We start from the raw sequence: 70685 nt of genomic DNA, 5'->3' as shown, positions 1-70685 counted from the left end.
CTTTTGTGGAATTCGGTGGCAGCGTTGTGCCAGACACAAAGCAAAGATGGGGGAGAGGTAACGTGGGAGGAAAATGACACAAATAATGTTTTATGGAAGTTTTGGGCTTTCAGGAGGAAAACAAAGCAAAATCTCCTTGTAGGCATAGAAGTCTTGCAGCAGAGGTTTTGCTGGCCTCATTGCAACCCAGGCTGGTGCAGCTTTGGAGATCAAATGGACCTTGGTCATCGTCCAAGGGCTGGCTGAGTGTGGCAGCAACCCCCCAGAACGGGCTGGAGTTGTTGTGGCTCATTCTTTGCTTCCTGGGAAGAGCCAGAGTGAGCATCCAGTGTTTGCTGCAGGGCTCACTTTGCTGCATTGCCTTGGGATTTACTCTCCTGTTGCCTCTGGAGTGTGGGGCAGGAGAGATTTTGTGGCCCATGGAATGCTCCAGTTTGGGATCTACAGGCAAAAGATCACCCCCAGAAAGTTCTTGCCAGCACACAAATCCTACCCCTGGGACCAACACCCTCCTTGCTGATGGTCTCTCTGGTCTTTCTTCCCACGGCAAGGGAAAGAGAAGGAAACCACAGAAAAATAGACAGATTTTTTCTGTGAACAAGCACTCGCTCGGATCTTGTCTGTGGGCCAGCAGGCACGAGCAGCAGGAGGGAGTAAAGGTAAGCTTTCCCAAATAATTGACGAGGACAGAGCTGGACTTGAGGTTGTTACTGCAGAAAGCATCAAGAGCAGCCCTGCTCTCTGCTGTGTGCCAAGGAGGAGGGTGCCAAAGGGGATTGTCCCCTTGAGGCAGCTGTCCCAAGGTTTTTGGGGCAGAGCCCTGGAGATGGTGCACCCCACTGGGACATCCCCAGACACAGGAGCCTCCATGGGACCAGCACTGCCACGAGAGGAACTTGATCACTGAGATTGTTCTTCCAGTTCAGACCATTCACTTGGGTCCCAGCTGGGCATTTTCCCTTTCCCCAGCATTTTATCCTACAGGTACATTGGTGCTTTATGACCTACAAAATAAAATCTGGGGCATAATTCAGAAGAAGGATGTTTCATGATGTGCTTATGATTTCCTGCTTGTGTCCATTCCCCCAGCAGAGATTCCTCTCCCTCTCCCTCTCCACAGCTCATTGAAAGCTCAGTGAAATTGCAGCTGTGAACTTGGAATTATTCTTTTTACAAACTAATGAGTTTCCCATGAATATGGGGCTATACAACCACACACAATTAAACAATGCCCACACACAAGTTTGCATCTGTACAAAGCATTGATTGGACACTTTGAATGAATTATTTGCTGCGTGCCCTGGTCTCCATGAAGTAAAGCAGCAGGACTTTTGCATGAAGCACATGGAAAGTCAGACATATACATAAAGTGACATAATTTTTGAAGAGAACCTAATTTGGAATCAGAAAAAATCCCCCATAATGTGTTTTTTTTTTCCTTAAAAGGAGTCCTTGGGGACAAAAGCTTTCTCCTGAGGGTAATCTTCAAAATCTGACTATCCTTTCCTTAGGCTGGGAGCAGGAAATATGATTTTATTGTTTTTTTCCCCCACAATAAAATGCTTGTTCCCACTGCTCTCCTCTCCAAACGGTGCAGCCCATCCCGAGCGGCCGAAGATGAGACTAATCTACCTCCAACACTCCAATAAATAAAATGTAAATGTTTGTCTTAAGAATGCCTCCATTGTCAGCCCCATCCCAGGATTTTTCAACCTTTGACTCCCAGCAGTGACCGGCTGAGTAGCAACAGCCGAGTGCTGAAAGAATTTTTCAACAGCAATTTGCTTGTTCCAATTTGCTTTTCAGGGCTGCTGCTCAGGATTGCTGGCCGGGGCTGTAAAAGGATCTCATCCTATTAATTTGGCCCAGCTTCCCCTCTTGTTCTCGTCATATTCAGTTTCTCTGGGAGTTCCAGTGAGTAAGTTAATTGAATTGGAAGTGCCACCAGGCGCTGGCCGGCGGATCTTCGGTTTCATGTCGGAAAAGCGGCTCCCGCCGGCCGCAGAAACAGATACGGGCACCTGTTGAGGAGGTGAAGAAATGCCTGGAGATGATTTATTCCCGTGGCAATAGCCCCCAGACTGGTCAGACAATACAGCTCTCTTCATCTGGCATGGTCCATTCTCCAGCCAGATCGCTGGGCAAGCACAGAGGAGGCTGAGGAGCAGGGTGGGTGTGTTGGAGCAGGGATTGGGAGAGCAGTTTTGTAGGAATGGGCTGATGTTTGCTTCATTCTGCTTGCTCTCTCTGTGGCTCCAAGCCAAATGTGTCTGTTTAGCAATGCTAAAAGTGTTATTTCTCCTAATTGCCCAGTCTGCAATCCCAGCTCACCCTCTGGTATCAATAAATACAACCAGCCTGAAAATGACTCTACTGGCACTCAGTAAAACTCAGGGGTAAGTGTGGCCACACTTTTTCTGCCAGGAAGCAGGAAAACGGCAGCAAAAATCAGTTTATGATTGCTATTGCATTTTTAGTGGGGTTTAGGGGTGAAAGATGCACAATATTGCACTCCTGAGTCTTGAAAGTGGGAAAATTCTTCTGAAAGCGCGAAGAAACCTTGGAGAAGTCCTGCCAGTGGCAAAGTGGTTCCACAGAAATTCGTGACTGTAATCCTGAGTCTACCTTTAAACTTTGTTCAGATTGTTGTAGCCACCAGAGGTTTTCCCAGAGTGAGGCACCTCTGCTCACCTGGGCCATCCCAGGGAGCTGCCGTGGCCTGGGATGAGCCTGGATCTGCTCCAGGCTCGGAGGGGACAGGAGCTGCTGTGGCATGAGGCTGAGAAGGACCCTAAATGCTTGCAAAGGCCAAGCTGTGATAGCAAAGTCATTCCTAACCTCCCCCCATCCCCAGAATGAAGCCAGACTCTGAGGAAATGTCTGCCTGGATGAGAAATACATGTCAGAATAAAGTAAAAACGGGTGAGGACGAGGGTGGCTGAGTTGAAGGAGCAGAGGGAAGGTGTTTGCAGTGCTCACACCATGGAAGGCTGCAGCAAACCAGTCACACCAGTTTTGTAAAATGTCCTTCCCCTCAAAATAAAGTGACCCGGTGACCCTCAGACAGCCCAGACCCCACAGAAATCAATGTCAGACCCGGCTCCATCCCTTCCTGGCTGGTTTGGGGCTGCAGCGCTGGTTTGTGCCACCACAGGGGGGCAGGAATGGCCTTTGGAGAACATCAGCCTTTCCCAGGAAATCTGCGGCAGCGAGGAAAGGTCTGCCTTAATAATAATAATAATAATAATAATAATAATAATAATAATAATAATAATAATAATAATAATAATAATTTATTGATACATTTATTAATATATCCCTGCCCTTTATTGAAACTGGGAGGTTGACCTACTGCACACTGCATTTAAAGCAGAGCTCTGTGAGGTGGTTTGGGGTGTTTCTCCTCTAGAAATACTGCTGAGGGCTGAGAAATAGAAATTATCCACATTTCAGAGCTGCTGGAGATGCCTCCTGGTTTTGAACAAAACCCTGTTTATTAAGCAATTAACCATCAGATTACTATAAATAATTAGCAAATAACTTTTAATGTAATCAGCATAGAATATCATCCTGTATTATTTATTTGATGAAATTTTTTTATTGCTCAGTTTGGGGAAAACAGCCAACAAAACTGATAAATGCCATTCCATTTTGCCATATTTCCCATCTTATTGATGTACTTATATGTGCATTTATTGTACAGACATGAGCACAGACTCACACAAATATCACAAAGCACAACACCCCTCCACACTTTTCTTTTTGCTCAAAACAGGAGTGAACATTTTCTGAATCTCGTACAGATACAACCCAATTTTCTAAATAATTTAGTGTAAATCAAATTTACTAAAATTATTTTCTAAATAATTTGATTTAGTTAAACCAAGTCATCAATTATCTGTCACTGATGAGGCACTACAGAGACCAGCATGGGGTTTGTGTCTCTTTGCTTTGACTGCTTGCAGTCCCTCTGTATTTATTATGCAGACAACAATTTGGGCTTATTTTCACATATAAATTTCTCTCCCTCACTGGCTCATTGCAGAGTTCATATAGTCAATAAAGCAAACACAGGAAATATTTTAAACCCTCCCATCTTATTTTTTCCTGACTTGTAAGTGGGTAAACTTCCCTTGGAAAGCACATGTAACATTATATTTGTTAGAAAGACCCCAAAGCCTTATGGACTATCACGTTACTCCAGAGTCTGGCATTTCTTAAAAGGGATTTCTTTCTTAAAGCCACTACGCTGTAATGGCTCTTGAGAAGCTGTTACTGTCTCGAGTGCAAATCCTTCTTAGTTTGTGTATTATTGACCTGATCAAGTGTGATGGGGGCCTTCGATGAGCCTTGGGGGGGATTTTGAGGCAGGAAATTCTCATTGGAAGTTAAAATTCCCCTGCCCGTGGCTGGCAGGGGGTTGGAAAACTGGGTGATCTTTAAGGTCTCTTCCAACCCAAACCACTCCAGGATTCTGGGATTCTATAAAATGGGAAAAAACGGGGAGGGGATGCAGCTGGAATGGGGGGACCCCAGGGCAGGTTCCAGCACCTTTGTGTGGAAGAACTCACCCTGCAGAGCAGATATTTAATAATTCCTCTTATTTCACATAAGGGAGTAAAAAAATGACAACATAGATGAGGGATGGTTTACAGTTTGCCCGTGGAGTGGAGAAATACCCAAATACAGCCCCGATTCTGCAAGGACTTAGAAGCAGAGTTATGCTTTAGGAGGTCGTTTTTAACAGATTCTACAGACAAGGAATTTGTTTAAGCAGCTGCCTGATATCTGAGGATGGGTAAAGTCCAAAAAGTGGAATAAGATAATTCCCCTCCCCTCTCTCAGCCATATTTACATACAAACAACCTCCTTAAAATCAGCGAGTTCTGAGTGGAAATCCCAGCAGCCACTTTCACCACGGGGAGAATCCCACAAATGATTTTGTTCCGCCTTTCCCCTCGGATAGGGAAATGCAGCTTTGTGCCCAATCCTGTAATCAGCTTCTCACGGGCTGACCCAGCTAAGCCCAGATCAGGACCGTGCTCCCGTGGTCGCTGCAGCATTTTTGGAGTTGATGCTGCTACAAAATGATGTCATAATTCAGCAAAAAGGGAAAACATATCACTGAATGGATAAGCAGAGTAAAAAAATGCTTTATTTCAGATGTCAGGCAGCCACGGAGTAGCTGTCTGAATTTTTTTTTTATTTTAAGGGATGATTCTGTCATCTGTAGTGATGTATTTTCCTTCATGAATAGGTTTTGGCACAAAAATTTTACACCACACCTGCTGGAGGTATAAATGTATATCCAGCCATATAAACCTGTCCCAAAATGATCCCAAAGATCCCAGGAATGGCAGCAAGCAAGACTTGGTGTTCCTAAGACAAAGGTCAAATAAAAAAAGGGATGCTAATGAACAGTGCTCCAGTTAAAAAGGAGGTTTTTAGGGTTTTTTTTAAGAATTACGTCTTAAACTCCAGCAAATCAGATTTATGAGTTACTGAAAGTGAGATTGATCTGTCCCTCAGCACAATTATCTTGTTCTGATGTAATTTGGGTGGTTAGCTCTATTATCAGTTTTTAAAATATATGCATTTATAATACATGAAATATTCATTAGTATATTAGATCTCTTATACATTAATAAATATGTGTACTTGTGGCAAGCACATTTCTTTCTCTCTGTGTACCTCTATGAAAAATCCTGAGAGAGAAAGAAATGTGCTTGCCACATATACTTGCTGGAGAAGTGCAAAAACAATTTTTTAGCAAAAAAATTGAGAAATAATAGCTCAAAAATAGGGAAATAGCTCAAAAAGAGCTCAAAATGGGGAAATATCCTCTTTTCCCAAAAGCAAGGGTCTTTTCCACAGTGCCACGCGCTGATCTGAAATAAACCGGCAGCTCTGGAAGAGAGAAAACCTGGCTGAAAGCGGGCTCAGAACAAAAATATCCCGAGGAGTGGGAATATCTCGGGTCGGGAGCTCGGTCAGGACCCAGCCCCACTTGGTATTCAATTGACTTTCTAACTCGGGAGACAGGACTTTCCATCTTCAAATAGTGGGAATAGATTGCATTCCTGGCCCTTCCCTTTGAACGGCTGGGGAGAATAAACGCAGAGCCCGGCCGTGTTCTGGTGAGCTCCCTAATCTCGGTTGCACTTTGTCAGGACGAGGTAACTGGTAGTTAAGTGAAATACCTTAGATCAAAGGGGGATTAATCGCCAACTGAATCCTTGCTGAATAAACCTGTCATTCAAGAAAATTATTTCCACTGAACTTAGCAGAGGATTGAAGGTATTTGCATAACAGGGACCCCACCGTACTTCAGCCAGGTTAAAAGGTTCAGAATTCAGGCAGTGTTTAGCTTTTTGGCTCCTTTTCCTTTCAGCGGCCCTGTACAATGGTTTTTAATCTGATAATGCAGCTAACTATCTAAATGATGTCAGAACAGGAAAGTATTGCAAAGTTTGGCTGAGGGATGGATCAATTTCACTTTCAGTAACTCCTAAATCTGATTTGTTGGAATTTAAGATGTAATCCTTAAAAAAAAAAAAGGAAAAAAAAAAAAAAAAGAAGAAAAAGTCCCTTTAAACTGGAGGGCTGTTTATTAACATCCTTTTTTTATTTGACCTTTGTCTTAGGAACACCAGGTCTCGCCTGCTGCTGTTCCTGGGGCTCTTTGGGATGATTTTGGGCAGTCTAGACCATCAGTGATGCCCACGGGTCGGTGTGCCAAAGATCAGGTGGATCTGGGCAAACACACGAACAGATTTTCAGGCTTTTTTTTTTCTCTCCTTTTCTAAGCCCATCTTTCTGAGGTCACGCTGAATTCGAATGTAAGTGAGAGGGAGATAATTAAATAACGGGACCCAATAGGCTCCCATCATTTTCTAGGATCAGCCCTTGGAGGAGATTTAAGCACCACAGCCTCGCTCAGGGTTTGTGGCAATAATTTTAAACCTCATAAATTATCCCTGTTTTAAGGCAGCTGCTTTTGGCAGTGACTTTTCATTGGGAATTCATTTCTCCAAGAGTGAAGAGGGGCCCTTCCAAGACTGGAAGGCTTCCTAATCTGTGCTACAAAAATTGGGAAAAACTGTTAAAAAATATATCTATTTCTGGAGAATGCTCTATGCCATCTCCCTCCCCAGCCTTCCTGGGGTTCATTTGCAAGAGCTTCCACCTCTCCTTCCTTTGGGGCATGTGGAATGATGTCAAGCTACATGGAGGACATCAGGTTTCATAATCAGATTTTGACAATAAACGGAATTTAGGCACTTCTGCATCCAGCCCGAGCCCGACACCATTCATTCTTTCGGTGGGCGCCGTTCATATTCATCACAAACTCAAAGCATCTTTCAAGTTAAAAAAATCACAAAGAATGGTTATCAAAGAAAATGAATAAAATCCATATTGAGATAATTTTTTAGAAAATGATTGAAGTTTTAACCCAAGAAAGGACTCTTAGAGTTTCTTATAGCTTAGAATAAGAACATGTCAATCACGATTAAGCTTCTGGAATTGGAATCCCTTTGAAATGCAGCTGTTTCTTCTTTAATTGTGGCAGCGGACTCAAAAGAAAAGAAAGGTCCAGCCTTAAAGATGAGTAAGGAATACAAAATAGCTCAGGATTAGTTGTGGAGTTCAAAGGTCGCTAATTACACTAAGGAGTTCCCAGACACAGGGAAAACATTAAACAGGTCACCTACCAAACGGGAAACAGACTTTGACTTCAAAAAAATAAAGAAAAAGGAAAAAGAAAGGTCCTGAAGAGATAGGTTTCTAGAGAAAATCAAAAGTGACCAGCTGATCTCACTGGGGATAAAATGGGTTGGGTTTAGCTCTCTGCTGTTACGTGTCTCTGCAAATGGCATCAGGCTTTCAAAAAATTATCTAGAGCTCGACCAGGTTTCTTGGAGGCCTCATAAAAGCAAGGAGGAGAAAAGGGGGCAGGCCTGTGGCTTAAAATATCTGATTTTCAGTTGCACTGTGGGTCAGGAGTCCTTAGGAAAAAAGCATCCCTGTGGGTTGAGATCTCCCTGTAGTATTTGGCTTGATTTGTTGAGGGTGTGGCATCCTGGGGAACAGGTGCATCTTTAATGGGAAGCTTTTGGGAGAGCCCTCCAGCCCCTTTGAGGACAGTGAGGTTTGGCTGGGGGAGCAATGGGCCATCCCAGTCCTTGGGAGAAGCACAGCTCCTCTCCTTTCCAGCTCCTCCCTGGTCCCCTTGACTTGGGATGGAGTGGTGGCACTGCTGTCCTCCTCACATGCTGAACTGCAGCTCCAGGGGTGCTGCTTTCCTGGGAAAGCCTCTTGGCTGGGTGTCTTGCCTGCAGAAGGGCTGCAGTAACAACCCCACAGTCCTTTGGATCTGGGTGGGGGTGGAGAGAGACACTGCTTTAATGCCAGCCTGCTCACAAGAGGGAGAATCCCCATTTTTAGGGTATAAGAGCCTTTTTTTCTCTCAGGTTCTGCTCGCCTGCAGGGGGAATTACCACCTTCTTGAGTTACCACCTTATTGAGTTACCACCTTATTGAGTTACCACCTCATTCCTGCAAAAATCAGCAGATTGGTGCACCTTAGGGCAACACGAGATTTGGGGAAATAAGGAAGAGGAATTTGAGGTGGTCAGTGAATGGCACCTATCCCCATGCTGTGGGTGCCCAGGATGTCCAGGGGAGCCACAGTCAGACTTAAATCTCTGTCCCCTGCACCTGAATTGTTGTATTGGGTTTTTGTGGCAAGATTTACTAGCAAGAGGGGAATGCAGGCATGGGAATGAAATTTAACAACAATCCCAAGGTGGCCCTGTGGGATTGCCACTGACAGCCATACAGAGCTACAGCAGCTCTTCCAGGGAAACCAGCACTTCCCAAAGTGGGATGCACAAAATTCTCATCTAATGTCTCATTTAGGATTGAGGGCAGCAAGGATATCCCACCATGGTGCTCTCAGGATGAATTCAGCTTTGTGTGGGCTTGGTTTTCTCCACTGTAAAAGGTGTTGAAATAAAAGGTGTTGAAAAGGTGCTAAAAATAAAAACCTTTTATTTGGTCTGTCCCCTAGGGATGAGAGAACAGGGAGGTGGTGGTGAGGGAGTCAGCAAAAGTAGTGAGGGACAAACATGGACTTACAAACTCTCTTCTGGCTTAAATCTCAGCAGGGCTTGTACAAATAGGACAGAGTGTGGCCAATTCCTAGGACAGCATGAATAAACTGGGGACAACCATGGAATGTTTAATGGCCCATTGTTTCAGTGTTTACTGTAACAAATGGCCACAGCAGTTAACTCTGCTGTAAAACAGCAAAAAAATGCAGAGGTGGGAAGGGCTGAATTACATGAAAAAGTGAATTACATGAAAATTATCTAAAGGAACAGGATTTACCCCAAAGTTCTTGAGGAACTGGCATAAACCATCTTGGAGCTGTCAACAAATACCCTGGGGGAGGAAGGGCTCCCAGAAAATTGGAAAACCATCAAGTTCCTGAGTAGTGTTCAGTGACAGATTTGACAACATGGAGCTGTGTTAGGGGGACTCATTCCCCTCTGTGGTGAGAGGAACAGGAATTGCAGCTTCTCAGCCTCTCTGGGAACCTCAGTGCAAATTCCCCATTTCCCTCCACACCTTCCACAAGTGTTAAACAAAACATGTTTGATGAGGGTTTCCCAATACCACTGGATTTGGAAGCCTCAGCCATTTTTGCTGTGTTTAGTGGGTTATACATGGATTTTGCATTAATTTCTTGGAGGTCTGTTACATCAATTCTCATTGCCAACTAATGTTCAGTCTCACCTCAAAAGCTTTGACAGTGTGTGTTTGCTTTAAATTAATTTTAATCGCTGTTTCTTACATTACTCCCAAATTTTAATGAAATGAAACAAATTAATTTCACTAATGAAGTGAGTTCCATATTAACTCCTTAATATTTATACCCAGTATTTTTTGAGGGGTGGGAGGGAATGTCATGTTTGCAAACCAATATTTAAGTCCTTACATTTATTGTTTTCACTTCTTTGCATCTTAGTTTTCTTCTGGCCCTCTAAAACAAAATACAAAGTCTGGAGAACTCTTTGGCCACTTCTTTTGCAAAGTCCTTGTGCAAAGTTACCTTCACAAAGATCTCATATAAGCTATGCCTGTGACAAAATTATAAACAGAAGCACTTCAAGCAGCAAACACTCTGGTAGAAGAAACAGCACTCTGTACAAAAATAATTTTTTTTGGTTTTGCTTAAAGAAACTGTTGTATTAAAAACTTGTTTATTTTATTAAAGAGCTAAAGGAATGCGACTGAACTTGATCACCTTTAGAGCCCACCAGAACCTCTGTTAGGTACCAGCTCTGCCCTGGGAGTCCTCAGGCTCATGTGAGCTCGACATCAGATCTTCCTGATGTGGGGTTTGAAGGGCTTTTCTCCTTTCATAGAACAGGACAAGTGGTCAGAGCACATAAAGAAACAGTGAAATTATCTAGGCAACTACAGAGGGAACAGAGAAACACAGAAAGGTTTAGTCATTTGTAACTCCTTGAACTCTTCCTATGTGATCTACCCAGTGTCCCCTAATTTAGTGAGATTACCAAGCTGAGTTTACTACTTTCCTATGTTATTAATATTTATGAAGGATCCATGAGCATGAAGGATCCATTGGATCACTGGCCCAAAGGCCAGGATAAGCTCCCCATCTGGTTTCTCACCATGTGGGTGTCCCCCAGGGGTTGCACAATGCTGGGTGAAGCTGTGTGCCTTTAACCTGCTGTTTTGCTGCCTTTCCCGTCCTAGTGCTTTCCAAAGAACAGGGAGTGCTGCACACTCACAGCTGCACAGAGATCTCTGCCACTCCTACAAAGGCAGACAGGGCTCCTTCCCCAACTTTTCTCACTACAGAGCTGTCCCTGAGCAGAGCACTGCAGCAGCTACAGAGCAAACCTTGACAACAAATCAAAACAGGAGAGGCTGATGTGAGGTTGTGAAAAACTGCTCAGGGCTAGAAGGGAAACTTCACCTGCCCCCTCCCTCCCTCCAAACCTGCCCTACTGAGTGTGTGCAAAGCAGTTCATCATTTCCATTCACAGCTTCTGTAAAATAAATGGCATTTTTAGCTTACCAAAGCCAGAGCCCTCCATTGCTGAGCACCTCAACCCCCTAACCATGAGAGTCAGAGACACGGGCAAGAGGGAAACACAAAGGATCAGGATTTAGAAGAATTCCCTTCTATTAAGTGCCAAGATACCATGAATTTAGGCAGTGCCATTGCTTCCCAGAATTTACTAGGGAGTGTTTGAGTAAGAAAAGCCATTCCTGCAGAGTGCTGCTGTGCAGAGCAGAGCTACCACCTTTCTCATGGGCATGTGGAAGCCAAACCCCATGGCCTGGTGTCCAGAACAGGCAGAGACCCTTCCAGCAGAGAGAGCTCCTCCTCCCACTCACACCGTGGAGTCCAGACATGTGGACAACTCCAGCAGGGAGGGGCTGGGTCATGGGCAAAATCACAAACTCACCTTTTGCTGCTGAACAAAACAGACACATCACCTGTGTGAAACAGGGCACAGGGCATAGCTCTGTTCTCTTAAGTTTGCACAGCAGTTTCAGCTCAACAGCGTCTCACAAGAACGAATCCTCCCTCTAGAACATTTAACCAACCCATCAGATTATTCTATCAATCTAAGGATTTTTCAGATTATAGCTTAAAAATTCCCTCCTTGCACAATCCCTGATCTGAGTTACCCCACAGAGCACAGTGAAACACGAGGCAGGGCAGGAGCAGCTCTGTTAGGAATCGGCATCCTCTTCTTTTGTGCCGCTCTCCAGGTTCTGGCACCTCCTCACCAGCCCTTCAGAATCTGCACATTTCCTGATAACTCTCCTAAAGTCCATTTCCTGTGCTCCTGCAGATCTCAAAATAAGAGGTTTGCATCTGTAAATTGAGACTTTTTCCACCTTCTTTTCCAGGAAAAACAGCTCAGTGAAGGTTTCTGGAACTTCCAGCAAGCTTAGCTGATTTTGCCTCCGCAGAACCAGTCTTGTGAGCTGAAAAACCCAGTTCACACCTCTGTTTCCAGAGCAAGCAGTTCACAGGCATGTGTGCAAGGGAACGCACCACTTCTGCTAGCAGAGGCAATAAAGATTCCTTCATTAAAATTGCCTCCAATTTCAGAAGTGCTGCTCATGTCATATTCCTCCTCTTGAAAAACCTTGTAAATTATTGACTGGTGTGTATTCTGTACACATCTTGTAAAAATAACAGAACTTCTGCTCTACTGTACTCTGCATCTGGAGTTTGATGAGATTCTTGTGACTTTAGGACAGGAATAGGATGCTGAAACCTTTCTCATCCTGCAATGGGAAACCAGTGAAGTAACTGGGAATCTCAATGTCTGTACCTGTACCACCAGGTATTTATTTTGTACCAGTTAAAAGTTAGAAGGGAAAGTAAAACCAGCCACAGTAAGTACATTTCAAATTGTCCTCTCTAGGCTGCCAGCCAGAACTCAACAATTTAAACCCAACTCATGTTTTTGTGACAAGTGACCTTTTCCATCAACAAATTTTTAAGAACACAAAGAAAGCAAAAGTGCTGAAGAATATTTATTTTACTGTATCATGACATAAATCTCATTAATATTGTACTTTGTTTAAATATAAAAATTATTCCCAAGTACATTAGTCAAGTAAGGGTTTGTACACCATAGGTGCTGGTGCTTTGGAATTCCAGATGTAGTAATCAGAAGAAATCAATTCCCGGGCTAAAGGGAAAAAACAGGCAAGAAAAATAAGCATTACAGGGTGCCTCACAATCAGACATTCCTTCATCCAAGTTTAAGTGACTACTAATCCATCCTTACCAGTTTACAGAAAAGGTATAATGGCCTCTTTAAACTGTAAGACTCTTACTATTATTTGAAAATCGTTTCTGATAATGAGACATTTAAAGTCTCAGCTTCAATTACCTTTACTAATGTATCAGTCATGAGCTTAAAATTCAAACAGAGGTTAAGTCAAAAGCAGGTGGTTGGCTTGGATTTTGTTCAATGAATATAAATTGCACACTCAATATAAAACACGAAAAAGCTGCTTTTTCTGTGTTACAATTTAGGGCTGAGTGTGATATGTCACAAAATTAACAGTGTAGACCATGCTTTTCAAAAGGCATTTACAGAGTTCTGCTACCATGACTGGCAGAAGTTGCAACAGAGAGACAGCTACAAATAAAAATGCTTCCTTTAGGCAGAGCTGCTCAGGTTTAATGAGCGCTTTCTGTGTGCCATTTAGGGTATTTTTGGTGCAGGCTCGGCAGTGTTCATGTGTTAACAAAAAGCAGATTTGGGTTCTGCTTCACACATTCAGTGTAGAGCCACATCCATCCAGAGGAGCGGGTGTGGTGACACTGACAGCAGCAGTGTCACCTTGCATGCAGGAGCTGAGTTCTGTATCTGGGTACTGCCAACCCACCCAAAATGGCTCTGACAAAGGTGTCCTAAACAAGGGGCCAGATTAGGGAGGATCATTCCCTGTGTCCCCCAAAAAAGTTCTGCCATTATGGAGAGCATAGAAACCAGCTCAGGGCAGAGGGGAGAGAGCCCCAGAGAGAGGCTGACTTTGTAAGAGCTCTCATTTCAAAGAGAGAGGCCAGTCCCTACGCCAGGGATGCTTTAAACATCACAAAAAAACCCCAACTCAACAGCAGAGTACAAAACTCCAACTTTAGTAATGTAATTTTAGTTATTGATAGCCAGTTCATAACTCAATTTTAGCAACTCACATGCAGTAATTTTGGGCTTCCCTGGAACAAAGATCTGAACAGAATGCTGGTCTACGTAACATCCAGTAAGTGTAAAGTCTGGGATCCTAAAATACAGCTACAAAAAGAGAGGGAAAACACAATCAGATGCACATTGTCACCCTTGCTGTGCAAACCCTGGCAATCTGTGTCACATGCTCTGCGTGTGAAGGGTACTCCAAAGTGACAGGATGTCAAATCCTCTAGGCAGGAAAGCAAAAATCCATGCTGAGCATATAAGATTTTAAATCAGTGTATCTTCAATTGAAGACAATAAAAAAGTGGCTACTAAGGCCTCTTTTCCCAGAGCCTGTGACTTACTTTTACATAAGCAGTGTTCCCAGTGCACACATAATCAGTCGGGTGCTCTTTGCCTGCGGTGCCAAAAGACACAGTTCCAGTCAGGGAAACCTCCAAAGATTTGGGGAACTTCTGTCCTAAAGGCAGAGACAGCATCTATTAGATGTCACACAGCTGTGCCCAGGCTGCAGAGAAGGGGCTGGGGAAGGAAGGGCAGTCACTGGGGGGAGGTCCTTACCAATGACCCAAACCAGGAGGCTCTTCTCCCGGGACAAATCCAGCTGGCCATAACTAACTTTGTACTCTAACTGAGCAATGGGGCCCCTAGATGGGAGAGAGGAGAAATAAAACCACTGCAGTTACTATCATTCAGCATTTGCTAATGCCTGTTTTGTTACAGAAAGCCAGGAAATGCTGACAGACATTATTTATGTGCATACAGACCAATCACACCTATCTGAGCACACTGCTAATTTATGAGAAGAAATTACAGAGCAGGAGGAAATCACTGTGCTCTCAGCCCAGTAATCATAAAGGAGTTGTTGATGTTTCAATTCACTGATAGTGTTTTACTAACACTGTGATCAGCATCAGCAACTTTATATCATTCCATCTTTGAATTTTCATGATAATTAGGTGGCAGCACGGTCGTGGCAGCTGTCAGAGAGGCTTAGATGAAAACTATCGTTTTAATTTGAAATAACTATATTTTTGATAAGCTGATCTGTAGCTAGGATTAGCAGTCTTAAGGAACAGGTAACCCTGTTGGGTTGGAAGTGATCCCCAGCTTAATCCACCTGGGGGATTGTGGCAGTGCTTCATGTGAGAAGATACCACAGGCAAACAGGATGAGCAACATAAGTGTTTGGAATGTCACCAAATATTCTGGTATAATTCTGTATTCTGCCTCATTTCACCAAGGTTGGTGTTCACTGGTAGCACCCTGAGGGAACATAATCTGTTATATTGACTCCTGACAAGTTCATTTTGGGACGATAACAGAGAAATGGAAGAAAGTTATTTAGGTTTTCTTTATTCTTACCTGTTGAAGAAAGGTATACGAGCTTCACAGTACTCAAAAGAATTCTTTATACTTTCATGGAGCTTTAAATTAACTGTTATTTTTATCTGTGATCCCTCTTCAATGAGTTGGTAACATCCCAAAATTGGTGGAACAGGAACCTGGAAAAAACTATATTCATTCTCAAGATATATTAACACCATCATCACAAGATCAGTTATATACTGTTTTCATTGCTAAAGTACTTTTTTTTTAAAAAAAGACCCCAAACACATATTAATTAGTGACTCTGCTAAACTCTTCAGGCTGCTTGTGATAACAGAGACTTGGGGGGCATGCACTTGACATCTCAGCCTGGATATCATTTCCTAATTCAAGTATTAAGTGGCTGATTTAAAGTAAGAGCAGCATTACCAAGCAAAGATTATCAGTAACTCCTGAAGGTGACTCAGACAACTCAAGTCCTTAGGTGCCTTCCAGACAGTATATTACATAAAAACCATTTTATATAATGCTTTGTTATCTATATTGGACTCAAACTCACTCCAGCATGCCTGTGTGGGCTGATGCCCACATAGGTTGTTTGAACAGTAGAAAAAAACATAGGTTGGGAGTGTGCTGTTACCTGGGAAGTGTAGTAACACAGGTTGAAGGAATCTGAAGGAGGAATGAAAGGGAATTTGTAAGGTCCATTGTACACAGAATCATGCAGAGGCTCAGCACTGGTGGACATGAGCATGGCAGGGTCCACAGAGGTCACACAGTGATGGACCACGATGTCTTGGAGCGGGGGCGCATTCGTCGGGAGGGTCAGGCTGAGGGTGACGTTTGGTGCAGATCCCTCTATGTCACACTGGGGAAAAGGAAGTCAAGACATTATTCTAAAACACCTAAATCGAGTCACAATGAGATGTTCAAAAATAAAACACATTTTTCAGTTGTCTTTGATCATTAGTACTAACCACCAGTACAAAGACATCGGTCTCACACGCTTGCTGACAATTTAATTAATTAGGTTGTTTTTACAACATCCACTTAATGGACGCCAGCATGCTCTGGATGGCCTCTGTGGTCCCGTGCCAGCTCTGTCACAGCAGAGTGTCCCTTGTCTCATTCCCAGCAGGTCACAAGCACACCTGGGCTTTCTTCTTGCGGAAGGCCATCCACCCACCCTGCAAAATGAGCTGGGAATTGTCCCTCTGAGAGCAGGAAGCTGCTCACCCACACAATCCCTACCAGCATGGCAGGTGGGAAATGACCCAGGCTTTGGAAGTGCAGCATGTAGGTCGGCCTCCTTTGGAGATGAGATTCCCACTGCATGCAAATAATTAAATTACCACTTTATTAGCAGGTCTCTCTCCTTGTCAAACACTGGCAGTTACAAATACAGTGTGCCAAGATAATATTGTGTGCTTCCTAAGCATAATTCGAAACAAAGAATGAATGACAGTACAAATTATAGACTATCTTTCATAATTATTATGGATATTATTTTAATATATTTCATAATTATGATGGATGCATTTAGTCAATAGTCTTCAGTTTGCAATATTAAACAATGAGATATTTTAATATTAAACAATGCCCAGGGAAGCCCATCCCTGGAAGTGTTCATGGCCTGGTTAGACAGGGTTTGGAGCAACCTGGTCTAGTGGAAGCTGTCCCTGCCCATGGCAGGGAGTTGGAATGTGATGATCTTTAAGGTCCCTCCCAACCCAAACCATTCTGGGATTCTACAATGAAAACCACTGTCACATACAAACTGTCCAAAATAATTATACAACCAGTTTCTTTCACCAGGTCATTTATCAACTGTTCTTATGTCATGAAACACCAGCATTTGTGGGATCAAAATGTTGTCATAGTACAATAAGAAAGAACAGAAGAATAAACTTTCATTTGGCAGGAAAAAGAATTAAAAATAAAAAATAATTAAAGATAATTAAAAGAATTAAAATTAAAATAATTAAAAATAATTAAAGGCATTAAAATGCCTTGCATTTTAATACAAGGTATCAAAATGTCTTGTAGAAGACATTTACACATCTCAGCCTGGATATATTTTGTCTAATTCAGGCATTTCAGTGGTTCATTTAAAGTAAGGGCAGTGTGGCCAAGCAGTCAAACGTACCAGTAACTCCTGAATGTGACTCAGACAACAAAAATCAGGAAAATTTTCAACTCAATATATCATTTCACATCAAATAAGTATTTACTTTGCACATCAAACGCCCTCACCTTGCAGTTCACAGCTCCATAAACTTGCCACGTGTCCACCACATCCCTCTGGTCATACTGCATACACTTGACCTTCTCAGTGATGCAGACATGAACCTGAGGTTTGCCCTTGTAGGTGCTGGATCTCCAGGCTGGCTGCTCCTTATCCGCAGGCATCTCCTGGATGTCGTCGAAGGAGCTGTTCAGGCTGCGGATGTTGGTGTTCAGGGGGGTGCCCAGGGGACAGGCCTGGATCAGCAGATTTCGGAGCTGCCCGACCTTGGTGCTCAGCTCAGCCTCGTTTTTCCGGCTGGGAGAGACGTAGTCCATGATGCCCAACAACAGAGCCAGTCCCTGCGAGAGCCCGCTGACGGTGAGGAGGGGTGGCCGTGGCTCCAGGGTCCCCTCCACCAGCGGGACACAGGCGTAGATGAGGCCGCTCTTGAGGAAGGCCAGCACGGGCCAGAGCTCCCCCGCGGCGGTGGACACGGAGTACACGCAGGAGTGGTTGATCCTGGTGCAGGTGTCCCGCTGCTCCACGAAGACGTGCTCATCCACCAGCCTCAGCTCGAAGAGCAGGGCCTTGAGGAAGTCGCTGTCCGAGGGGATGGGGACGTGCGTGGAGCCGTTGAAGGTCTCGGCGCGCAGCTCGACCGTGGGGTAGCGCCTGCGGGGAGGGGAGCGGGGCGGCTCAGTGCCACGCGCCTTTGTGCCACCCAAAACATCACCCCAAACCAGAGCTTCCAGGGGCAGAAGCACCCAAGCCCTCTTCTGGCTGCAAAAGCATTATGAAAAATCTTGGGATTACCAATATTGGGTTTCGCTTCATTGTTCAAACGACTCCCCAAAACCCACCGGGCCTAAAAATAACCTCGTGTACATGGAAGCCTGCAGCAACCTGACAGAAGCAGTGGTGGGATCAGAACATAAATCACTGTCAATAAAACCATTCCATGAGTAGTTAGGATTCTTTCTAGCAAGCCTAAATTTGAGTAAATACATTCTTATGAGTAAATACCTATTTTTTAAAATAAAATGTGAATCTGTCCATCTATGCTGGCTGTCACACAAAGGTACCGAATTTTCTGACACTAAGGAATGACTCCCACCAGTGCAGAACTTCAAAATATTTCTAAGAGGTGAGATCACACTGAAGACAAGTTCTCAGATATTTAAGAACATGGATGTTCTATGTAATAAAATGCAACTACAACAGCTTTTTGCCTAGATAGAGTCTACTATACGTAGATAGTGCTACAGCTTTGCTGCTATAACAATAACAATAATAATAATAATTCCACACTGCACATGCAATATATATGACTTAAAGCTTTTATGACTTTTGCATAATTTAATTTTATCAAGTATTTAAGATGTAACAATAATGTCATGGACAGAGGTTTTGTACAATTTAGAATTGCTGTGTTGTACCAATACATATATTTAATTTCAAATTTCCTAGAGATAATATTTGAGGAATATCATATTAACTGTTTAAAACTACAGCTGGGATTTTTTTGTCCTGCAGCAATATTGTTTTTTAAAGGGGAGTGGGATGAATGTCTTTTCAATGTAACCTAAATCCATCAAGAGGAACTGAGGAGTTTGTCTTTTAATAAATAGCCAAGAAAAGAAAAAAATCTTACTTCCATGATTGCACTGGTTTTGCTCTGGTTTGGAACTGCAGGCTCCCCTGAGTGTCTCTTACATGAAGTTTGCTGACAGCCTGGCTCTCCTACATTCTGTTTTGTGGATTCCCTCAGTAGTTATCCACAGACACAACCCTCAACGTGCCCCTCACAGCTCACACACGCAAAATTAAATCACTTTATGGATCATCTTGAAGCAGATGTTTCTCAGATGTTTGTTTGCACTCAGAGCCATGCTTGCACACCAACATGGGAGAAAAAAATCTGCACAGGTATATAACGGCTCTCATTTGGTGTCCTTTTTATACCATCTTTTTTAGGACACATTGACAGTCTGTTTTCTAAACTGCCATGGAACTTCCAACCCCAGCAACGTGGGACTTTGTTATATCTATGACCTCCATCTGCAGCACTTCCCTCCTGCCCCTGAGCACTTCCATGGATCTTATCCTGTTGTCTCTAAGTCCCACCTACATCATCTTCTCTTAACTGAGTAGCTGGAGGCAGCTACACTTCCTCAGGCTCATTTTCAGTGACTGTGCCTTTTTTTCTTTCATTCCTCATCAGGCATCAAGGGCTTTTGTGGTTGGTTTTTTTTTTTTGTCTAAACATAGAGCAAAGCCAGAGCAACAAAATTTGTAAACAGGGTACAGATGACAGCAAAACACCTCCCTGTGGTCTCACATTTTATTCTGAAAAGCAAAGAAACAAAGTGGGTTTACAGCTCTAAAATTTATGAGGCTTTGCAGAGCCAGGGTGTTGATAAGAGGCTATGTGTAACCTTGGTGAGCAGCTCTTCTTTTTGGCCAACATTTCCAAAACAAGGGAAGAGGAGATATTTCAGTCTGGTTTTGTCTTAGTCAAGTCCCAGTCTCTCTGCTCCGTTTGCTGAAGCTGTCCCCACACCACAGCAGTCTCGTCCTCCTCCCACTGAATTTTACCAGCTGAGTCATTAGATCGTTAGTTAGCCCTTAGGATCCCAGTTTTTCAGTATTCCCTTCTAGAAAGTGATGCAAACTTAAAAAAAAAAAGAGACAAAAGTTTCCAAGGATGAATTAACTTCGGTGACTCAAGAGAGAGACCATCCTTGTTGCCTGAATTAAGTTATGATCAGCTAAAAAAAAAAAAAAAAAAAAAAAAAGAGGGGGAATGCTTTGATGTCCCCGATGTCTTCCCTGAGGTCAAAGATCAGGGCTCACGTATCTCCAGCTGAGTGCCTAAGTCTTGAAACCAACAGTTTCCATGTGATCCGGGCATTCTTTATATTGTCTGTGTGCTTTGTTGAATTTAAGGTCAGTTAGGAGGATAAACTTGGGGCTTCCACAGCCCTATTATTTCCTCTGGGAACTTGAAAGATCTAAGTCTGGAAATCACTTGAAGCGTCGAGGAGAGTTTGCCCTTTTCAAAGGAGTGCTACTTCTTGTCTCTGCCGCTCACTGTGTGACAAGTCACTTCAGACACCCCTGTCACCAGCCCCCCCTGCTCCGCGGTGATTACACTCCCCGAGGTTTTGGGGACAAGGCTTTCTCTTTATCTGCGTTTGTAGAGGGGAGGCCTCATCTCTAGTCCTGTAGGTAATACAAGGACCATAATACTAATCCTAAAACAATCAGAGGAGTGTCCAATGGAGAGATCTGTCTGCACCTGAAGATGGAAGATAGTCGACTTCCTCTTTTCTTGGCTGTTTTTTTTTTCCTACTCCTAGGTTCTCTCTTTACTTTTACTGAATTCAGTCTAGGACTGTAGGTCACTTTATCCAGGTCTTTTTTATTTTTTTCCACACAAACTTTCTCTAGCCCTAGTTATTTTTTGTCTCATTATCTGTATTTCTTTGAAGTCACAGAAGAAAAAAAAAAAGGGTAACAAATCTTGCCAGGCCAATAAAAGTAACCTGCCTAGCCCAAAGTCTTCCTTTATCTCTACAAGAATTCTGAAAAAAAAAAACTGTTTCTTTTGAGGACTCTTTAGTGTTCAATAACTTAAAAGTCCTCCAATAACTTTTTAAAAAGTGTTTATATGCAAAAATTAGCATCAAATGGAAAGCTGAATTTCTGTCTGAAAGTACTCTACTTTACCTACAGCTACAGAACAACATGAAGAGAATATAAGTAAAATGCAAGCAATAATATATGCTTTCTGCTCTGCCCATTTTGTTAATCTGACAGTATTTCACAATCAATCACTGCCTTGTCCTTTACCATGTTAGGAAGGAGAAGAGCGGGGCAAAATGTTTACAGTGACAAAGAAGAAAGGGGAACGGAGCAAGAAAACTCACGTGCAAAATGCAGAAGCTGTGAAAAAGCTCCCATATTTAGTTAAAAGCACATTAAGTGACCCTGATTCTGAACTTTCCAAAATCGGAGTCAGAAACGCGCAGCATCCAGAGGCGCTGGGACGAGATGAGGGATTTATTCAGTATCAGATGGTTTTGGTGTTTTTTGCATCTGTTTCGGGGGCCACACCCCGGCCCCACAGGGCAGCAGTGTCCCCCAGGACACCCAGACGCCCTGATCCCCCCGAGGACACCAGGATTTCTTCCAGGTCATCCAGACCCCCAGAGCACCCGATCCCCCCAGGGCACCAGGATTTCCTTCAGGTCATCCAGACCCCCAGAGCACCCGATCCCACCCATGGACACCAGGATTTCCTCCAGACCCCCAGAGCACCCGATCCCCCCAGGACACCAGGATTTCCTTCGGGGCATCCAGACCCCCACGGCACCCGAGCCCTCTCAGGAACATCCGCGCCCCCTGAGGGCATCCGCTCTTCCCAGAGCGTCCAGTTCCCTCCACAGCACCCGGACCCCCAAGAGCATCCGCTCCCCTCAAGAACACCCGGTCCCACCAGGGCACTCGGATCCCTCAGAGCACCTGGATCCCTTCCAGATCACCCAGCCCGACCCTCGGACCTGCCCAGCTCGCCGTGCCCGCGCCCCCTCCGCGGTGCCGTCGCTACCTGGAGAAGAGCACGGCGCCGCCGGCCGCGGGGTCGTGCCGGAGGAGCCACAGCGCCCGCAGGGCCATGCCGACGGTGCCGACGGTGGCGGTGGCGGCGGCGATGCCGCCGGTGCCGATGGCGGCCGGGGAGGAGCCGCGGCCGCGCCGTGCCCGCCCGGCGCAGCCCCATTTCCGGCGGGCGGAGGCGGCGCCGCGGCCGCCGCTGCTGCTGCCGGGGCGGGGGACACAATGGGCGGCAGCGGCGGGGCGGCGGCGGCGAAGGGGCGCTGAGGGGCCGCTGCCCTCCTTCCCTCCCTCCCTGCGGCCATGGCCACCACGGCCGAGCTCTTCGAGGTGGGTGCGGGCCCCGCGGGCCGGGGGGCGGGCGGCGCCGGCCGGGCCGGCTCGCTGAGGGGATGCGGTGGCCTCTCCCTGGGGAAGGGCGGGCGGTGTGTGGGGCTGGGGAAGCGGGGAGCCCCGGCGCCGCCCCGCGGGCTGCGGTGCCCACCTTGCCCCGCTGCAGGGCCTCCCTCCCGGCCGGCTCCCGGGTGCTGGCAGCGGGCGGGTGACAGGGCCACGCCAGGCCCGGCCCCGCGCTCCTTCTGCCGAAGGCACCCCCTTGTCTGACCCCGGCGCCGTGGTGTCAGTGGGGCTGGAATGGAATAAAGAAATGGCTTTGCCCTCCCTTTACTCACGGTGGAAGCGAGGCACGGAAGGAGAATAGCTCAGCCACGGCCACGCAGGAGCAGGGCAGGAGTAGCAGGAGTCTGTCACATTCTTCCCGTGGAATTGCAGAATGCCCTAAGTTGGAAGAGATGCACGAGGATCATCCCCCTCCTGAAGGGAACCTGCCAAAGGGATGGAGGGGGGACTTTTTACAGGAATGTGTAGTGACAGGACAGGGGGAATGGCTTCAGACTGAAAGGTTGGGTATTAGGAAGAATGATACCACCCTCTCGACTGTGAGGGTGCTGAGGCCCTGGCACACAGCAGCTGTGGCTGCCCTGTCCCTGGCAGTGTCCAAGGCCGGGTTGGATGGGGTTTGGAGCAGCCTGGGATAGTGGAAGGTGTCCCTGCCCATGGCAGGGGGTTGGAACGAGATGATCTTTGAGGTCTCTTCCAGCACAAACCCTTCTGTGATTCTGTGGCTTCAGCTTCTGGCCTGGACCATGAGCTCTCATGATGTGACCTGTGATAAACAGAGAGTGTGAGGTGTCCCCACTACCTCTTCACAGGGGCATGGTGTCATCGCCAGGTGTCCTGTATTTGCTCTCCGAGTCACTCAAGAGCTGGTTGTTCTTCTGGGAGCTGGTTGTTCTTCTGGTGGGTTATTATTGGGACTCACGTTGCCCAGCCTTCAGGAAAGGGTCTTCCTGTTTCTCTGGAAGATCCCATTATCTGGGGTTCATGTAAATGCATTGTGTGCATTTGAATTTATGAATCATTGTGATGGCACACAAGTGTTATGACTCACATCTTTTGGTTTGCATAGCTTTAAAAAATAGCAGGACTAAAATATGGTGTTCCTGTGGCTGGATGCCAGGTTTTGTACCCTCCCTACACCACTCTAGGAGCCCCTTGATTTCTCAACATGATGGCAGTGCCATTCTGTTCTTTGTGGGGTGTTGAGTGTGAGGTAATTTGAATATGGAAAGAAAACTGTGTGTTTTGGCTGCTTTGGGTCGTGCAACAACTTTTTCCATTTTGCAATAGCAATAAAGATGAAATTGCAAATTAGGTGAGACTTTTGCCTGGAGATTGGGGCTAGACATTATGCTTTTCCAGTGTGGAATCCAGTATTTCTGTCTCTCCTGCTTTCAGTTCACTTTCACTCCAAAGGCAAGAGAGTTTTTATTGATGTCCACTAATTTAATGTTGCCTACTTGGTTAGTTTGAAATTTTTGCCTTATGTAAGAACATAAAATTGTTCTTGTTACGGGAGTAGCCCTTAGCTGTCTGCTGAGGATGGAATTTGATTACCATATTTTAATGAGTGTGTGTTTTAAGTAAATTTCAGTACAGATAGGGGAAATTGTGTAGCAGGATATGTGCTGAAAATGTGCACAACACGGACTGAATTGTCCCTCACATAACTTAAAACATAATTTAACAGTGGGTACTTCTAAACTGGTTTTTAATCTGGCTGTGTCCAGTGTAGTTTCATTTGTAAACACCAGATCAAACCAGGTTATGACCCACTTCAGGCATATCTCTTATTAAATCAGGAGTATTGGCTGAATGGATGGGATCACATTAATTCCTCTGGAGCCAGAGGGAAGTTCAAAGCTGGAGAAATTGACTGTTGGGGCTCATCTGATAACAGGAAAAGGACTTGCAAATGACATTTGTAATAGCTGATTTTCAGCAATTTCTGCAGAATAGGATAGGGGACTTAAAATAAGCTAGGCTGTCAGCTATGAGTAACCCTGTTATCAAGATAGCATTTAAAAAAGCAAATGTGTATGGAAGATACAAACTGAAGTAAGAACTTTTGGATCTGCAGTGGAACCTGGAAAATCATGTCTGAGAAAGACACTGTTGAACTTCATTTATTCCATATAAATCAAGTAGATTATTTTTAGCACACCCTCTGTGGAAAATTGAAAGGGAAAGCTCATTTTATTTCTCTGTTGATCCTGCACATAATAGCCACTGCAGTTAATATTTCTTAAATAATATAAAACACTATTTATATGATTAAAAAAACTGAAGGAGAGGTCTCCTGTGTAAGTGTTATTGGAAAATCAGGTATTTTCCAGGAAGGGAGCTGCAGGTGGTCTGTGTACACATGAACTCAAGGAATATTTAGAGGTGTTTAGAGGCATGATGGGTGGAAAAAGATTGGCATTATAATATTTTCTGGGGTTCTGAGGCATCTGCATCAGATTTCCTTAGGAGAAGAGGCTTGCAGAAAAACTTTGTGAATGTTGTTTTACAAAAATGAAAAAAGTATTCAAAACCATTATATGTGTGTAGGTGAATTATCTTTTAGTATGAACATCTGGGGAAGGGAGAAATGCAGAAAATGTTATCTGTACACACAGAGTGTCAGTAAACCCTTTATTCAGGGTTCTTCCATACTTGGCTTTAGTATCCTTGTAACCAGAGTGGTGCCTCAGCTAAATTACAGGCTCTTCAGAGGAAAAATTCTAGATTTTCATATACAGGACGAGTCCTGCAAAGAGCCCTGAGGTAATTGGGAAGCTGGAGGCCTCCCCTGAAGGGAATGTTACTGCACTGAATGACTCATTTCACCTATAATTAAATTACAAAAGTGCTCCAAACTTTTAGATATCAAGATGGCATAAGGAGGGAATTTACACTTGGCATGAAAACGTGGCATTGTGGCTTTTGATGAAAAGGGTTCTTGTAAAGGAAACTTCACCTTGTGTATCAGGGAGGACTTGGTTAAAGAGATGGGTGACTTGTAGGGAAATTGTTTTTATGTGGTATCAGCCAGTTATTTTTGAAGTTTAGCCAAGGAGGCTGAGCACAACATAGTTACTCGAGTCAGTCTGGATGAGGAGTTACTGAGTGATAAAATTTCTGCCATGTCTATCAGGATTCAGCGTGTGACAAAGTATATTTAAAAACCTTTTATCTTCCTGGTTAGTGGCTGGGCCTGACTGGATAGGGCATAATTTGTTTCTGAGGAAACAGACCTTGACAGGCAATATTTGCTTTTCAACCCTTGGTTTTACTTTCAAAACTAACTCTGTAATGCTGTTTTCCCCCTCCTTATTCCTTGTGACAAAATTTCAGACATATTGATACAGTAACCAATGTAATACCTGTTGAGATCTGTTTCTTTTTTACTATTTTCATTTTTTTCAAGCAAGTTTTATCAGAAGCAGTGGTGGCATATTCAGTTGTTTCATCAAATACTCCTATTTGCCAGAGCCACTCCCAACTTTCTTTGGGGTTGATTCACACTTTTAGAACTGTTGCTTCTTATAATTCAAAAGCTTTCTATAAAATCCTGGTGGTTGTGAGAATATTTTCCTTACTGGTCTTAGAAGTGCTGATTTTAGCACCTAATCACTGCTGCTGAAGTGATAAATACTATTTTTATTAGTGATAGAAATTGGACTGTGTTTAGAGTAATTTAGTATTAACTATGTGATGAAATGTTTGAGCTGGTGTGATTATTAGGCCAGCTAAAATAGGAGGTCTTGGGTTTATAAATGAGGCCTCTGCCTTCAGAAAATGTTGTTGGGTGAAGAAATCATCTTAACTCTTTACCCTTGAGTGGTGATTTTATGGAAGAACCAGCAAATATTATGGAAGAAACTTGTGTAACCTTGAGTTTTAGTATCACTCATACCCTGTTTTTTCTGCTTGTGGAAATCAAATTCATCCTCTGTTTTTATGCCTTTTTTCCTCATTTTTATCTGCTCTGTTTCTGCAGTTGCAGTTGGGTTGCATTCAGTGGCATCTCATGCTGGGTTTTTTGGTCAGTTCTGTGTGTGATGCCGTGGTGTGACAGAGAGCTGAACAACTGTAAAAGCTCCTTATTTTGCCACGTAGTTTTTGTAGGCAGATGAATTCTCTGATGTGTTTTGCTGTGCAGCTGATGGCTGGCTAGGGTGGTGTAACCTCCCAAATCACCTGCAGAGCTCAGGCACTGTGGAATGACAAACCACAAACTCAGCTGCAAATAAAGTCATTTAGAGCCAGCTCTTCACAGACCTGCAGCACATTCTTTGCAAACAGTCTGATAATGTCTAAACTTGATGTTCCAACTCATCATATTAAAAGCAGTGTTCTCAACAATAAATACGTAGCCCAAGAGGTGATGGAGTAATTGCCAACACTGTACTTTTGATTATAGTAAAGCTTCTAAACACTTTCAAAATGAGGTGTGAGCACCTGCTGAAGGAACAGCCTGCTGTGGCACATTGTAAAGGGTTTTTCTTCTGTGGCCAGGAGCCTTTTGTGGCAGATGAATACATTGAACGCCTGGCATGGAGAACACCTGGGGGAGGTTCCAGAGGTGGAGAAGCTTTCGATCCCAAAAGGTAAAAAATCAAATTGCACAATGGTCAAAGTGGATGTATCTCTAATTGTACTGTTTTATTCCATATATCTATTCCACACAAGCCTGTGTGTAGTGGTGCTGTGTGTCCAAGGGGGTTTTCGTGTGGGAGAATTGCTAACATTTGTGACCATGATCCATTATTCAGAACTAATTATTCAGTAAGGAGTAGGAAGAGTCACTTTCTGATTGAGACCTTCTGAATGAAAGGGAAATGATACTGTTTGTGCTTGTCAGACAGTTGCTGGATTCAAGCATAGTATGAGGCTTCACTGCTATGATAGTTAATGAGTTAGTTAATTTAATGAGTTTCTTACTTTAGTTTCCTGAGCTGCCTTCTTTTAAGACACAGTAGATTGCAAATAAAAGGCACAAAAAGGTAGAACAGCAAGAGAGGCAGCTCTGAGGACAAGATCTCGTGATAAACTAATCTGACTTACTAAAATGTCAGCAAATGAACCTGACACAGTGAAAGGACATTTCTTCTGGAGCACTCTTGCTCTTTGGAGGTGTCTGAGGAGAGAAAGGATATTGCTGAATTTCTAGCAGGATGCTGAACTCTTGACATTCAGTCTGAGGCCTGTATCCTATGCAGAGCTTTATGTGTGACTGAAGAAGGAAGAAGCCTGGAAATGAACAGCATTGTTCCCTTGAGCTCTTTCTCTGTGCTTGTGCCCAGTATATACATTAGGGTAGTTCATGATTTGCACTAATTCCTACTTAATTTAACAGATTTCTCTGTATTTCTTCTGGTTTGCTTGTGTGAACTTCTGGGAGGCGCTTCCATATTTTTCAGGACAAGCAAGTGAAACCTGCAACAGTAAATATTTTTCTTGTGGCATCTTCTAGTATTGGGCAGGGAGCCAAAATTAGTATTAAAAAAGAAACAGATTTTTTTTGTGCCTATTTTTTCCTTTTCTGTTTTTAGAAGATGCTGCTTTTGTTTGTGAGAAAGAGTACTGGAGTCTTTATTTCTCATCTGTAAACCTGACCAGCAGCTGCCTCTTCTGCTTCTTTCCTTTCTCAATATATTGAGCAGTGCTGCTGAATAAGTGCAGAGTTGACACAAGACCTGTTTAAAACACAAACCCCAGCCTGAATCAGTTTGTTAAAATTAATAGACACTGCCTGAATGTCTCTAGGCTTTTGTTTGAAAGAATGCTTTGTTGTTTAAATTTGATTTTCAATATACTTCTGTAAACTTAGATGTGTTCCTTGTGGTTTTCTGTGAAATCTGCTGCAAGGTGCTTGCTCTTGGGCTTCTGGCAAGCAGGGAGTGAAGGAGAGAAGTCACCAACATCTGCCTCCGTCCAGTTTTCTTTAAGAAAAAGAAAAGCCCTCAAGTAACTGACTGGGCTAAAAGCCTCTTCTGACATTAAACATGGACAGCAAAGTTCTGAAATGTTTCAGATGTTTTCCATTTTTAGCATGAGTTTTATGGCTGTGGAGGATCTGGGAGTAATCCTTTCCTTGACCAGTGACTGGGATATTTAGAAAAGTAAGAGCTGAAAATATGACTGAAATGGGACAGAATGAACAAAAACAGGAATGAGAAAAAGAGATGTTGAGAACAGAATGAAAAGAACAGAGGGAATTCGTGAATGCATTCAGATGTACTGTGATTGGGAGGAGTAAAGTGTGAGTCTGAAAGAAAAGTTAATGATGGGAAAGGGCAGAAAAACCCTCTGAAATGGGTATAGGAAGAAGTGAAGTCAGAACAACATTATGAAATTATGGCTGTATCAGTTACTTATTAATAATTACTCATTGTAATGCTGATTTCCAACTTTACAGTGACATGTAGAATAGAGAATATTTTTCTGTTGTATCCCTTACAATGAAGGGATGTAGTGGCCTAAGCTTTCTTTTTTCACATGAGACGTATTTAGGGAAGATGGGGATGAAGGGAATTCTGTATCTGTGGCAGAGCCATGTTCTTGAGTGATTGATATTTTGGTGTTCTTCTCTCCTTTGGCCCACCATGCACAGAGTTTTTATGTTGTCATAGAGTGGTACACTACCAGAGTGATGTAGTTTAAAACAAAATTTTAGAAACAGAATTTTTTCTAAACTATTTAATATTGTATATAATAGTAGTATTATTTTCTAAAATATTTAAATTTTAAAAATTATTTTATTTATTTAAATCTACAATCTAGAAACATTTTTAGGTTGGACATGGTTAGATCAGCCTTGTATGCAAGTTGCTTTTTTTGAGGTCTTTTAAACTCCTCAGAAGAACTTTTAAACTAAAGTCTGTTTTCCTGTATTTTATTCAAAATCAGATTATTGGAAGAATTTGTAAATCATATCCAAGAATTACAGGTAATGGATGAAAGGATTCAGAGGAAGGTGGAGAAACTAGAACAACAGTGCCAGAAGGAAGCAAAGGAATTTGCCAAGAAAGTACAAGAGCTGCAGAAAAGCAACCAGGTAAATCCAAAGGGTAGAGTCAGTGGGAAGCTGTGCAAGTTTTCAAAGCATCCTGTGCCCCGTTAACTTTTCTTGGTACAGGGTGTTGCTGTTTGAGATAAGAATAAAGGGGGTTTGATGACAATTTCTTCTGTCAAAGGAGGCTTATCTGCATGTTCTGTTAAGGACTGTTAGCAATGCTGAAAGTGGGGAGTCTCTGCAATAATTTAAAGGAAGACTAAACTTTATTTGGGTGGTATGTAATTAATTAATTAGAGCTTCTGAGATGCAGCACCTGCATTCACTGGGCTTCTCCCTGAAGGAAATCTTGTGTTTCCTGAAATATGTGAAATGGAAATCATGAGTTTAGTGTCTGTTCTCCAGGTTGCCTTCCAACATTTCCAAGAACTGGATGAGCACATCAGCTATGTAGCAACTAAGGTCTGTCACCTTGGCGACCAGCTGGAGGGGGTAAACACGCCACGGCAACGGGCTGTGGAGGCTCAGAAGCTGATGAAATACTTTAATGAGTTTCTGGATGGAGAGCTGAAGTCTGATGTTTTTACAAACTCTGAAAAGGTAAGAGCTGTCAGCGGGATGAAAGCAGTTCAAAGCAATGAGCGGGACTGCCCTAATTACAAGCTGCTACCATGACTTACCATGGTCAGACTTCAAACCACTGAGTGACTGACTTGTTAAAGTTTCATTGTTCTGAAATGTAAATTAACAACACTGGGCTGCAGATTGCTGATAAAGCATTTGTATTCAGTGATGCTTAATGTGGCAATGTTGGCATTTTTCATTTTTATGAAATTATCGGAGATTTGGGAAACGCTGGGAGGGCAACTTTGGAGTGCAATACAATATCTGCCTCTTTCCTTTGAAACCCTTGCCTCAGATCCATCCTGTAAAGCAGAACGTTTTGAATGCAACTTCTTTGTGCAACTTTGCTCTGTTGGGTCAGTCCACTGGCCTTGGATACTTTTTTGTCACAGCATGCCTTTGGGCTTTGTATAGTCCTGTGGTTATGTCTCCACCCTTGGAATTTAGAGGAACCAGGCAGGAAAACTTCAAAGAAATGTTCAAGCATTTTGTTTTTCTTGTGCTTCAAGAGTACGTTCATGAAGCAAATACAATCTGAGTGGTGTGACAAACAGAAATAAACTGAAGGAAAATAATCCAGCTATAAGCAAAAGGACACATTGGATTTTCCAATGCAGTTTAATTCAAGTTGTTGGTTTGGGTTTGTTGGGTTTTTTTGGTTTTTTTTATGTGGTGTATCCTGAAGAATCTTCCTTACCTCCTTAAATTCTGTGCAGTGGTATGGTTGTAGTCAGGAAAAAAAATTATAATATGTGGAAACAGCAAACACTTGATTTGCACATTCAGCAAAAAAATGTGCTTGAAATGCAGCTCATGGAAGACCTGAGAACAGGTTAATAGTCACCCCTCCCTCTGAGCTGGAGGTGTCTCTCAGGGAAATGAAAAGCTAATCATTTTATATAGTTGTATTCCCAAGGAGTCATTTGCACAGTGCCTTTTGATTCATGGTCTGTGGATATATGGTAATTACTAGTTGATAGCTTGCCCTAATTCAAGAGAGAGCAGGGAAAAACTTCCCTGATTTCCAAGGGAAACAGGTTTCAGCGTAAGGGAAGTTCTTCTATGGACAGCTTTTCCCAGAGCTGCATAAATTCTTTCTTCCTAAGGAGTAATAAAACATGCAATTTACAAATATTTAACGGCAGCATGGTGAATAACAAAACATAAGTTAGAGAATGATGTGTTGTCTGCTCAAGAGGCTCAAAGAATTCAGCTTTTACTTTTATTCGTAAATTAAAGGTTCATGATACATCCTGTTGGAGAGCCAGAAAATTTTGGTAGATAAATAGGGTGAACCTGGGAAATTTGTAAAGAAATGAATCTCTGTACACTCCAAAGAATAATAAGATACTCATCAAATCTGGAGGAAGACAAATGTAAAGGCCTTAAGTCTTGTGCCAGTCTGGAGGGGAAGGGTGTGGGAACACAAGAATTTCTGGATACAAGTTGTCTTACTAAGGCTAATTTCAGCCAGGTGGATTCTTGAACTTCTTGCCTCCTGGTTTAAACAATAAGTTGAAGTGTTTGTAAAAGAGCCTGCCCAGACAGGAGCTGTTACATCTTAATGCATCTTTGTATTAAAAATACTTCGAAAGTATGAGATGGTAGGAAATATTCTTAAATGTGAACCCTTAGTGCTTTGTCAGCGTCTTCTGATCTTCAAACTGATGGGGGGTTTAGATAATGTTTTAGAGGATGTTATGATTTTTTGTGCTCTGCCAGCCCTCACAAGTGTGGACTTTTCTTTGAGACATTGAGGGGACACTGTGAAAGGAGAGGCACAAAAAAGAATACAGTACAGTTATGCTCTAATTGATACTTTTCTCAATAGTGTCTGTTCTTAACATCTGTTGGATTCCTTTCTTTCTCTACTCTCTATTTGTTGCTTCCCACTTTCTCCCAGCCATACTGAGCAATTTCTGACTTACCTCTGTGAAAGTTTTCCTTGCTGGTTTGTCCCTTTCTGTGCATTGTGTCTTCACCCTCTGAATCCTTATAATTTCCCTTGTGCTGCTAGCTAACCAGTCTTTCTCTTGTACTGAAGATTCTTGAAGTGAGCAAATCTCTCCAACACAATTAAACTATCAAGATGATCAGCAGCTCACTTTGTTTTTCATGCAATAACATTGTCCTGCTTAAAATGTTTACTGTTATTCTCATGTCCATTTCTGTTTATGTTCTGTACTTAATTTCATTATGCCTTTTCACTTGTGCATGTTTTGTGTTAAAATTCTCCCTTGCCATTATTTCTTCATGATTTTTCAGTTGTTTTTTTTCCCAGATATATTATAGCCCTTAAGTTGTATTTTACAAAATCAATGTTTATTTTGGTTTTAATGGTCTACAGAAGCCGGATTCAATTAAAAATTAAAGATGTCCGGGTTTAAGAAGAAACTGTGGAGAATTGATTTGTCGTGGCTTCTCTTGAGCATAGAAAAAGTCCTGAGTTCAGTAAAATCTAAGTTAGTTAACAGCTATTGTGTGAAGAAGAAACAAAGAAAATGTTGTGTTTGTGGGATTTCTTGGTTGGTTTTTTTTTTTTGGTTTGTTTTGATTTTGTAGCTTTGGTGAATAACTGCTAATATATAGACAATTGTGTAGACCCCAGTTGTTAGGTATTAATGTTGCTGCAAGCTAATAGAAATTACTGCTCTTTCATTGGATTTATTTGAGGAGTGTAGCAGCTTCTGCCTTAAGAGGCTATTGTAAGCTGACAGTTCAAAACATAAGCTGCTCTTAATAGTCAGAATGGATACACTTTGAGTGCCCTTATTTTTGCTGAACAACCAGCCTGGTGTGATGCCTGTGCTCTCTATTCTTACCTGTGTGTCTGCTTCTATTCTTGAAAAGTTTTAATCCAGCCTGCTCTAAGTAGTGGCAGAATAGGATTTCATTACTTCCTTCCCTCTCACTTCAGTTCCCTGGATCATCACTAATTGGAAGAACAAGATAAACTGCAAATTCTGCATGTTCTCCATTGTGTCAGCTTATAAAGCTTTTAGTCATCAAATAATTCAGGTTGCAAAAGACCTCTGAGACCCTCGAGCCCATCCTTTCCCCCAGCACTGCTATGGCCACCACTAACCCATGTCCCCAAGATCCACATGCACATGGCTTTGAAATCCCTCCAGGGATGGGCGCTCCACCACTGCCTTGGGCAGCTGTGCCAGTGACAACTCCTTCCATTAAGCATTTTTTCCTAAATCCTCCCATGGGACTTAGAATCTAACCCTCCCATGGGACAACTTGAGGCTGTTTCCTCTTGTCCTGTCCCTGTTCTCTGGAAGCAGAGCCAAATCCCCCTGGCTGCCCCCTCCTGTCAGGGAGTTTTGGAGAGTGAGGAGGTCCCTCCTGAGCCTCCTTTACTCCAGGCCGAGCCCCCAGCTCCCTCAGCTGCTCCTCATCTGCTGTGCTCCAGCTGTGTCAGGTTTGGCCCAGTCAGCACTGCTTAAATTCACTCAAATTCAGTTCCAACCAGCTGCCCTCCCCACGCTTAGAAATTTGTGTTTTCCATCATTCAGCCTAAAGAAGCAGTCACTAAGCACCACGTAGGTGCACGTCCTGTGCTGACTGATGGTGGAAGAATAATTGATAAAAGGTTCTGCTGCCCAGAGCAGAGCACAGATTTGCATGCTGTGTTACCTATTTATTAACTTCTGTATTCATGCAGCTGTTCTTATTTTGTAGCTGTGTAATTACCTGACTTCCATCTTGATTTTTACTTTGGACCTCAGAGTTTATAATTTCTAATACATCTTATAATTCTCCTTCTTTGGGAGAATGCTCTGCTTTGATCTCCTTTTTCCCCTTTCTTCCCTCTCCATGCCAAACACAACCATGGCTTTTTTCTTTTTTTTCGTATGAGCTGTTTGTCCAGACAGCTCACACAGACATCCCCAGACATCCCCAACGGGAATGTGTAATGTGACTTTTCATCATATTTTGACCGATATTACTTTATGTTAAAGAAAAATACCTTAAGCATCTTAAAAGTACATATGGGAACTTGGAGGGGTTGATCTCTTCCACGGGTATGTCAACTCAACCAGCTTTAGGGATAGGAACTTGGTGTATGAAAATTGGACAGTGCAGGGGGAGGAAAGGAACAGCCCAAAATCAGGCCTTTAACAACTCTGTCATGTTTTCCTCTCACCAGATTAAAGAGGCAGCTGATATTATTCAGAAACTGCATTTGATTGCACAGGAACTGCCTTTTGACAGGTAAAAACCTATCTGAACATCTTTTTAAGAAAGTAAATCTTTGCACAGCTATGATAATTCTGATGCTTCCCTTGTCTCCCCTTTTGGTGCTCTGCTTAGGGATTCATGGAGCTTTTGAGCCTGGATTGTGTGCTTATTTCTCTCCTCTATTCTCGAATTTGTGTTCACGCGCTCATGTTGTAGGATCATCTTTACATACACATCCTAAACTGCTTAACAGACTTTTAATGGGATAATTTTGCTTTGCTGACTTAATGCTAGATTTGAATTAGATGCTTGTAGGTTTTTAGGGATATGAAGCGGGGAACTTTTCTGTCGTCTTTGTGCTGCATGTTTATATTTTTAAGCAGAAAGCCTGCTGTTCATGATCCAGGATGCCTGTGATTCTCATGTGATGTGGATTTGAATTTAATCATGCCATTTTTTTTTGTTGTTAACAGGTTTTCTGAAGTAAAATCAAAGATAGCAAGTAAGTTATCTATCCAGTTCAATCCATATTGCTGTATTTGAATTGTTAAAGATGATTAAAGAAGTAAGCAATACTGTCGGTATTACAGTTTTTGCCTGAATTACGTAGCCTGATGGGTTTTTGTTGTTATCCCCTTTCCTCTCCAGGTAAGTACCACGATTTAGAGTGCCAGTTGATTCAAGAGTTTACCAGTGCTCAGCGCAGAGGAGAAATCTCCAGAATGAGAGAAGTTGCAGCAGTTTTGCTTCACTTTAAGGTAAAAGCTGAGGAGCTTAATTTAAATACGTGAATAAAACCGACCCATGGCACAATAAGTGCCTGTTTTGAGTGAATGTATTTGTGTGGGCACAACCCTCATGTCAGATAATGTGCCACTTCAGGACTGAGGTGTTCAATCTGAAATCAAGTGCAGGGGAATAAAGGAGGCAGATGAGGGGGATTGGGGGCAGCATCAGTGGAGAACTTTCTAAGATAATCTCGTCTTGCATGGGTGTGACCTGACTTTCATGCTTGAGAAAGAATGTTGAAACTCGAGGTATAAATCCATGTAGAGTGGTGGTAAGTGGAGTTATGTTAGATATGTAACAAAAATGGGTTTGGAAAAGTCTGTGCTTTAAATGAATTCTGTTTGGGTTTTTCTTTTAAGTAACTTTTTCACAAGCTTTGTATTTCCTTGATTTTGTTTGATACTGCAAGCATGAACAGCCTGCTCTAACACTAAGTTGTTTTGCTCCTTCCACAGGGCTATTCCCACTGTGTTGATGTGTACATAAAACAGTGTCAAGAGGTAATGCACTTTGTTTTACATAAGTTCTTTATTTACATTACATTATTGATTTATTTAGTCCTATAGGTTGTTGTAAACATTCTAAAATGTGCTTCTCAATGCTAGGGTGCATTCCTGAGGAATGATGTCTTTGAAGATGCAGCCATTCTCTGCCAGAGAGTGAATAAGCAAGTTGGAGAAATCTTTAGCAATCCAGAGACCGTGCTAGCCAAACTCATTCAAAATATCTTTGAAGTCAAACTTCAGGTATTTCAAATTTTAACATGTTGAAGTTCATTGAGGAACCTCTTAATAAAAAAATATTTTATCTAGTGATAGCAATTAATGAGAATTTACAGTATTTGTAATCTTTGTATAAGGGTATAGAATCAACTCATTGCTCTGTGACAATCATGACAGATAATCAAGCCCATATCAAAATAAATCTCCTTGTGCTCTGAATACAGAGCAGATACTCAAATGTAAAATTACTCAATATGTAAAATTATTAGGGAATTGCTGTGTTCGTTGGGTAATTCATGAGATATCATACACGAGTTTGATTTCTTCTCTATGCCCCCTACCAAGAATATGTCAGGAAAAGAACTTCCACATTCCATATCTTTAATTTGCTCATTCTTGGATTTGGGTGTCGTGTGTGAGGTTAGTCTTGAATAAGTGAAAATCATTTATGTTGTGAATACTGTCTTGCAGCTATTGCAATATTTATGAAAATCTAGAATAATTGAAAATACTAAGTTTTTCATCCTGCAAATACACCCACTTAAGTTCTTAAAGTCAACAGCATGACTTTCCTTGCAAAAAGCAATTTCCCTGTAGATGTTGTTCTTGTAGTGTAGAGATTGAGCTTGTGTTGCAACCCCAATTTTGCCTGTCAGTTTTGAATTAGTATTTTATGGTAAATTTTATTTTTGTCCAAATATTCAATGATGAGAAGGCTCTAGGCTTGTATCTGCTTAGTGTATGTATTATGATAAGCAAATATGTAACCATCTCCTTTGCCTTGTCAGCTGCAGAAATGCTCTGAGGCCTCTGGTGCTTTCGAGTCTTAAAGTGAGGGCATTTTGTGTTAGTTGGTCAGACATATTTTCAAAGCCATCTGTCTTTTGTCTTTGCTTCACACATTACTATTTTGTATTATTAAATCACTTTCTTCTACAAGTGTGTTTAACCCCCTCTGTGGATAATGCAGGAAGTGTAAATTAGAGATGTAAAGGAGAGTTGAATTTCCTTTAAGTAAGATCTACACTTTGCCGGAAATTCCATACAATCAGGGAAGTAGTGAGTATGACCAGTGGTTGTCAGTTGATCTTCTAACAGATGTACCAACTTTTGCAGAGTTATGTGAAGGACCAGTTGGAAGAACACAGGAAATCAGATGCAGAACAGTACCTTAAAAACCTCTATGATCTATATACAAGGTATTTATATATGAACGATGAAATTATTGGATCGATGTTACTGGAAAATAAACAGATTCATTGTCAAGGAAAAGAAGCCAAAAACGCAAACTTCTCATAAAAGCTGAAATTTTTTAATGTCTATTAACCTTTACAATGATGGGTTTCCTAAGGCAACTTTAAAATGGCCATTATTATTTTCAGTGGGTATTATTGTGATCTTCAAGAGTAATTTTAAAACTGTGTAAAAGCCATTCCTCCCCATCTCACTGGCAACTTGATTGCAGTGGTGCTGTGTGTAATTAAACATGAATTATGTGAAATTCTTTACTTAAATGCAAAACTGCTCCAAGTCTTAATCACCATCAGGGTTCTGTTGTGCTGTGTACTTTACAAATCTGTAATGCTGTAATTCATCCACATTCAACCTTTTCCTCCCCTTCCCTTCTTTGTTTCTTTTGCATAAAGAACCACTAATCTGTCAAGCAAATTGATGGAATTTAACTTGGGTACTGATAAGCAGACTTTCTTGTCTAAGCTTATCAAGGCCATTTTCATTTCCTACTTGGAGAATTACATTGAGGTGGAAATTGGCTATTTGAAAAGTAGGAGTGCTATGATTCTGCAGCGCTATTATGATTCCAAAAACCACCAGAAGAGGTCCATTGGCACTGGAGGGTAAGTTCCTTTTGGGAAGTTTGATAATTCTGAAGTGGAAGGGAGGTGGTGAGGGGAGAGAGGCTGTATTTGCCATGTCAGATGCACAGTGATGAACTGCCAAAGACCTAGAGCTTTTTATAATTTGCTTTCACTTTATGTTCTGCTCAAAAGTGTGTTGCTCTCAGTACATGTGAAATGTACTCAGTGCATGGTATTTGTACATACTGGAAATGAAAAATACCAGTTAAACCTATGTTTCAACTTAGGATCCAGATCCACAAAAGGACTGAAGCAAAACTAAGGTACCTAAAGCATGTATATGTGTGTATCTAAAAGCATACATTTTTTTTCACCTGCCCAGGTCTTGTGGTCCCCTCCCAAGACCTAGGAAGGGGAAAAGACCATAGCAATGTCAGTGAGAAAGCTCTTAGTGAGCCCAGAAGATGCAATGGACTTAGAGAAAGGTAAAACAAGACTTCATTATCCTCAGGGTAGAAAAACTAATGAAGGGAGTAGTGAGAAGTGGGATAGGAAGTATTAAAACTTGTGTGAAGCAGAGGTGCTAAAACTACTGCACCTTTCAAAGAGCTGCTGAATTCAGTGTGTCAGGAATGAGGAATGATATGGAAAAAGCAGCAGTGAAGTAATTAAAAGCAAAGATGAAAATTTAATTTTCTTGGGGAAAATTAAATTTATTGTAGTGCATAACTGTATGGGTTGTTTTATGCATGGAAATGTGTCGAAGCATGCTTGACTAAATAAAGAACTGCTGAGATAATGGATGAGGATGAGAGGATTTGTGGGTGTGGATGAGATAGGGAGCTCTCATTAGTGCATAGAAAGTGCAGTGTGGCAGAATGGATGGAGGCTGAATCTGTCCACAAAGCAGAAATGCTGTAGGATTCCAGTGAAATCACTCATCCCACAAGGGGAATAGCTGCTCCCATGTGTGAATGTGCCATTCCAGAACACAGTTGACCATGGAATCAGAGGTGGTAGTTTTGCATTTACTGCCAATTTTTGTTTTTAAAGCTTGCAAGACTTGTCTTAATGCTTGCACATCCTAAACTGTGTTTTGGGTCCTGTTTTTTGAGTTAACAACTAAAAGATCCTAAATTGTTGTTGAGTTTGAGTGCCAAAATTTCCACCTGGTGAAATCTTCTTGTGGTCTGTCTTTGTTCCAGCATTCAAGACCTCAAAGAGAGACTAAGGCAACGAACAAACTTACCCCTGGGGCCAAGCATTGACACACATGGGGAAACCTTCCTGTCACAAGAAGTGGTGGTTAACCTTTTGCAAGAAACCAAGCAAGCTTTTGAAAGATGTCACAGGGTAAGTTTGCTTCCTGTGACCTCCCTTAGTGGTATAATTTTGTGTGTGAGATTAGGTCTTGAGCTAAAGTTTTTGGTTGAGGTGTGATAGGAAAAGGAAAGGATATTTCAAATTGTCTCTTGTGTTTTTCATGGAAATGGAGCCACAGTGGACGCTGAGGGTTTGTTTTTCCATGTGGATCTAGTTGTAATTTGTGAGGATTAATGCTGGCTGTTTTTGGAAGAAGTGGGGATGGTTAAACCTACTGCCTGCATTGCTTTTCTTACTAAATTAGACCCAAAACCTGAGAAACCACTAGTGTGGTTTTCTTTTTCTGCTTTAAAACAATGCTGAATAGTTCAACAGTTGTTTTCCTGCCTCAAGTGTAATTTCTTCTTACATTAGTGAATGATCACCAATAAAATGCTGAGAGGAATAGTCTTAAACATTATTTACCTTGGTAACCCTCTACAGTTCTTTAAATGCTTCAGTCTAACATGAAAAAGGTATTCTACTTCTAATTAAATTGCTGGTTTTACTGCAGACAATCATATTTGTCTGGTACTTGGTGTAAATGAAAACCCTTGAAATTTAATTGCAGACTTAAATGTGATTTTTTTTTTATTAGCTAAACACACTGATTTCTAGGAAATTTTAATTCCTTTAACATTCCCAGTCAGTTTAGGGCAGAAAAACTTCAGATATTTAGATGTTTTAATATTTCATAAACTGAGTGGGGCCAAGGACAGAACAGGGTACAGACACAGGACTGTCACTGGCACACCCTTGGGATCACCACCTTCCTCAGGGTGAGAATCAGTGACTGTAAGGCAAGCAGGTGGATCATTATTTTTCTCAATGTCATAGTTGCTAGAAGCAGTTGTTAAATTCATGATATAAACTGTTTTTTTCCACATGTGTACAACCTTTTGTTTCTGTCTTTCTGTTGGGATCAGATTTAATATAAATAATTTTAGAAGAATTGTATTTGAGTGGAAACCCCAATGGATCTTGGCATGTAAGGAGATTTCCAGAATTAGAGTTTTAGAATTTAGGGGTTTGTGGTCAAAGCAACTCACTGTGCAAAAGATAAGTTAGTCCCTGGCTAACTAATTGTGGTGTTTATGTCGCACAGCAGATGTGTGCAGGGTTCAGCCAGCTGTGACTGCTTTAGGAAAAATAAATTGATAATTTTGATGTAGCTGTATATTGAAACATTTCGGTGTTTGGGGTCTCTGCTGTTGGGTTTTTGAGTTTTATTGGGGGGAAATACAGCAGAAATATTTGTGAGTGTTGTGTAAATTACCTGCAGCTGCAGTAGTAATCTTTCTTCCTTGAAGCTTTATAAAAGTCTTCACCTAATTCCTTAGGAACCAAAGCTGGTTTTCCTAGGTACAAAAGCCCTGTCACGTTTTTCTTTAGAAAAGGGATTTACTGACAGGTTGCTGTCCGAAATCCCATGTTGCTTACAGCTCATCAAAGTCCAGATGCTGAGTGTAAATGTGGGCATTGCTGCACTTAATAAAAGTGTTCATGCTCCATTGACTCCAGCTGAACTGTGCTAAATGTAGCCCAGGTTCAGCTGCATTATTTTTGCTCCAGTGCTAAAAGAACACAAACGGGGGCTCCAACTAACCCGGTGTCCTGCTTCTCACTGTGGCCAGTGCCAGGAGAGTGTTAAAAGAATGAAAATACAGGGTATGCATAGAGTAATCTCTTCTGTGTGCATTTTCCCAGCATCCAGTGGCATGCAGGTTAGGCAGTTCCTGAGACTGCATCTGGAAAACTGGTGTAAGGACTATTAATTAATAATTCTTTTATTATTACTCTTATAGTTATTATTAGAAACTGTTAATGCTTTTGCTTGTTGTAGCATCCTGTGGCAGGTTCAGTTTACTATAAATGCTGAAGGGTTTATTGATATTATAGGCTGTTCATGAATAATTCTCTGCATGGATACTTTTCATTTTGAGTAAAATTCCAATTATTCTGGAATACTTGTTACATTTTAAGCTTATCCCCTATGCAATATCCAATAAACTTTCAAATCTATGTAGAACTGACCTTTAGGACTTTTTTTTTCTTTTTCTTTAAAGCTCTCTGATCCCTCTGACTTACCCAAGAACGCTTTCAGAATTTTTTCTATGCTTGTGGAGTTCTTGTGTACCGAACACATCGATTATGCATTAGAAACTGGCCTTGCTGGTGAGTACAGTATTGCCTGAGCATTTCATCTCCTTGGCCTTTCTGTGCAGATGATCTTTGCTGTGCCTTATTGATTGGCCTTGTTCAGGATGTGTTGGTTAAATTAAATCTGTTTTGTGTGTTTGGGGGTTGACATTTAATGGCTTCTAAAGTGTAACTTTCATTTGGGGAATTGATGCCCAGATGGAAACGTGCTTCTGTCTTTAGAAACGTTTTTATCACAGAAGTTGGGTTATCAGCATTCCGTACCTCTGTATTCTGTGTCACAACAGGAGACTATTTTTGTATTAAATCTTAATGTTTATAAGAATTCTGTGCTTGTTTGTATATTTGTGTGCTTGGAGTGACAGTAAATAAGAAAACTGCTTGTTTAAAGAAGTTAAAATCTTGACAGTGAGAACCTGTCTGTCTTGTAAGACAGCATCAAACTCACATTCTGAAGGAGCTTTTAGAGTGACTGCTCTGTTTTGCCATCAGAAATGTTAGGTATTTCTGTGCTTATGCTTGTTACCAATCTAGCTATGAGAAGAATTCTATATATGGCACCGTGGTAAATTTTTGAAACTCTAAGCCTGTGATTTAAGCATTCATGGAAAAAATTTGCATATTTAAAAAGTCATCATGCTAATTATAAGAACTGCATATTGTTACAATTCTAATGAAACCTCCTTTGCTTCAGGCATTCCCTCTTCTGATTCAAAGAATGCAAATCTTTATTTCTTGGATGTTGTCCACCAGGCCAATACGATTTTCCATTTATTTGACAAGCAGTTCAATGATCATTTGATGCCATTGATCAGGTACCTTTGTTTTGATTAACATTTCCTCTGGTCTTTTTTTGGTGAAGAAAGCAATTTTTTTTCATTTCTCATCTCTATTAAGAAGGGTTTATGCTTGGAGTAGTTCAACTTGATATTGTAGCAGGGGGAAGAAGGGAACTTTAAACAAATTGGTTCCCTTGGAAACAAATGGGAGAGGGTGAGCTCCAGGAATACTGATAGGAGGGAAAGACATGTTGCTCCTTGGAGATTTTGCTGCTGCATTCCAGGTGGGACTCAAGGGGCTTTGTGGCTGTGCCCTTTTCCTGCTGGGGTGGGAAATCTTCACTAGATCCTGTTGGAAGCAGCAAACCCATCAAATAAATTAGTTTTGGTGTTTTAATACTGTCACACATCTTCTATACTGTTGCAGTTCTTCTCCTAAATTATCTGAATGCCTTCAGAAGAAAAAGGATATCATAGAACAAATGGAAGTGAAGCTGGATATGGGCATTGATAGGCAAGTATAGATTAAAATTTTCTCTTAATTTTAAACCACACCTTTGTGATATATTTTAACTGCCCTTTTAAGCATGAATTATTCCTCAACTCAAAATTGATATTTTAATTTTTTAAACAGATAAACATCCATTATTGTGCATAGGAAATTTAGATTTTGTGTGGTTAGAGGGTCATGTTTTCCATGCCAGATTTCTGACCCATAAATGCCTCTGGAAGGATATAAAAGGATTTTGTTTATGTTGAAAGAGTGCAATAATTCACTGTTACCTTATTGTCTCAAAGTGGTGTTTTTCTTCTTTGAAAGAGGGAGAAATGATGATTGAAATAGGTTAAGCACTTGCAGGATTTCCATTAGGAGCAAGGTTTGACAAAAATAGGTTAAATGATTTGCTGGGATCTGTGCAGTGCTATGGATTAGACCGAGTCGTGGAAGTCTGGAGACCTGGAATAATTTTGATTCTGACATTGACTTGCTTTGAGGTTGTGACTCATTTAATCTTTTTTCTATTTCTCAGAATAAAAATGAGGGGATAGCTATAAAAATTGCAAATTAAAATCACAGCTGTTTTGCAGCAGAGGAAAATAATAAACTAATGAGCTTAATATTGGGAAATGGAGCTGTTGTGTGGATGCCCTACTTCTGATTTGATGTATTATTTTCTGCAAGTGCAAGGAGAAGGTGGAAATAGGGGATGTCAGGTGGCAATTAAGATTTTAGCTGCTCCTGCTGCAGGTGACCTTAGAGGTTTAAACATGAAGTTGGAAGCACTTGAAGCATTGAGGCCATAAGCCTAGATCTAGATAGATACAAATCAGTCATCAGTATTACAATGGTTTGGATCTTTTTGTGTTAAATAATTAATCTCTTAAAGACTTAGGAGAACAAGTTCTTGTCAGAAGACTGTACAATCAAAGGTTTGGATGAGGAATTCAAAGAAAACTGTGTTTCAGCACATAAAAAAGAGATTAGTTTTGATATGAACATTACATGTGAAATGTGTTTGGGGGGCTGTTTCATGCTGTTTGTGGTGCCACTGATGCTGTTGAGAATTGATTGTCCTGCTTAAAGGAGTGAGTTTAAAAAATAAAGCAAATTTTCGAAACATTGATGGGTTCTGCTTTATCTAATCTGGAAAAGTCCAAGTGCAGCTTCTTGAAAACCATTCACAGCAATTATCTACCTCAGTAAAAGTGATTTATTAGCCAAACAGAATTAGTTCAACTGGTTTTCTCTCAGAATGTATTTTGTGTAACCAGCCTTCTGAGAGTATTTATTCCAAATGCAAATTGAGGAGAATGCAAGATATTATTTCTTTAAATTTCTGTTGGTATGTGGACTTGGAACAAAGTAAATCTGAAATACAAGCCTGAGCTCTGTGCATAGGAATAAAAGGAGTTTTTTTCCCTTCTCTGGATACATATATTCTTCTCCACCTCACCCCAGCTTGAATCCTTCAAGGCCTGGAATGTCCCTGACAGTTTTCTTTGGGAAGGTTGGGGGGATGAGGGGGTGAAGGAGAAGGGAGGGGAAGAGAAGAGAGGCAGGGGGATGTTCCTGGCCAAAGTGGCTTCTGGGAGGGGTTTGCAGCCTCTGTAGCCTGCTTTGCTGTTTGACCTTTGCTTTGGACTTGAAGGAAAGCAGAGCCTTGACCTTAGATAATGTTCTGAACAGATAAATCCTATAAAGGAGAAATAATTGATGCTGTAAAACTCCATTAGATTTCTGGGAGCAAGAGAAATATCAAGCTCTGGCAAAGGAAGAAGATTCTTCTTCCCCCTCACCCTTCCTTCATTTTCCAAGTGTTTTCTGGGGCTTGCTTCTGACTAATATGCAATGTGATCTAATTCTGCTAAACTCCTTGGAATGCTTCCTTTGGATTCTCTCTGTGCTGAAAGATGCTGTCCAGTTTCTCTGAAGAGCTGGATTTGAGTGGATTACCTCACAATTGATGTGTCCCCTTTAAAAGCAGCAAGCTGCATCCTCTGCTCCAAGATAATGAACTTGGAGGAAAGAGTTTTTAGGGTTTTTTTGTTTTTTTTTTTTGGCTGATGCTCCTTTTTCTAACTGCTTTCATAAAATCTTCTCTATAGAAAAATGGTAGATGCTGTTTTGGTTTTTTTTTTCCCTCATTGCTTTATGCTGCTTAGTTTTGTCCAGAATCGTGTCAGTATATATAAATATAAAAGTCAAGGAAACTAAAAAGTTCCCTTCAAAACCCAATCTGTATTTGTAACTTTAAAGGACACTGAATTGTATGATTGGACAGATGAAGCACATCTTGGCTGCAGAGCAAAGGAAGACAGATTTCAAACCAGAAGATGAAAACAATGTTTTGATTCAATATACAAATGTAAGTAACAAAGTCCCAGCTCATGAGTGTTATCAGGTACAAGATGCTCCTTACCAAACTCTCATTAGACAACGTGTATATACTTAATTTACTTCCATCTTGCACCAAGCACCTCCAAACTCTGTTGTGGACTACTTTCTCAAGCTGAAGAGGCACATGAGTAGTTTTTATCTGGTGTCAGACACAAATCAGTGAGTGCTGGAGGAACTGGCACATTCTTTCCCCTCCCAAGAGGCCCAAATTTGGAACAAGGCTTTTAGCTGATAATTAGCTTTAAGCTATCAGTTTCAGAAAATCAATTAACAGGTACTCTCCAGTTGCTGGGTGCTTTTTCCTCTCAGAGTGGCAAGGAACGTGGCAAAGCATCACAGGCACAGCATGAACATTTTGCTGCACAGTGTTGTCTCTCCAATGAGTGTGTCTGACTCCCAGCCTAGGGGCTGCTGGGATGGCTCACATTAGGGAAAGAGGCAGGGAGGAGGAGGGAGCAAACTCAGTGGGAAGAAGTGAGGGCATTCCCTGAATGCCTGCAGCCAGGTGGGAATGGGAGGAGTGCAGCAGTAGAACAGAGAGTGTGGTACTCTCTGGGAAGGGTGAAAATCCCTGTATGGCTCTTAATTTGGATTTATGATTGTGACTCACAAGAGGGTTTTAATCACACACGCCTTTGATGGATCACTAAATTAAAAATCCAGATTGAATGTTCTATTCTGAACTGATATGAGCTATAACTTATTTGAATATTTTCTTGCATCCATCTTTCTACTTCCATTTTTGCATCTTTGTGTGGCAAATAAAAAGAAATGTGGAAAATTATTAATTGGATAATAAACTTTTACAACACATCATTGAGATTAATCAGAGTTAGTAGCTGATGTTCAACTTATGATGTGGAAGAAAGTAGATTACCTAATTCTTACTTATTTCTTTTTATTTTTTTAATCTAGGCTTGTGTTAAAGTGTGTGGGTATGTTAGGAAACAGGTGGAAAAGATCAGGAATTCCATGGATGGCAAGAATGTGGACACGGTTTTGATGGAGCTCGGGGTCCGTTTCCATCGCCTCATCTATGAACACCTACAGCAATATTCCTACAGCTGCATGGGGGGAATGCTGGCCATTTGTGATGTGGCTGAGTACAGGAAGTGTGCCAAAGACTTCAAGGTGAGCCTGTCCATGAGGAGGGAGTGATGGTTGTAAATCCTCTCTCAGGAGGAAGAGTTTTGAAGATGTAGATGCATATTCTGTTATAAGACTTCGAGCAACTCTAATTATTTCTGTTTTTTTCCTTTGTTTCCTCTTGCCCACAGATTGCGCTGGTCTTACAGCTCTTTGATACCCTGCATGCACTTTGCAACCTTCTGGTTGTAGCCCCAGACAATTTGAAGCAGGTTTGCTCAGGAGAACAACTTGCTAACCTGGACAAGAACATCCTTCACTCCTTTGTCCAGCTGCGTGTTGACTACAGGTCTGCTCGTCTGGCTCGCCACTTCAGCTGAGAGCATGGCAGGAAACCCTGCACCTTTGGGCAGCCTCAGTTGTTAGAAAGCACAGGGAATTATTTCTTACCAACCAACCATGGGTGTAACTTTTGTGGGACAGTAACTGTTCAGGATAAAGCAGCAGCCATATTTAAACCTGGCCATGTAGAAGGCGAGCAGGTAAAAATCTGGATGATGTTTCAAGTTAGCTCAAGTTCTCCCAGTGAAGAATTTCACAAATCTACTTGCTACTGATTTTTTTTTTTTTAATTGGAAACATGTTGGTGTAGGAGAGCAAATGGTGCATTGAAAGTATTTTAGTCTTCAATATTGAATTATCAGATGCCATTTGTTAGACTTGAACTACAGAGCATAGCGTAGGTAATGGATTACATAGAATAGACCAGTGTAAAAACATTCTTCATCAATTTTAATGACTTAGACTTCAGCACAGCTAATCATAATCAAATTATCTTTGATTGGTGTTTCTAAGTCATTTCTTTCATTTAAAACGTTATCCTGCTCAATGTAATTTCTTGCTTTAATTAATTAGCTTGGAATTTCTTTGAGATGTAGGAGTAAAACACTATCCCAGAAAGACGTAATTTATTCATTGTGTAGCATTCTAAACAGAACTAAAGTGGTGAAAAGTTTGGGATTTTTTTTTTCTTTGGCTTTGTTTTGTTTTTTTTACCTAACAGTCAAGGGCCCACTGGAATGTACTGGCATTGTATGATCTGACATTATTGTTTCTGTTTGATACCAGCACACTGAATTTTATATATGCTCCTGAAGTAAATGCAGCTGCCTTGCCTAAGGCATCCTTATTACAAGTGAAGGTGCCCATTGTTGGGTTACTATAAAAGAACTTTTTCTCCTGTCTTATTTTGTATGTAAATAAATTCAAATTTTAATGAAGTGAAAGGATAAAATGTAGCCCAGTTTTTGCTATGTGGCAGGAATGGCTCCAGCAAAAACCTAGAGTGGCAAATTCTCATGCTGAAGAAAATTGATCCTCAGTGCCTGAGCAATATAAAATGTTGAAGTGTGTGAAAGCTGCTCTTCCACTGATCAAAACTGATATTGGACAGAGGCTACTCTGTGTCTGTTGTGCTCCAGGGTTTATTCAGGAGTTCCTGACATGGACCCACAATGTGCACACAGTGAACTGAAGCAGCAGTGATGGCTGAAACCTCTGGGGTGGCTTTTCCACAAGCAGCTGGAAATTATTGTAAATAGACCTTTTTTTTTCAGAGTGGGCTCTTGTGGAAACAAGGCTGGAACTGCAGTGGAGCAAATCCTTTCTAACACTTAGTTCCTTCTACTGTGGGCTCAGCACATTATGGAAACTTCATTGTCTCCCATCTCCAGAGCAGCATTTCTATCCATTCACTTTATGGGTTGGTCAAAGAATTGTATTTTCTTCTTCTCTTAGTGAATTCCCATGTGGGGTCAATATCGACAAGACTTGTTGGAACTTCTCTTGCTTAGCTGGGGTTCTCCTGCTTCATTTTGGATGTAGGGGAGCATTCTGTCAGTAAACAAGGGAATGGTTGCCAGCCTGGCTCACAGCATCCAGGGAATCTGGCTGCTCTGCTGGGCTGCTCTGCTCTGTTCCTTGGCCATGGCAAAGCCACAGAGGGGTTTGGACACTGCAGGAGGCACCTGCTTGTACTGCTGCCATTTTCGTTCCAAAAGCTCTGATGTGAATTCAGATGATACCTCTCTGTTACCTCTGTAACTGAAAGCCAACAATTTTAAGGCTGTGGTTTTATGAACCAATACAAAATCTTTCTATTAAAAACAAAAAGTGTCAATTTGCTAACACTTCAGAACAGTGAACATCATCTTGAGATTGCAGATCACAGAAGTGCTTCAGAATTTGTTGTATGACTGTTTGAGTTTTTTTAAGGTTGTATGAAATGTATTTACCATATTACTTGCTTTATTAGCTGTGTTTTCCATGCATATGCTCAGTGCAATATTTCCATTATGCCTGTTAACAGGAGGCAGCAAAAAGTAGGTGAACACTTAGATATGTAAACTCTTCCTCAATAAAAATAATTCCTTCCAAATACTTTTTTCATTTCATTTCCATGTTCCTCAAAGATATTTATACTCAATTGTATAAGCCCTTCTATTTAAAAAAAAAAAGAATAAAAGTAATTTTACTGACCAAATTTATCACTGGTGTGAGCTTTCTCCTTCCTTTAAAAAACCTCCCCATGCACACAATGAAAGTTTCTATTTCTGGAGAAGGCTCCATTGTCAGTAAGTTTATTTTATAATACAAGTTGGATTGGGATGGGGTGGGGAAACTATAATTTTCACACATTTGTAAGTTTAGAGCTCTTATAGCATATAATTTAGAAAAATATTTCCAGTGGCTTATGAATGCAATAAAATAGTATCTAAAATACAAATATGCCTTTTAATGTTCATATAATGAGTTAAAGTATTGCCTGTCTAATGTTCCCTCCTACAACATAGGCATTTATTTATCAGGCTGGCAGCCAAACCTGGGAGGGGGAGAGTGTGTGTGTGTGTAATTATGTTGTCTACAATTGGTGAAAATGGCTTTGCAGTAAACTGTTGTAGGCTGGAAAAGAAGCTGTGGGTTTTTTTCAAGTCCTATAATTTATCAAGGTCACTTGCTATTTTGTTCTGTTTGTGTGTGCACAGAGGGCAGGAAGGAAATCTGTAACAATCCTTCACAAATAATGCAAAAAGAAAAAGGGGAAAACAGCAGTTCTGGGAAATAGAAATAGAGGGTAAGAAATGAAGAAGACATGAACTAAAAAAAGATATGGAGAAGGAGCAGTTTTAAATGAAGAAGCACATAAAGGAGGAGGTTAAAACAGGAATGATGGAAACCTGACACACACATCAACCAGGGAGAAAAAGCAGGATTGGCATTGAATTTCCACAGCTGTGTCCCACCCTGAAATGAAATCAGCCTCCAGAGGAGAGGGGCTGGCTAAAATCCTTGGCTGTGGAGCTGTTCATTCATCTGGAGAGATGGATTCAGCAGGAGGAGAATCCAAACCCAGTGTGTGTCTGCTGTGAAGGACAGGTGGTGATGTGGGAGTCTGCAAGGAGTGGAAATGCATCAGCAAGGTGCAGCCTCTGTGGAGGGAAGGAGGATTGGCCAGAGCTGAGCTTGTGACTCTCTTTGAAGACCACAGAGAGCTGGAGGAAGGTGAGTGCTGGATTTGAGGGTGGCAAGTGTAGACAGGGAAATTCAGGCTATCCTGGCTATGGTGAGAGCACTTGGGGTGGGTTTGGGGTTTGGTTTAATTTTCCTCCTCAGAAAGTCATTTTAATTTGTTGGTGGTGTAATGGAGTGTTGCCTGAATTGACTGCTCTGTTTTCTGTGGGAGATTTTGTGTCTTGCCAAATGCCTTGGTGAGGGTGAGGCCCCTTGAGCCCCTCCCTGGGCTGGATACACTTTGTCCTGTCTTTCAAAACACAAAGTTCCAGGTTTCTCAGTCCATTGTGTGCATGGCAGTAAACATTCTCAGTTCTGGATGTCATGACAAACTCCAGAGCAGGAGGTGGCTCTTTGGATTAGGCTTTCATGGCAATAACTGTCTTAATTCAGATTAGCACTTGAGTTGAGCCAATCATAGTTTGAGGCTATGATTTTTTTTTCTGTACAAAAGAAGCAGATATCTAAACAATTGCTTATCTAATTTTAAATGCAGGTAGCAGCCCCTTACCCTTTGCCCTTCTTGTCCCAGGAGCAGCAGGGAGGACAAGCCAGCCACCAGCTCTCTTCTAGAGGACAACAGAAAGGTAGGAGCACCTTTCTTGTCCTCATGTTCTGCTGGATTTTGGCTTCTGGCATTATTTCCTCCCCACCACCTCCTCCTTGGTAGCTGTAAATGGAGACAGATGTCTGTTTTGCTTCTTCATCAAGGCTGGCATGTTGTAGGCTTTTATTTTTTTTTCTTTCCTGGTGTTTCTACACCTGTTTTAAGGAGGGGAGGGAGGCAGATCTCCTGCCCAGTTACATTCAGTGCTTTGCTTGTCTTTTTTCTCCTCCATTCTAATTTCTTCTGGTGGTAGGAGATTTCTCTACCACATCTTCTGCTTATCTTACAGTGGGGAAGCAGCTGTGTTTGCCTGTCGTCTTTTCTCTTGTGTGGGGCACAGCCCTGTGTCAATACAGCCCCCAGTGTGTGTGGAAACCTTGGTTTCTACTTTTATTCTATTAGCTTTATGTCCCTGGGCCCTGTTTTCCTTTCAGATCTCAGGACTGCACTATCCCTTCCCCTCTGTTCCACTTTGTCAGAGAGGGAAATATCTTTAACTTTGCAGTGTGGCTTCTTGGAGACCTTTATATATTATCTGGTGCTTCTTCATGCATGTGGAGCCTGGTGGGAGAAGTGTAGCTCCCTTCCCCTTCATCCCTCCACCTTCCCCAAATTCTCTCATCTCTGCAGGTCTCTGTTTCCATCTCTTTTCCCCTGACCTGAACATTAGATTGAAACTTCATGTAAGGGGCCAGCCATGGGGGGGAAACTCAGATATCTCCACCTTAATCTTTAGTAAATGTGCCAGGAAAGTAACATGAAATGCAAAGCTGAGCCATTTCCGAAGAGTCTCTTTGAGATCAACTTAAATCAAAATTACTTGTTTTCATACTTGATTGAAGTTTCCTTGGTAATTTATTTATTTGTCACTTCAGTTCATCCTGATATGGGATGAAACTAAATCTGAGGCTTGCTTATAGCAGTCCCAAATCCTGCTCATCTGCACTGCTGTTTTTCCTCTGTGGAGTGAGGAGACCTTGGAGCTGAGGCTGGAACACGGCTGAGCCACAGGCTGTGGCAATTCCCACCCTTGCCATGCCTTACCTGCCCTCATCCCTGCTGTGAGGGGCCAGCCCCCATTTTCTCTGCCTGCCCTGACCAGCCATCCCTTCAGTGAAAAACCTTTTCCTAATATCCAGTCTCCCCGTGGGGTTGTTCCACCCCACTGATGTAATTTTAGATCATGTGTGACCATCTCAAGAGAGCCACAGCTGTCAGTGCTGCCTTGTTCTGCTGATCTTCCTATGTGCAGCATTCTTTGAAAGGTGAAATTTTAAAATTTTTCTTCTTGAAGTGTTAAACCTCCTCTCTCTCACTGAAACCCAAAATCATTTGGAAGGCTGCTGAATCCAGAGTGTGAAGGAAGAAGTGCTGCTTCAGCAGTGGCTGCTGCTGAAAGCCCCTCACGCTGTGTTTTTTTGTTCTCAGGCCTGGATTTAGCAAGGACAGAGGAGAGAACAGACTAAGAGGTGTTGGCCCTTTTCATTTGTCCCCTTTGTGTGCACAGTGGGGCTCTGTAAGTTTTGGGGCTGTTTCTCCTCCCCAAAGGAGGCTCTTTACTCCACACTTCCCTTGAAATGGATTCACCTGAACCCCAGCTGATCTGTCCTCACGGCTGCCCTGGCCCATCCCAGCCCCTTCCCAAGGGTTTGTCCTGGCACAAAGGAGCCCTGGCAATGTCTTGGATGTGCAGCTGCTTTTCCATGGTGGCCATCACTCTGCTGGGGACAGGAGCTGTTGATCTGTCAGGGATTCAGCCTCACCAAGGGCCCCTCTTTGCTTCTAAAAAAGGAGACTGTGGAGAGAAGATGTGTCCTGAACCAATTCCAAGCTCCAGGTGTCAGGATGAACACTTCAGGTTCACCTGGGTTGCAGAGGGTCATTGTGAACCCTCCACTGATATTTGACTGATGTTTGAGCATTGTGGAGAAGCCAGTGAACACGAGCTTGCATTTGAAACATTTTTATAACATCCATTTTACTGTAAACAATTCATTTAAATGACTTGCTAAGTCTTAGGCAAGTGGATTTTTGAAGGTTGCTCATTTTACTTATCCACCCAAAGTCAATTTGAGTATGAATACATAACATTTTACTCATAATAGCAAACAACTTCAGAGAAGAGACATTTATTCTGGAGGCAGAGATTCAAACTAGACAGCAATGATGCATTACAAATATATAATTATTTGCACTAATATTTGAGCAGGTGGAATGGATTAGTACATGGTCAACATTGCACTGCTGATAACATGTATTTTTCTATATTAATATGTACTGTGCAACATGTATTAAAATTGTCAATAATTCATTTTAACAGAGATAGCAATATTTATATTGCTGTGTTCTACAGACAGCAGAGTGAATTGTTAAAATGTGTAAAGCTGGGCTAGATTTAACTTAACTTTGTTTCCCAGCATGTGTGGTTTTAATTTCTCATTAAGAAAAAAAAAAAAAAAAAGCCAAAACACCTTTCAACCTAGAAAGATTCTTGGTCTTCCATGGAATTTCTTTTCCAAATCCTTTCCTTCTCCCTCCAGCCTGTTAGGGAAAAGCTTGAAATAAGATCTCCAAGACCCAGTCCAGCCCCTTGCAATAGATGGATTCCTTCTGTGGATTTTTCTGAATTATATGAAGCTCAGGTGTTTTGGTTTTTTTCTATTTTTAAGACCTGTTTTGTCTTCTGCTATGTTGCTTGTTGTTTTCCCTTCTTGGTGCATTTTTGGAAGCCTCTGAGGGTAAAGTTAGTCTGTTTAACCAGTGAATGCATCTCCTTCTATAAAGAAGGGTCAAGAGGAGACATTCTGGGCTAAAGCAGGAAATGCTGCACGGTGATGAGCCACTAAGTTTTAGAGGAATATCCTAAACTGTCAGAGGGCAGGGTTAGGTTCAATATTAGGAAGAAATTCACCCCTGTGCGGGTGGGGAGACACTGGCAGAGGCTGCCCAGAGCAGCTGTGGCTGCCCCTGGATCCTTGGCAGTGTTCCAGGCTGGGTTGGATGAGGCTTGGAGCAGCCTGGGATGGTGGAAGGTGTCCCTGCCCTTGGCAGGGGGTGAAATGAGATGATATTTCAAGTCCCTTCCAACTAAAATAATTCTGTAGTCTTGGATCATGTTGCCTGCCAGTGTTTCTTGACAATTGTTTTGTTCTGACATGCAGATCTGGGGTTGTATTTGGGGGGAAAAAATTGGATTTTGCTGCTTTTTTTCCTCCTGGGAAAATCTGTCTGCAGGGAGGCAACTAAATTGCAAGCAGCAGCAGTTCAAAGCAGCCAGAATCCCTGCATCCATCTGAAGACTTTAAAAGAATGTTCCTGACCAGCCAGACACAAGTTCAACTGGGCTAGTGAATGAGTGAATCTCTCCATTTGTGTACCCTTTTTTTTTGTATGTGTGGGGGTGTTTTTTGTATATATGCTGATATATATCAAGCTCAGAAGTGGCTGTGGGGATGGATTGCTCCTTCCTCTTGTCTAGGCAACTCCTTTATTCTGAAATAGCATCTTACATTTGAAAAGCTTCTTTAAATGTGGAAAGACATCTTTCTTCAGTGTCAGAGCATCTGCCATAAATGTCTGCATGAACTGAGCCCCCAGTCGAGACTAAAGAGAAGAAAAGTCTTGCTTAGCTGTTGACAGTCAACTTGCTGCTTTTTTATTTACTTTTTTCTTCCTGCAACAGTGAAAGCCTTAAATAGTAATTTTGAGGCAGAGCTTGAAGTCCAGGTCTTCTGAAGGAGACCAGAAATAGCTGGCTTATGTTTGTTCAACATATAGGGCGCAGTGCCAAATTCACTGCTGGTGTGAGCAGCTGTAATTTTGCCAGCTTCAATGGAAATAAGAATTTTTAAAAGTCCATAAGCACGTTAGACACATACCTTTGTCTTCCCACAATTAGTTTTATTGTCTGCATAGCATGAGGCTTTCTGTAGTACATAATCCAATGCCTAAATATAGTAATTCCAATGCACTTGAGATCAATTAGATTTGTACTTTTAAACTCAGTTTTGTCTATAAAGATAATGTTATGTTGCTGAAGGGATTTGGTATTTAAAGAGTCTGAACAACTCTAAGTGGCTCTTGGGCATTATAATTTTTATTTAGCTGTTTTTAGCCCAATCACTAATCAAATTAAAACCTACCATGACTGGTGTAAAGCTCAGAGAAGACAGTAGAGTGTCTTTAGCTAATAGCACTTAATTTTTTGATGAGAGGGGTGCTAAGGTGGTGCTTTTGTTAGCAAGAAAAGACTCCTCTTTTCTGCAAATTGAAAAATAGGTTAAAGTGACTTTGGGAACACAGAGGTTCAATGTTGTAGTAGTCACTGCAATGATGGGCAAAGATCTCTTTGAAGCCTTTACACTGTGAAGGTGCTTTGCTTTAAAGGAAATGGCTTTATTTGGTCTTCACAAACAGCAATCCTGTAAAAATAATACTACTGGTTGTGTGAAGGGAGGAGGGGGAGGGCAAGAAAGAGCTGTCAGCTTCCCTCTAGGACATTATTCCAGAAGGGCCCCTCAGATCAGGCCACTGGAGGGGCAATTCCTCGTGCAGCAGTGGTGTGATCCAAAACAGGGCTTGTTTCCGTCGAGAAAGCCGGAGCCATTCTTCGTACAACGTGTAATTCTCTCCATGTTGGTGTTTTCCATTCAGACCCACCATGTGAGGTGAGAAACAGGAAGGTGGGCACTTTTCTGCTTTGTTTCATGGAAAAATGGCACATTTAGCAACGTGAGGGGCCAAGCTGAAAAAGAGAAGGCAGGAAATAATGATTCAATGGTAGCGCCGAGTGTTCAGTCACATGGAGAGGGCAGCGATCAACAGTAATGTCAGCTAAAGAAGAGAGTTCATCCTGGGGTTTTATTTCCAGGATTCAGTAAGGTCCTAATCAGGCTCAGGAAATGTCTGCTCTTGGAAATTCCTAAGAGTCTGTCAACTTGATTTAAAAAAAAATGGCATGAGTGTCAACTGTGCTGTCACACACACTCTTACACTTGTCTCCAGCTTTGAGTTGCAGTGTACTTGCTTTTAATTGTCAGTGCCAGAAAATTGCTTCATGCCAAAAAAGACAAGGAACAGCTCTCCTTCTTGAGCATTCCCTGTACAAAATAGACCCAGAAAGATGTGCTGAGGAAGCTGTGGGAGAGTGACATAACATTTTAAAAGTTTTTGTTTTAATTCAGTGGGTAGTTATTTTTTGGATGTTGAACTATGTGGATTCCAAGGGGAAATGGAACAGAGCCAGTTCTGTGATGGAACAAGATTGTAGAAGACAACACAGCTACTCTGCAGTGCCACACAAGACAGAACCGGAGCCAAAAGAAGGAAAAGTGGAGCAGCTCCCCAGGCATGGTAACATTGTGGGGGACTGATCACCAAATTCCCATTCTGTGAGTTTAAATGGGCACTGTGCTCGTTGTGCAGGCTCTCTGTATCATGGAGTAAGAGAGAAGGGATCTGTTTCAAAGTCTGATTCATCCTGGCGTGGAACTAAAGTAGGACAGATGATTTGCTTCCTAGCAGCGTCTCAGTTGCTTCATCACTTCTGAAGGGATGCAAGCCACTCATTTAAACCAGCTAAAATGAGATGCCTAATGAGTAAAATAACCTCACCTACTTGTAGAGGCCAAGAAAGCCATGGCTACTTGTTAATTTGACCCTTGAAAACCATCTGAAATGAATTCAGCTTGTGTGGCTCATTGGATTTCATCTTCCCTGTTAACAGGAAGAACCTCAAGAGGACTTTGCTTCCCTGCTAAGGCTGGAGAGCAGAGAATTTGATAGCAGGCAAATGCTTCCTTTCTGTGTGCAGGAATTGTCTTTAGGCAAACTGCACAGCCCCTCTGGCTGCCGTGGCACTGCTCAGGGGTTTATCTCCCATGGCAGTGCTGTGTGAAGGAGCACGTTAGGGGGATGCAGGCATGAAAACTGCTTCCTGAATTGCTTTGATCTTGGTCTCTTTGGTGATCACAAAGCCAAGGGATGAGCCTCTTCTGGAGGAGCCATTCTGTTGTGACTGATGAAGAAAACAAGCAAATGGAGGAGTAAGAGAAAAGAGGTTAAACTGGACAAAAGGCTTGGACTGAAATCTGAAAAACGCTTCTTTTATTTCTCCTTGCTTTACTCTAAACAAGTCTTTGATTTCTTTAATCTGACACTGGCTAACTTCAAACAAAATGAGTTTTCTTCTAGCTTGGTTCCCTCCTGCTTGGCATCTCTCTCCTTGCACACCTGCTGGTCCTTGGCAGAGCAGAACAGGCCCCTCTCCCTGCCTGCCTGAGTGGCAGCTGCTGTCTGACCGTTTGCTCGTGGCTCTGACGCCGCTCCCTTAGCTGTGCTGCAACTTAGACAATCTACAGATGCCATCCATCTGTTCCATCCCTGGCTTCTGGGAGCAATGGCCTTTCTCCTGTTCTCCTTGCAAGTCTCTATCCTGATTCTTTTTCCACGGCGAACTTCCCTTCATAGGTGGAGTTTTGCAATGCTGGGCCTGAGTGGTTTCTCAGGGGTTTTGGTATTTCAGAGCTGCTCAGGCAGTGTGTTGGGGTGCACCTCATGTCTGCCTGCTTTCCTGAAGGGCTCTGCTTATGACCTGCCCTCATATGTCCTCACTGCTTTCACCCTTTTGTTTTCCAGCATCCATTTTTAGCTAAGGCTTATCAGGCCATAACAGAAATAATGTCTGTTGCCCTTCCCAGTGCAGCTGAAGAATTAAGAGATTGTTTTTTATCCCTGTGCAGCATGGAAGGTTATTTCCAGCCAGCATATTTGCCCTTCTCTGTGTTGTGAACTGTGAACCACAAAACATCTTTTTGCCCCATCAGAGGATCACTTGTTTATTTTTTTTTTAAACAGTTCCTGAGTTGAGAGTCTCTAAAGCTGAAGGCCAGCACCAACATTAAGGAGAAATTATTTATCTCCTTCTGAAGAAAATCCTGGATTTGGCTGGACACCCTCCTGGATGCCCATCTCTTCCAGGGTGCTTCCATCTGACCTGCCATTCTCTTTCAACTCTGCCTTGGGTCTACCTTACCTGGAGGCAGTTCTGATCCTCAGCAGCACTCCCTCCCTCCTCTTCATCCCTCCTCCCAAGCCACCACACACTCCTCAGCCAAGGCATTTTTGGCAGGATGGGCAGGAGCTATTCCAAGAATAGGATCTCCACCAGTCAAACAGTTGCTTGTCATCTTGTCCCCTCCTGATTCACAGGTGGCTTTGAGTTTCCCCGTCTGGCAACACAGGAGGCAACAGCTAGGAGAGCCTCGATGATTGAACTCAATGTAACAGCAGAATTTGGAATGTGACAGCATGAAACATCGCCTTTTTGCACTGTGGTACCCTGAAGGCAGGCTTCTTATCCTGCAGAATCCTGGAAATTGTGGTTGACATCAGCCTTGATGGAATGAAATAGGTGTCACGACCAGCCCAAGGCTGCCTTGTTGTGTTTAGTGTTTGATTAGTTGGGTTTTGGCATCGTTGTCTGCTCCTGTACCTGTTGAGGGTGTGATGTAGACTCACTGTTGTCAGTTTAGAATCTGTGAGTTTCATCTTTGCTCACTTGGATTTTTTTTTTTTTTCGTGTAGCCTTTGCAGGTGGAAAATTCACCTATGGGTGTACTTAGCTGCTTGTGTTCCCAGATGTAGGATAGATATGGGATAATTCACCCATTAAGGCACCTCAAGAAGTCACCTGGTCCTCCCACCCCCACTTTTAAAGCAGGATCAGCAGTGAATTCAGGTCATAAAGAACACTACATTCAGCAGCCCCAGAAGAGGTGCAGAACCTGATTTACTGGCTGTGTGCATCTAAACCTTGTTTTGTCAGGGAAGGTGTTGATTACTTTTATTGTATTTAACACTGGAGTAAACCAAACCTGCTTTCCTGGGGAATGATGCCCAACAGGTTCCTCGCTCTGCTCAGTGATCTGAGAGGTGTTTGCCACCCTAAATGACTCTGTGATGCTGAACTCCTTTAAATCCCTCTGGAGCACCCTCTGTGCTGTCCCACAGGTGGATGAGTGGCTGTGTGTGCTGTGGATCCTTGTGAGACACGCAGCATCTGGCACATCTCCTGTACATTAACATATGTTCTAACTGGACTCCAGTTCACACATTTCAGCTGGTCAACAGATGGGATAAACAACAAACTGCTGCTGAGCTCACTCTGCAGCCTGCCTTTGGTGATGCACTGATTTGTATTTCTGATCTTTGCATTGAACTTTTTGCATAAAATTTATTGGAGATTTTTTTTTTGTTTGCTTAAAAAAAGTGCCTTGGCCACTTTTGGTTAAAATGGAACTAATGTGCCAACCTGAGAAATAATAGAAACCTTGAATGGGTTGGAAGGGACCTTGAAGACCATCTCATTCCACCCCCCTGCCATGGGCAGGGACACTTCCACTATCCCAGGTTGCTCCAAGCCCCATCCAGCCTGGCCTGGAACTCTTCCAGGGCTGGGGCAGCCACAACCTCCCTGAGCAACCAGTGCCAGGGCCTCACCACCCTCCTAGTAAACTAGAGAGAAGAATCACTTTGGATATATCCATGGCAAGATCCTGATCTTACCTGCTGGTTTCAGTTTAGGAAAAAGCTTTAGATTTAGTCCCTAATTTAGGGAATTGTGAGGTCACTTTCTCTCTGCTGTCACTGACATCTCACCTGGTTTAAAGCTCTGCTGGAGAACTCTGCTTCTAAGAGAGGTTCAGTCAGACACTGTCTGAGATACTTGGGGTTTGCTTGGCCAGATGAAACAGAGACACTGAGCTCCCCATGGAAAGTAATCCCAGGTTATTCCTGTGCAGAAGTCCAAAGGCATAAACCTGAAGTCACTGGTCCCAAAGCTTGAGGGATTAATCTTTATTACAGTGTCCTGCAGCAGCACAGAGCTCAGGGTGGATTTTCTATGCAGATTTTTGCCTGAAATTCTTCATGGGAGCTCTCTGCTCTCTGGGTACCCTCCCAAATCATGCTTATGTTCCTCTTGTACCAACACAAAATACAAAGAATACTCCCTAAAAGTCAAAGGATACCATGAAGGAGGGGTTCATTTGGTGAACAGTGGAAGATGGTTTTGAGGACCACATCATGCAGAAAGGGAGGTGGTGTGGAGCTGCAGAGGGGCTTTATCCTCTGGAAAGATTCCTGTGGAAGCAGGGCAACTGCTGGGAATGTCTCTTTATTCCTTTTCCATGCCCAGGTGGGATTCAGTGCTGTGTTTCTCTCCTGCTTTCTGTCCCCATGGTGCGTGAGGCTTTCTTGGTCTGTGTTTCTGACATTCAGTTTGTATAGGAATAGAAAAATAGCTTTAAATCACATTTAGAGTAATAAGTTCTCATTCCGTGATGGAGACAAGTAATTTTTTAAGTTCCTAAGCAAGGGTGGAAAATGTTAACTACTTCCTCAAGCATTTTTAGCACTTACATTCTTGACTGATTCTCCAAGGGAAGCTTTCCCCCCGATACCTCTGTGAAATTTGTTTTTTTTTTTTTTTTTTTTTGCAATGTAGCTGTCATTTGAGGTCAATACTCCAAGGAGGGAAGGTGCCTCACTCACAACCCAAGCAGAGAAACAGTTAAGCATCGTAAGCTGTGTAAGCAAAAAAAGAGGGGAAAAAAGTTGCCAAGATATTTTTGACAAAAGACGGGAAAATGACAGGCTGTTTGGGGTATGCAAAAAATTTTTCCTTTCATACATATTGACAGCCAGAGGGGGGTTATTATTGAGAATATGGGTAAAGTTACTGCCAGTTTCTGCTGGTACTCATGTTTAAAAAGAAACTATGGAAACCAGGAGTAGGAATATTAATTAAGTTCAAATTTGGAATGCCTTTGCCAGGAGTGGCTGCATGAATTCAATGAAGCAGCCTGTTGGGTTGCAATTCACTAGGTTGTTTGCAATTTAATAGAATGCTGAACTTTTCATAAATTAACATGTTGTTTCAATAATCTGATTAAAAGGTTATATGTTGATAAGATTAGCCTTAGATGAATTTTTCCCCTTCTTGCTTAAAGAACCAGTGTATATTTTCTTTAATCAGTTTGCAGCCATAAACTGCACCTTTGGGGCAAGATCTTTGACTCCTTTAGATTTTGGAAGTGAAGTTGGAGTCAGTGCAGCTGTGAATTTACATCAGTGAGGGTATGACCCTTGTCCCTAGGTTCTGGTGACCATCTCAGTTATAAAGGTGTTCCAAAAATACTGGTTTTGGAAAAGGCTTCAATTAGCTGTGCAAGATGACTTAATCCTATTTTTATGGAACAGGTTGGGATGTGTGTTGTCTCTGGTAGCACCCAAAGGAATGGAAACACAGAATGCTGGCTGGAAAGGCCTCCACACAGAGCAAACAGGTCCTTGTTTGTGCAGGCAGGTTCCCTCTCTGCCCCATCCTTTGTGTGCTTTCTCTTCTTCATCCATATCCAGCTCTCCAACAGAACCTGCATGTCCAGGTACATCAGTTGGCAGCACACTTGTTGGGCAGAAACAACCAGAAGCCAAAAAAATGACCTGAATTTACATCAGACAAGGAAAACCACAAACCTGGAAAACCAGGTAATCAATTATGAGTCAGGGCCCAACCAGCAGCAAGTATTCCCATAAATTATTCCTGGTTTAGGTCCCAATCCTGAGCTCAGCTCACTGAGCTCACATGCACACTCGGTGTTAATGTTTGTTGACCAAATCTCCCTATCCCATGGTCTTTTCTGACAGCCATGGAGAGACTTCCCAAGTGGCAACTCTCACTTTACACAACTTGTAGCTCAGCCAGGGGAAGGTGGGAAAAGTGATGGAGGGAGAGGTGGGGGACAGAAGGCTGAGTGTGACTGTCCAGTGTGCAGCAGGACAGGTGAGTTATCCAAGGGATGCTGCTCTGCTTTTAGCAACACAATGAAATGCATTCCAGGTAATTCCCTCAAAACCCTTCACCAGGAAGTCGGTGGTTCAGGGAGGCTGCCAGCTCTGTGGAAGAACAGAGCAGCTGCTCTGGTTTTTAACTGCCTTACATCTTTGTGGTAAGAATGGGGACTGTGTTCAGAAAGCACTTATTAAGCCAAAAATAACCCCCCATTCTTCTGTGAAAAGCGAGTTATAAATATAATCACAGTCAGCAGTAGATCTCAAATCTAAATTGCATGCTTTGCTGAGAGGTTTTTTCCCCCAAGCAGAGGTGAGGAGATGGCAGAGATGCACTTCCCGGAGGTGGCAGAAGGGAGGCAGCCTTGTTTCAAGTAATGCTGCTTCTGGGCGATAATCCAAAATGCACAGTAGGCAGAAGTTAAAAGGAAGTGCTTGCTTTTAGGTTTTTAAACTATATCCCTTAATCCTGGGTGATGATTGACAATCATGATTTAGAGTATGAGGTGCCCCTTTCTAATCCGGCAAGTTTGATGTTATTTGCGTATCTAGTATGGCTTTATTCAACTAAAACTAAATGGGAGCCTGTGCAATTGATGCCACATTTCAGAGATGAGTCCTGGACTGGGAGTCTATTTACAGATTAGTGCATACACAGCTTCCCTAGTCGTGGCCTTTTTTAATGCATGTGTGTGTGTCATTTAAAGACTCCAAAAGGCAAATTTACAATTAAAATGTTTCTTGCTGGGTAAGAATACTGGTGGGAGACTTTTTACATAATTTAATTCACCGTGAAGGGAAGCAATATACAAGATTATATTAATCCTAGTTTGATAATTATAATAAAATAAGAATACATGTTTGTATTTAATAGTGATAAAAAAGCTATCATTTACTGGCTTTGTGTTTTTATTATAACATATGTACTTGATCTCAGCTCCAGCAAGTGAATGCTTCTCCTCTTGCTGAAGTTTGCAGCAAGTGAATGTAAAATGAAGAAGACAAAACAGTTAATGAGTATTTGCCCAGGGTTTGTTTTTTGTAAAGGTGAGCTGACACTTCCTATCTCCTGCGATCAGAGGCTTTTAAATCAATTTTGCTTAAAGAAAAGTAGTAATAAATCATGATACATTAGAAATGGTAAAGAGAGGAAACATCTCGGGGGGGGGGAAAGCTGGATATAACTTAAGCATGTGAAGCTTTGCAGCATCTTCTGCATTTTCTAGGGTTTACTGTTGATTTACCAAATGCAGAGCAGCTAAGATGCACACTCTTGCTGATTGAAGCTTTACATGTATGTTTAGCATTAATCAAAAGCAGCTGTGGTGGAGGGAAACCTTCTTTCTAGCCAGCCAGATTATATTAGATTAAGATGATCCATATGTAAGGTGTTGCAATACCTACTACTGGGGCAGGAGGGAAATCACATTATACTTGCAACTAGATTAACACAGGGATTGAGTTGACGAATAACTCTCTCCTGCTTTTGACTTTGTCATGTGGGAGAAAAGAAAATGTTGCTAGGCCAGTGAACTGCCTTGGTAGGCACAGCTCTGCCATGGCTTTGGCCACACTTGCCAGCTCCTGGAGTTGACAGAGGATCCCAGAAGAGTCTGATGCCGTGGGAATAATTTATTCATTTAGAAGAGGCCTTTGAGATTATTGAACCCAACTGTTAACCCAGCACTGCCAAGCCACCACTAACCCATGTCCCCAAGTGCCACATCTACAAAGTTTTTAAGTGCCTCCAGGGATGGGGACTCCATCACTGCCCTGGGCAGCCTGTCCAGGGCTGGACAACTCTTTTGGTGAAGAAATTTTTCTTACCATTGAATTTAAACCTCCTCTGGTGCAACTTGAAGCTATTTCACCTTGTCCTGTCCCTGTTCCCTGAGAGCAGAGCCCAGAACCCACCCCTGGCTGTCCCCTGCAGTCGGGGAATTGTGCAGAGCCACAAGGTTCCCCCTGAGCCTCCTTTTCTCCAGACAGAGCCCCTACAGCTCCAGTCCCTTCCCCAGCTCCATTCCCTTCTGTGGACACACTACATCCCCTCAGCATCCTTCTTCTTGTGAGAAGCAAAAAATTGACCCCAGGATTGGAGGTGTGGCCTCGCCAGTGTCCAGCACCAGGGAATGGTCACTGCCCTGGTCCTGCTGGACGCACTGTTCCTGGTCCAGGCCAAGAGGCCATCTGGCCACACCTGGGCTCACGTTCAGCTGCAGTCACCAGCACCCCCAGGGTCTTTCCCTCTGGGCAGTTTTCAGCCACTTTTCCTCCAGCCTGGAGCTGCAGGGGTTGTTGTGACCCATGGGCAGGACCCAGCCCTTGGCCTTGTTGAACCTCAGCCCACGGATCCAGCCTGTGCAGATCCCTCTGCAGGGCCTTCCCACGTGAAGTGTCTGAGCCCCAGGGACAGAACCCCTCTGCAGGGAGCACAGCTGCCTGGAAATCGCAACAGGCCCATGGCTGGATGGAAAGTTTTGTCCTTTGGGTGCTGGAGATGCCGACAGCCAGCTGGGAAGGGGATCCCACATTGTTGGGACAATGCCTGGGGTAGCACCAGCTGGGCATCCAGGCTGGCCTGGATGGTGACTGGTGTGCCAGACCTCGTGTGGCACCGGGAACGGGGCGTAAGCACGTGCTGTGTGCTTGCAGACCTCCCCTGTGAGGACAGGGATATTTTCCTCTGTGGCCCGAGACTGTCAGCAGAGAAGAATCCGTGATGTTTTCTGTACCGTCCTGGAGAAACAATAGCTCAATAAAATACTGCTCAGGGCTAAGGAGTGGGGAGCAGGGGGGCTGGGCTGGATTTGCATAAGGCCAGTGTAGGAATTTGGCTGCCAGCAGGGCAGGGGGAAGCAGGGAGCTATAGAATTCACTCTCTTGATCGTGAATAGCACCGGGGGCTCCATGCTGAACTACTGGGATGGAGCCGTGGTGGGCCTGGGCATGCTTCCAGCACACTCTGTCACAGAGCAAATTCTTCCCTCCAGTAGTTTTGTCTAAGCAAAGAGGACAGGGATGGGATCCTGATTGTCTGGGACCCTTGAGGAACCCATCTATATTGTCATCTTTTTATTGGTTTTGCCGATTTATTTTTTTTTTTCACAGAGCCTCTAACAGCATCAGATTTGGGCCAGCACAGGGCACTCTGTGATGAAACAGGTTGTTTTCTTGCATCCAATTATTCCTATGCTAAGATCACCTCCCTGATACTTTACTACATTGAGTGGGAAGCTCAGAGCAGGCTCCTGCACCCTGAAATTATAATCTGGTGTCTGATACTCTTGCAGTGCTCTGCTGCTGCCCCATGCTGCTCTCCTACCTCACAAGCCAGCTGTTGACCCCTTCACCCAACAGCCACGTGCTTTCCTTTTTCTTCTTTTTGTTTGCTTTGCACCCCTCTCTCATGGTCAGTCCACTTCTTTCACCCATCTGCTGCTTAGATTTTCTTTTCCCACCTGGTTTGTGTCACCTGAGATCTGGTGGCACAAGGAGTATGAATCCTGCCACACTTGGAGAGCTCTGTCACAAGAGGCATCGCTGTACCTTTCTAACATAATTTGTCATGAATTTCAGAACCATGGTAGGGTCTGAAGGTTGTTTTTATGCCTGCTGAACTGGTGTGGTCTCCAAACAAATCCTGTGGGTGATAAAGGTCAAAGAGGCATTTATTTTACCTTCAGTTTTCCATACACTAATGGACTTGATGTGCCCAAAATGTCTGGGTAGGAGTTTTGATGTTTCAGATCACTTACATGTGAAAAATGCAGGGAATACTTTGGTTTATACCGGGACTTAGATGCCTGCAATTTTTTTCTAGGCAGGGATTCCATTTTTTATGAGATCTTGGGCTGCATCTGCAGCTGAATGCTGCAGCACCATTGTTCTGTATCAGTGCTGCAGCTGGAGGCAAAGCAGGACAGGGACTGCAAATCACTCTCAGTAAGTCAGGAGTGGAGAGATCTGAAAGGTATCGAGATTTGGACTCCTGATTCCAATTAGGAATCCTTGACAATTAAATCTGTTGAGCTCAGTTAAACCCTTTCCTGTTTAATGAGTACTTTGGGTACCTGGAACACATGCCAGTGAACCTCAGTATCATATTCCACAGCTTATAGCTTTTTATTATCTTTCCTTATATCCCAGAGAATGGCAGCAAGGATCAGATGGACAACGTTGGGGTAGCAGCACTGTTTAGGTGTGAAATCAGGAAAACTGTGAAACCTCTGTCCCTGCAGCCACTGTCTCCTCAAGATATTTATTTCTCAAGCTGAATTGATGGGGGAACAAACTTTGGGCTGGTTTTAGGGATTTGTCTGCCTGTAAAGCCTCCTCATGCCATAGGGTGCAGTACCAGGGCATCTTCCAGAGGTTGGAAGTGATGAGTGTCCAGAGCAACTTTTACAGGTCATGATCTTCCATGTTCAGGAATCTGATCTCTGTGTGCTGGGAAAAGCAGACTCTGTGATGGTGAACTGCTGTTTTCTCCAAATGTAGGTCAGAACTTGAGCAGGACTTGTCTCATCACTCTCAGATTAAACACTGCTACCATTCTTCTAGGATAACTCTGTTTTCCTCCCATGTGCAAACCATCTGTTTCTTGTAAATTTGTAGATATAAACTGTGGCTGTTTGGACAATTGATGTCTTTAAAAGATGTCTTGTTCTCTATGTCTCAATGAGATTTAAAAAATCAATCAAAGCCTGAAAACTATATACTTTCCCCAACCCTAATGAATGCGTGTCTCCAAGCAAAATTGCAGCTTGCATTATATTTTGAATTAATTGGCAAACAGTTACATAAAGAGATCATATTAAGGTCTCTGAAGAAGGAAGCTGGGTTAAGAATGAGCTTTCATCTCTAAATCTGCTTTTTCTGACTTTTTAAAAGCTTGATTTGTCAAGATGTAGTTGACTTCTGTTTTGTGTATAGATTTTCTGTCTTTGTTTTTCTTTTAAACAAAACATGTCAAGAGGAAGCCAATATAACATCAAAGCGCTAAAATAAAGAGCTTTAAGGGAAGGAAAAGAGAGATGTTAAGATTAGGTGAAGGAGGGAAGGCAAAGGTGTGGAGGAGATACAAATCAAGTAAATAAAGACATGGCAGTGAACTGGTCTAATGAGGCACAAGGCTAATTAAAGAAAAGGAACAGATTTAATTATGCTCAGATATTTTACAAGGCACAAGAATGAGGTTAGCTGTAATCTCAGTCCTGCTGCAACTCCGAATTATTTTTCCTTTGCTTTTTTTAAATCTTCCTTTATGAAGGCACTGAAAGCCTCCCTGAGTGAGTTCTGGCCTCGTGAGTCATGTGCTATTTTCCTGCTGTCCCAAGGGGTAGTAATGTTTTCCTGGCCCTGCTTTCCACTTGATGTTCAGGGAGTCATATTTGAGACCTGGGTCTCACATGTATTCCTGGATGAACCCTATTTTAGGACTCAAACTGTGGGCCATGCCATGAATTCCCATTAATCCAAACTGACCTGAAAATGCACTGCAAATAGGACAGTGGAGCTGGGGAAGGGGTTGGAGCACCAGGAGCTGCTAAGGGAGCTGGAGAAAAGGAGGCTCAGGGGGGACCTTGTGGCTCTGCACAGGTCCTGACAGGAGGGGACAGCCGGGGGGGTCGGGCTCTGCTCCCAGGGAACAGGGACAGGACAAGAGGAAATGACCTCAAGCTGTGCCAGGGGAGGTTTAGATTGGACAGTAGGAAAATTCTTCACAGAAAGTGTTGTCCAGCACTGGCACAGGCTGCCCAGGGCAGTGGTGGATCCCCAACCCTGGAGGGACTTAGGAGCTTTGTAGATGCAGCACTTGGGGACATGGGTTAGTGGTGGCCTTGGCAGTGCTGTGGGAACAGCCGGATTTGATGATCTTAGGGGGTTTTTCCCACCAAAATGATTTTATTCTTCTGTCACCTCCCACTGCTAACAGTGCTACTGTTTTAAACATGAGCTGCAAAAGACTCCTCAGCCACACTGAGAGGCCTCCAACTCTCCCTGTCCACTGATAAAGGCTCCAAGGCACTCACCATGAACTGGGGGGGTCTCCTGGCACCAAGGGCCTGCAAGCTTGGCTTTGCAACCCCTGATTCATCAGTGCCTAAATTGGGTCGAACAGGTGTGTTAGAAGGGACCTAAAGCCCGTCTTGTTCCACCCTCTGCCCATGGCAGGGACACCTTCCACTGTCCCAGGTTGCCCAGAGCCCTGTCCAACCCAGCCTGGACTGTCAGAAAATCCCAGAGACCCTGGATCCTTGAATTCCAGAACTGCGGAATGGTTTGGGTTGGAAAGGGACTTTAAAGTCCATCAAGTTCTAACTCCCTGCCATGAGCAGGAACACCTTCCACTATCCCAGGGTGCTCCAAGCCCCATCCAACCTAGCCTTGGACACTGCCACAGATCCAGGGACAGCCACAACTTCTCTGGGCACCCTGTGCCAGGGCTTCACCACCCTCACAGGGAAGAATTTCTTCCCAATATCCCCTCATTAACCCTGCCCTCTGGCAGTTTGAAGCCTTTCCCCTTCTTCTGTCACTCCATGCCCTTGTCCAAAGTCCCTCTCCCGCTCTCATGTAGGCCCCCTTCAAGAAGGGCAAGGCTGCAGTAAGGTCACCCCTGAACCTTCTCTTCTCCAGGCAATCTGGAGAGGAGAATCTTCATCTGTCTTACCTGAAAGGGGAGCAATTTTTAAAGATTTAATCAGGCCCATTCCCACCCAAAGCTCGGGGCACGTGGCACGCAGGCACGGGAGCTGCCTCTGCAGAAGTTAATGGCAAACCTTCTGTGGCCTTCTGTGGTCCAGATAGTTGCCAACCTGTTTTGTCAGGTTGGCGAATCACCATCAAAGATTCATCACCAAAAAAGAAAGAACTCTATGACAGGTTCAGCTTTCTGACATTTGATGCCTTGTGAAGTCTGACTTAGAACAGAGACTAGACTGAGCTAAAGAATAAAGTAGCTATTTATAAAGAGGCCTCAATGGATACACCTTGGTAGCACAACCCAAAATGGTCACAAAAATGCATGACTGGTCACAGGGTCCTTCACTTTTATAAGTTCTGCTCCATTTGCACATTGGAGTTCATTGTCCAATTACAGCTTTACCCCATGAAGTCCCATCCTGCTTGTTTTTCTCTCTTCAGCTCACGTTGTTTGTGCTCTTGGGCCTGAGATCTGGATCATTTATCCTTGGTCCCCAGCTGGAGAAGGAATTGTTTTGTCTCCCTGCTCTGTGAAGAGAGCTCACCATCCCCTCATATGAAGCCCAGACCCACCCACTAAAGCAGCACAGAATCTGAAAAATATAAAAGCTAAAACCTGAGGCATCACACGATGCCTTTCTCCCCCACCAGATTCCTCACCCCCTCCTTCTCCTCCTCCTCCTTTCCAACCATTCCCCTCATCCTCCAAAGAAAACTTGTGGCGCTCGCCTCTCGCGCCACCTTGGCACTGCATGAGAATCCTTGCAGCAAAAGGAAAGAAAGGGAAAAATCCTGAAAGCCGTGCTTTTCCCAGCAGGTTGGCACCACCGCTCTGGCTTTCATCCTTGGGAGCAGCGTGCCAATCTCACACCAGCACAAACAGATGTGACTCTAGAGCTTTGAGTGCCCAATGAAAGGGGCATTGCTCGCTCTGAAAGCCGCCAAAATGTACCAGCCTTAGGATTTTCCATTGAGACAGATGGTTTTCTCAGAGCTCTGCTTCAAGGTGCCTGGATTTGGGGTTGACTTGTTCATTTCTTTCTCCTTTTCCTTTGTGCCCTGACATTATACTGAGGCTCAGCACGCGATTCCTGGCTCAGTGGAATGTATCAGACCAGGTTAAGTGCACGGTGAGGCTGCTCTATATGGATGGATGGATGGATGGATATGGGGTGAAATGTATTCCACGTGCCCCAGGAGCTCACGTGTATTGAAAACTTGTGCAACAGATAAACTGTATTTTCATTTTCACAGAAGCAGCCCGTTTTCATGTCATTTGAGATACATAAAGCGGTAAAATACGTATGATTCCGTACGCGCCGCTGAATCAGAAAAAGGAGGTGCTTAGTTGGCAAAACCACTTAATCCAGACATCTACAAGGGAAATCACGTAAGTCCAAGGGTGCTTAGTGGCAATGAGTGCCACTTATTAGGGATTGCAGTTCTGCTTAACTGGGACACCTCCAGATCATTTAGGAGGCTTAGGGGAACAGGGTGAACAATTTGCAGGCTGTGTTCTTCCAAACACCCTTTTTCTGGATGTTCTTCCAAACATCCCTTTTTCTCACATGCAAAAGAATTTCCCCAGATGGCCTGCAGCATTTGGGGTGGTATTTGCTCCTCAGAATTTTGCGAAGGCTTCCTAAAGGCTGCTCCTGGCATGACCTACAAGGGTGGAGAGGCCCTGGCACAGGCTGCCCTAAGAAGCTGTGGTTGCCTCTGGAAGTGTTCCCGGCCAGGCTGGACAGGGCTTGGAGCAACCTGGGATAGTGGAAGATGTCCCTGCCCATGGCAGGGATGGAACTTTAAGGTCCCTTCCACACAAAGCCATTCTGGGATTCTGTGTGTTGGTACAATAGGAAATCACTGCTTGCTCATGAGTCTGAGCTGAGAATTTTCCACAGTGATTGGCCAAATTTTTGTAAGACAGTAGGATCTACTGTGATCACCTCTCCTGACACCCTGGCTGGTTTTTGCCAGAGAATGCAATCTTGAAGTCTCTTCATCAGGCCCACCAATGTTTGGTTGCAATGTAGTTCAGCTTTTGTCATGGTAGGAGCCACAAAACTGTCTCCCCCTCCTCAGGGATGCCTTCCTGGTGCTCAAGCTTTATATCAGAGATTAAATCCCTTCAGACCCAGGAGCCTTGTGCCAGGGTGAGAGAAGCAGCAGCTCTTAACTGATGAATCCTGCTGGGAAGAAATAATGTAGCTGAACTGTGTACTGCAAGACAGGAACATTTTTGTTTGAAACATTCTGGAGGGTTTTTTGACTCACCTGGCTTGAAAAGCTGGACACACCATGCTCTCCTTTAGCACTAATTCACCAGCTTTCATTATTAATGCTTAAGGGCTCCAATGGCATTGGAAGTCCTGCTCCACAAAGCAAAAAGGTAAATATATGCTGAGAAGCTATTTCCTAAATAACTTGGGATTTGGATAGACTGAACAGACAACTAAAAGCAAGTGATATTATCCCCATTCTACGCAGGGAAAGCTGCAACTTGGAGGGATTAAACAAAGACACAGAAGCAGGATCAGGACTTGAACTCCTGTGACTTTGCTGCCCAGTCCCATCTTAACTGCGAGTCTTGCTCCCTCCTGAGAAAAGGAATGCTCAGGGTAAGATTAGGCTCAGACTGGGAAGCAAACCCAATGCTGAGGCATCGGACAAGATGTTCTTGTGAATTTTTAATCGTTGGCTGTGTGGACCTGTGTGTAAGGCAATAACCTAAGGAATTCTGTCCTACATTTTGGAAACTGTTGTAGCTTTGCAGCTCTTGGAATGAGTCTTGAGTGAAAAATCTGCTCTGCTGCGTGTTCTCTATCATGTTCCCTCTAGATAAAGCTTTGAATCTGTGAACTTAGTGGCTGTTATTCCAAGAATTTCTTCTTGGAACCAACTGACAGTATCCCTAATATTTGGCTAGAAAAAAAATCTTTCCTGGAAAAGACTAAGATGGCGCAATCTGATTTCAAATTGATTGTGGCCTGTTCCTGTGTTATACAAATACACGTACATATCTTCTGTGATTTTAATACCATTAAAAAAGTCAACATTTAGTTAGTCCCTTACAAAATAACTTTGAATCTTTAGCAGCTTGAAGATAAAAAATTCTTTTTTTTTCTTAGATCTGGTTCATAGGTATTGGTTTCTTCTTAGAACTACCAGTATGACTTTAATTCCAGGGA

The 70685-nt window shown here is 42.8% G+C and overlaps 2 protein-coding genes and 1 long non-coding RNA gene across 4 annotated transcripts; 1 reads left to right on the top strand and 2 right to left on the bottom strand.

The window, feature by feature from the left end:
- Positions 1–12578: 12578 nt before the first annotated feature.
- On the bottom strand, positions 12579–22103 carry AP5M1 (adaptor related protein complex 5 subunit mu 1). Its single transcript, XM_068192084.1, has 8 exons — positions 21926–22103; positions 17343–17988; positions 15730–15957; positions 15126–15265; positions 14322–14407; positions 14105–14220; positions 13766–13862; positions 12579–12749 (listed from the first exon to the last, which is right to left on the bottom strand). The coding sequence occupies exons 1-8, from the start codon at positions 21991–21993 to the stop codon at positions 12667–12669; spliced, it is 1464 nt and encodes a 487-aa protein (XP_068048185.1). The 5' UTR covers positions 21994–22103; the 3' UTR covers positions 12579–12666.
- On the bottom strand, positions 20091–21403 carry LOC137476610 (uncharacterized). Its single transcript, XR_011000455.1, has 2 exons — positions 21169–21403; positions 20091–20889 (listed from the first exon to the last, which is right to left on the bottom strand). It is a non-coding gene; the product is annotated as an uncharacterized lncRNA (long non-coding RNA).
- On the top strand, positions 22102–46692 carry EXOC5 (exocyst complex component 5). Of its 2 annotated transcripts, XM_068192082.1 has the most exons (19): positions 22102–22260; positions 26833–26924; positions 29227–29374; positions 29738–29932; positions 34113–34177; positions 34618–34646; positions 34793–34902; positions 35389–35433; positions 35539–35679; positions 36772–36854; positions 37302–37511; positions 37760–37795; positions 38678–38825; positions 40901–41009; positions 41689–41809; positions 42201–42287; positions 44532–44640; positions 45588–45803; positions 45950–46692. In XM_068192082.1, exons 1-19 carry the CDS (start codon positions 22234–22236, stop codon positions 46136–46138), a joined length of 2160 nt encoding a protein of 719 aa, XP_068048183.1. In that variant the 5' UTR covers positions 22102–22233; the 3' UTR covers positions 46139–46692. The 2 variants fall into 2 exon arrangements, with proteins under 2 accessions (XP_068048183.1, XP_068048184.1); XM_068192083.1 differs by lacking the exon at positions 37760–37795.
- Positions 46693–70685: the final 23993 nt, after the last annotated feature.

This window comes from Anomalospiza imberbis, chromosome 6, assembly GCF_031753505.1.
Source record: "Anomalospiza imberbis isolate Cuckoo-Finch-1a 21T00152 chromosome 6, ASM3175350v1, whole genome shotgun sequence".
Lineage (NCBI taxonomy): Eukaryota > Metazoa > Chordata > Aves > Passeriformes > Viduidae > Anomalospiza > Anomalospiza imberbis.
The sequence above is the reverse complement of the archived record's forward strand: the minus strand, read 5'-3'. Positions and strand labels throughout refer to the sequence as shown.

Bases quoted from the DNA above. Each gene is read 5' to 3' on its own strand.
- EXOC5 (XM_068192082.1), top strand. From the start codon at position 22,234: ATGGCCACCACGGCCGAGCTCTTCGAG. The intron at 29,933-34,112 runs GTAAGAGCTGTC...TCCTCTCACCAG, and splicing joins TTTTTACAAACTCTGAAAAG to ATTAAAGAGGCAGCTGATAT. The intron at 34,178-34,617 runs GTAAAAACCTAT...TGTTGTTAACAG, and splicing joins CAGGAACTGCCTTTTGACAG to GTTTTCTGAAGTAAAATCAA.
- AP5M1 (XM_068192084.1), bottom strand. From the start codon at position 21,993: ATGGCCCTGCGGGCGCTGTGGCTCCTCCGGCACGACCCCGCGGCCGGC. The intron at 15,958-17,342 runs GTGAGGGCGTTT...CCTTTTCCCCAG, and splicing joins ATGGAGCTGTGAACTGCAAG to TGTGACATAGAGGGATCTGC. The intron at 12,750-13,765 runs GTGAGTTGCTAA...TTTTCCCTTTAG, and splicing joins GAAGCCCAAAATTACTGCAT to CCCGGGAATTGATTTCTTCT.